The sequence below is a fragment of the Mus pahari genome, chromosome 10, assembly GCF_900095145.1.
Source record: "Mus pahari chromosome 10, PAHARI_EIJ_v1.1, whole genome shotgun sequence".
Lineage (NCBI taxonomy): Eukaryota > Metazoa > Chordata > Mammalia > Rodentia > Muridae > Mus > Mus pahari.
The window spans coordinates 48984605-49041949 of NC_034599.1; the positions used below are offsets into that span (position 1 = coordinate 48984605).

At 42.3% G+C, this 57345-nt stretch overlaps 1 protein-coding gene and 1 non-coding gene across 2 annotated transcripts; one reads left to right on the forward strand and one right to left on the reverse strand.

Moving 5' to 3' along the window:
• Positions 1-13118: 13118 nt before the first annotated feature.
• On the reverse strand, positions 13119-51115 carry Tnfaip8l3 (TNF alpha induced protein 8 like 3). Its single transcript, XM_021207757.2, has 2 exons — positions 50889-51115; positions 13119-15156 (listed from the first exon to the last, which is right to left on the reverse strand). Exons 1-2 carry the CDS (start codon positions 50938-50940, stop codon positions 14594-14596), a joined length of 615 nt encoding a protein of 204 aa, XP_021063416.1. The 5' UTR covers positions 50941-51115; the 3' UTR covers positions 13119-14593.
• On the forward strand, positions 28966-29108 carry LOC115064908. Its single transcript, XR_003844729.1, has one exon. It is a non-coding gene; the product is annotated as a small nucleolar RNA SNORA48 (small nucleolar RNA).
• Positions 51116-57345: the final 6230 nt, after the last annotated feature.

The following is a 57345-nucleotide window of genomic DNA, read 5'->3' on the forward strand; positions in this document are numbered from 1 at the left end:
TCTGTGTAGCCCTGGCTGTCCTGGAACTCACTCTGTAGACCAGGCTGGCCTCGAACTCAGAAATCTGCCTGCCTCTGCCTCCCAAGTAATGGGATTAAAGGCATGTGCCATCACTGCCTGACTGATTTCTTTTTTACAACAATCACAGAGACATTTCATGGGCTGGTAGACTGAGCCTCAACTGGTATGTTGAGCCTCAAGCTGCTCTTGTACCAGTTGTTCAAGTGCCTGTCATTTTTCTTTTGTTATGGGTCACTGCTCTTGCCGGAGAGGCTGGTTTGATAACCATTTTAGGGGCAAGGCTGTTAGTATGTCAGCAGTGGCTGCTTTTATGAATTTGGAAACTCAGTCCCTATGATATCCTGTTTTATCACCATGGACACAGCTTGTGATTGTTCTCAATCATCTGTATCAATACCTTCCCCAGAAGCATCTACCATATCACCCCTAATTTTCTTTTATACTTTCTTGGTAATTGCAGACAAAAATGTATGTGTACATCTCCTTTTTCACATATGCCATAATTTTAATTTCTTTCTTGCTATCCCTATCTACTATACCTGGATGCACAATAATCCTTGAGAAATTAATCTACTTCTTTCCAAGATTATTCCCCCTGTCCCTGAAGTTAAGGGACCATACACACAAGTGGGTAAATTGTAGCATTTAACTTTTGGGGATAATGTAAGAGGGGTATCTGTGGCTAGATCCAAAACTCTTCCCCTAATACTTTATCTAGCCACAACACTAAAACTAGGTCCAAAAAACCTCCCACAAATCATTTTCTAATACTAAATGTACCCCTTTCCTTAATGTTCCCCCACATATCCCTATCCCGAGTCTGTGCTCCCCCATGTTTCCTCATCCCTAGTCCTTGCTCCCCCATGTTTCCCCATCCTGAGTCTTTGCTCCCCCACATTTCCCCATCCCGAATCCTTGCTCCCCCACGTTTCCCCATCCTGAGTCCTTACTCCCCCATGTTTCCCCATCCTGAGTCTTTGCTCCCCCACGTTTCCCCATCCCGAGTCCTTGCTTCCCCACGTTTACCTATCCCGAGACCTATGCTCTGATCCTAATCATTACTCCAAACCTAAACATAACTCTCACAAAGCTATATTTGTAAATTCAGATCCAATATTAATCTACATCTTAGATCTAACTTTACTCTAAGACAATACTCAACAGAGCTGCAAATACTGACACAATATAAACCCTATTACTAGCACAAATCAAAACCCTAACCCTAATGGTCACCAGAATTATAACCTAAACCTAACCCCATTGTATCCATAATCTTAATCACAATTCTAATCAAGCTATATTGTTGGGGCCTATGCAAGAAGAATGGCAAACAGCTTTAGAACACATAGAGGGTGGCCCTATGATTAGCACAACTGTGATGGGTGTGCCTCAGAGAGGCAGAGCCCTGGGGGCTTTGTGTCCTGAAGACCTTGTGCTGTCAGGGAGCATCTCACTGTTGCTGCCCTTGTGGTCTTCACATCCTTCCTAATCTATGGGTCGTTTGGAATCCCTAAGGGGATTTTCAGCTCCTCGCTGGAGAGTGGCACTTATAATGATAGTGATTGATCTTTCTCAAGCACTGCTGCTGGAGCAGATTAATGATTCAACCATCACCCTTGGAAAGAAGTAGAGATGTAGATTGTTAATAATGACTACCACCCTTAGAGAGAATTTAGAGATGCAGATTGATAGTATAGTCAGGATGTTTTTGTTTGTGGCTTTGATGTAGAAAATCTTGGGGAAAAATTTTAAGTTCAGAAAGGCAAACTCTTGATAATTGAGCGAGGGATTTTTTTAAAGTCATGGAACAAGAACAATGGCAGCCCAACTAGTACAAGCTGTCATGCCTTTCTTACTAAAGCTGGATTGGTGATCAAGGTGATGATTAAATTTTTGGTACTCATTTTGCCTTTGGCTTCCTGATATGATTTAATAAAACACTGTTGGCAAGTGGGTGTGCACTCTGAGGATTTAAAGTAGAAATGACTGATTTTTTTTATATAAAAGTTTAGACTTGTTTTTCTTTTAAGAATTTTTTATAAGATTACTTTTTAAGATAAATAATAAAGTGATTGATCCTTTCTTTGTAACTGCAAATTGCAGCCTGCCAGTAAGAGAACTGACTGAGAAGAATACTATGCTTGCTTACACTTAGCTAATCTATAACAAGTTGCTTAGACGCAAACATATGTGGGTCCTTGGGAATGATTTGTTTTTCTCTTGTAATATGTAAAACATTTAACCATGTGAGGGTGTTGGGGAATGTGCTGGGTTTCATTTTGTTTTGTTTCATTTTACATATACTCATTATAATCATTCACTTAAAGAAAATCAGAGTGTAACCACATCGTAATTTTTATACTGCTTGAGAAATTTTGCTGTGGGGAAAGAAAGAAAGTTTAGAGAACCTGAGAACCTGTTTGAACTATCAACATGATTGCTGTGTATGTGTTTTCTGCTAACTCCACTATTCTCCTACAGACCCTGACATGCTGAAGCTGGTATTTGGCACTATTCACTGAGCCTGTGCATTGACTCTAACTCTAGATTTAACACCAAACCTAATTCTTAACCTAGCCCTAACCTACTTCTAACCGTAACATGACCTTAGCTCTAATCCTAAACCTAACACTACCTCTAACCATATAGTTAATTTCATTAGTAAACCAAACCTTAGTTCTTTCAGTAAAATCAACCCTAGCTCAAATATTACATCCCTAGATCTAATCTAAATTGTAACAATACCTCCAGCCAGAACCCTAAAAATAAGATTAAGCCTAAACTTAACCCTAATACTAACATAAATTATAGCTCTTACACGAACTTGTATCAATCTCTAACCTAAGTGTTACCCTGGTAATGCCACCGATCCAAACCCTAAGACTAATCCTACCTCTAAGCTTAATCCTAGGAATAAAACTAAAACTATTCATGAACTAACCATAACCCTAGCCATAACCTAGTCAAAACCCTGACTCTAACTCTACATCTAGCCTATACACTAAAACTAGTTCTAAAATATAACCATAAATGGATCTCTAACACTAACTGCACTCCATACCCTAATGCTACACCAAGCTAATTCCCTAACAGACTTCTATCCTTGAAAGAGTTTCAGAAGGCCATGAATCTAACCTATTAGAATTTACTACCGCAATAAATCTGAGTGTTTGATTTATGAGGATTTAATAAAGAGGAATGGTAGACAGTTACTTTTATAAACCAAGACATTATGTTTCATTTCCAAACCCTGCTGAGTCTTCCAAAACAATGCATTTGTAATCAACTAGAAGCTTACTTCCCTACAAGAGTCATTTTTAATGTGTAATTAGAATTTTGCTGCCTCAACTCTGTGCCCCAATGTTAGGATCATTTTGGCAGCCTATTGTGAACTCTATTTAGTACACATGCCTTTCTTAAGTGTTTTGTTCAGGGGATCATTTACATTGATTTGTGTCTAGGTGCAGTTATCATGTTAGCCTAGCACAGTGTTCAAGTGACTGAAGCTCTGTGTATGGATTCAGTGATCTCATTGCCATCTTACTCAATTTAGCATCATCTGTAAACTTGTAATACTGCTTCTACATCATCTATACCCTTGATAACATTCTTACAATGCAAATGTCTTCCATTTCAGCTGTCGTTTCATCAGTTGTAGATCACAATATAGATTTGTATGGCAGTAAAATGGCAGAGCTGAGAAACTAACATAGTTTATAAGCACTGTCCCTTACTTTCAGAATGAATGTCGTGACAGAGGATTAAATGAACTATTTTATTTTTATGTATGGCTATAAAAAGTACATTTTTTGAGGATCTTCTGTTGTAAAGAGTGTAATCAACAGCCCCAGTTGATGTCTCTCTGAATCTACCACAGTAGTTTAAGGCCCTCCCTCTGTGCATATGTTCAAGAATGTGAGCTATTATGGTAGGCACAAACATTTTCAAATGTAGATGTATAAGAAGTGACATTGTCTGTCTTGAGGTGCTGTGGATGGCTCATGACAGCCAATGGAGCAAGGTAATAAGCAACGACACACTTTACAGCTTCCTGCACATGGGCAGAGGCATAAACTGAATGAGAATAAGGATCGATAGAAATGAGCACAAATTGTACTCCCCCAAAGGGGAGACATGAGTAACCTCTGTCTGCTAAAGAGTGTTGTCTGGGGTAAGTAATGCTGCCATGCCTGACAGACTGAAAAGGGACACTGTGGGTGCATTGCTTAACTATTTTCCCAGCTTGTTTTTGGTAAATAGCAAATTCCTTTCAGGAAGAGGCAGTATTTTGATGTTACAGATCATGGCTCTCATGTGCCTTTATCAAGACAGATTGCAGAACAGCATAGAAGTGTATCATGCATCAGCTTATGCAGTACCTTCAGCCAATAGCCTGGGGAGACTTGAGCGTGAATGAATATGACCAACATAATAAGGGCTCTGGTGGCAACACAAGGGTTCCTGGGTCCTATGGCAAAGATGCAGTAATTCTTTCCTTTCTTCCTTTCTTCTTTCCTCCCTCCCTTCCTTGCTCTTTCTTTCTTTCTTTCTTTCTTTCTTTCTTTCTTTCTTTCTTTCTTTCTTTCTTTCTTTCTTTCTTTCCTTCAATCCTTCCTTCCTTCTTTCCTTTCTCTCTCTCTCTCTCTCTCTCTCTCTCTCTCTCTCTCTCTCTCTCCCTCTCTCCTTTCTCCTCCTCCTCTTCCTTTTCTTCCTCCTCCATCTTTTTCCTTCCTCCTCTTTTCTCTCTTCTTTCTTGAGACAAGGTTTCTGAATCCCAGTCCCAGGCTCATCCTCCTCAGCCTGTGGACCCCCTTCGTTCCTGACTCCATGAGGTTTCCAGTGGTGACTGGATGCCCGGGAGCTTGGGAGCCCCAGCTTTGGCCTCAGCCTGTGCCATTTCTCCCTTGGGTTGAGACTCCCAGCCCAGGCTGTATTCTCCCACCCTCTGAGCAGTGCACTGGAGCATCCCACAAGCCCAGCACCCATTGTCAGCATAGGGTAAATGTAATCTAGCATCTCTCCTTTCACCTGCTCAAGCGGTGGTCTGACACCCCAGCGGCCAGCCAGAATGTGGAACCATACCTGGCGATGGTGTAACTCTTGATCTGGGGTTCAACCAATATCAGCTACCTCCAAGGCTTGCTTTCCTCTGTCACACAGGAGCTGGCGCTGTAAATATTGATGGGAAAGCAGACAGCTCTAAAATCATGCTGACTGCTAAGAGTTCTGCTTGTTGAGCTGAAGTGCAGAATGCATTGTACTTTAGAACTCGAGGAAGAGTATGGGCAGCAATGTCATTGCCAGGGGTATCCATAAAGACAGATTAGCCAAAGGAAGGGATTAAGACTGTGTTACCTTGGCAAAAGTAAACACATGAGTGAATGCAAAATGTAACATCCTGAATGGTGGAAAATGAGAGTCGAGCTGGGCAGGGTGACTCGCCAAAGAGCATTGCCAGGCAGTGGGCTGTTGGCAGAGCTGATGTTGATCTCCTGAATATGGGATGATAATTACTTTTGTCTTTTTACACAGTATTTCTATAGTACACTTGCACCCCCTTACCATAGTCAGGTTTAAAGTCCTGGAGGTAGATTATTCCAAATGCAACTATTCTAAAGTGCCCTACAGTTGTCAAATAGCCCGGGAGGGTTCACAGCCACTTCTACTTTGGCTAAAGCCATCCCGGCCTCAGAAATGAGAGAGATATGCATTCATTTCTAAAAATTGGAAAAGTGTAGAAAGTTTCTAGGTTGTAAGCTTCAGGGAGGGTCTGAGCCAATTATTATCTCCCAGCAGGTTTTAAAATCACAAAGAGTCTTGAGACCATCTTTGCATATTTTTAGATTTTGAGGGCAGAAAGTATATATCCCTCTATAATTATGCTTAGATGTCAGAATAGAGATGTTTTTGAACCTCCTCGCTTGGTTGTTTCTAGAGTAATTTGAAGCCTATGGGCCTAAATGCTATTTTGGAGGTGGACAAAGACAGCTGCCAATTTAGGAGTCAGGATGGCTGATTAGACTATCATCCATATAGTGATGATACAAGCCTTCGGGTTTTTGTCATACATAGGCTTGATAGACTCAACAGGTTCCTGATGTACTGTAGGATTGCTTTTCATACCCTGGAGAAGAACTCTCCATTGGAAGCAAGGTGCAGGTAGACTGGATGAGAAAGGCCTGTGGGGATGAGCCATGGGCACATTTCCTTGTTTATTATTAGAGAATATCACTAGTTGAACTATTTTTAATTTCTGTATAATATCCAACTAAGTTTGGGGCAACTGAGTTAAAACTTTATTATTTCCCCTGTACATGCTTCATCTATTATGCCTAGGTAAACCTGTAGTCCCCATAGGGTCTGGTTACTCTTTCCTAAAATAAGTCCTACTGCGCCAGTGAGGATGGCTTGGAGTCCCATGTAGAGGTTAGTCTAAGACATGTGGTAGAAATGAGGTCCAATCCTCCACTGCCCGAGGTTACCTGATAGAGCTGATACTGTTCTTGGGCGGCTGAGAGTCATCTGTCAGCTCTCTTGGCTCACAGGAATTCACAAGGTGATAGCCCTTATAGTTTGACGGGGCTAGGGCAGGCTCCATTTTCCATTTCCCAGCCCTGCCAGAGATCGCCCTGTATATATGTCTGCCAATGGGATTGGTTAACCCAGTGGATTCTTCTCTGACATTGTGGGCATAAACACAGGGGCCATGATGATTATCCAGATGGACCTGGGACCTGTTTGTTCTTACTTTGTAAATCCTTGTGATGGTAATCACAAGCAAAAAAATGTTTTCCCACATGTATAATAGGTGCCCCATCCCCCACAAGGCATGTGACTTCCTTAAGGGCTGCTGTGAGAGCAACATCTGAAAGATGGCGAGGACCTATGTCTGTACATTGTCTAATCTTCCCTTATAAATTTAAATGCTTGTACAATTCCCCCAAGTGACTCTTTATATTTGTATGAGCATTTAAAAAAGCCAGCTGTTTTATGAGCACCTTCCCTATCTCAGGACCATGTGTAAGGTGCCCTTGTAAGAGCTGGGCCACAAAGTCTGGGTAAAATTCTTCTGAACCCTGGTGAACCTCAATTAGTGACAAAGATGGCTGCCCCTTGCTGGGCAATTCTTTCCATGGTCTCAGGTTGCAAAGGTTAATGTAATTCATTGATGGAGTGTTTGTAAGGTCCTTTGCTTATAGCAACTCCATAGGCTAGACTATGTTGCCCCTGGTCCTGACATAATTCTGTAACTCAGTCTAACTGTTACTCACTACTAAATGAAAAGTAATGCCTTAGGTCTTACCCCCTTCAATCGGACATGAGCCAGGAATTGTCACCGAGGGGCACTCTGAGCAAGTTCTTAGGCATAAAGAGCCGCAGGCCCAAAGGCTGCACGGGCTTGTTGGGTCTCATTTAAAGATTGAAAGGCACAGTCTCATGATCGCACACCACCTAGTTTGGATTCTGTGGATCAGGTTGCTCAAACACAGAAGAGCAATTAGAACCATTAGTACCTTCCTATAAGTCTTAAATCTTAAATAAGGTTTGCTGTAAAGGAAATTACTTCTCCCTCAATCTCTTGGCGGCACAGCATCCAAGGCATAACGCAGGCCAGGGCAAGCATGGCATGTCAAATTTGCCTTTCTATCTTTCCAGGTTGCAGAGGTGCTGCTGGAGTTACAGGTGTGAACCTTATCCCCGTCACCATTTGTGGCTATCTCTTAGGGACAAAGGCCTACAAAGCCAGACTGCCCCAGGATTCATTAAGGCAGAGCCTTCTCTTTTGTAAGGAAATCTTTGGGATCACATACATGACTCCATAAACCAAAAGTGACAATGGAACTATGTTTGGGTCCTTTACCCTAGTAGTTAGCTCCCAATTCTTTTGATCTTTTTCAAATAGCTAAACTTACTGTCCTTTCCTTGGGAAACCAGGGGCATGTCTCCGGAACACAGTGTAAGAACCAATTGACGAAGCTATAAGGTTCTACCTGCTTCTGAGGTTCCTCAGAATCTTTAAAGTACTAATATGTAACTGCTTGCCTGTAGGTTCTACTGGTCCCATGTTATACGCCCAACACATCGAGTCACACTTCACTTTTGCCTTTGTGGTTGCTTCTCACTGGAGCCTTTGTCTGGCCAGCTGAGTGTCCTTAGTCAGGTGTCCTTGCTTTGGCTCCATTTGCCATGACCGTCACAGCTTAGGGACTCACCTAACTGGGGCAGCAGGGAATGAAGAAACAACAGCTACACATACAGAAAAGCTAGGATTGGGTGGGTCCGTGCTCTGATGGTGACACACCAAGAGCAGGCTAGAACTCCAGCACATTTTTCTATAGACAACTGAGCAAGGTTGTGAGTTTATTGCAGACAGCCAAAAGAGGAGGCAGATCTTGCTAATCCTGATTGGGGGAGGGGGTGGTTCTGTAGGGGAATAGTTTCACACTGTAAACATCCAGGAGGAGGAAGCTGTGGTTGACATTTTCTTCACACATTTTCAAAATCTGAATAGGAACCAGGGGAAGGCTTTGGCATTCCCATGGGGCTCAGGAATTGGAGTCTTAGACATGACTGCACCCATGTCAACAATACACACTCACAGAGGACTGACTCTGCTCACCACACCGTGGTCTTAGATCTCTCCATCTTTTGCTCAACCTTTGTTAAAAGTGCGCTGTACTTAGTTACTGTTCAGCTGCCTGCCTTCCTTCCCATCTCCTTCTATAGGTGCCTCAACTCTACCTCAGGCTGAAGGCTCTCCCCTCCTCCCCTTGAAACCTTCCAATGCAGTTGGGTCATTTCTGTGTTTCAGTGTGCCCATCTTGAAGGACACAGACTAACGGGACTTACTATTCAAAAGTGTTCCCTTAAGGTTAATTAAAGGACCGCATCCTTGTGTTCTGGGTATAGTGGCTCACATATGGGATTCCAGCATTCAGGAAGCCAAGGGAGAAAGGTTTCTGCAAACTAAGGCTACACATGTCTTCCAAGATAGTCTGAGTTGTACAATGAGGTCTTGTTTCACAAAAATGTACTGAATACTAATACACACATAAATTTCCAATTTATTGTTTTGTGAAATGAAGAAAAAATTAGGACTTTTTTTAATCCCTATACTCGAGGACTTTGAGTTGAACTTTGGAATTTCAAAGCATTATTTTCCTTCCTGGTATAAAACACTTGGAATCAAATGTCATCACTAGCCCATATACTGAACTTGTGGTCTTATTCCATATTACACATCACAGACTCCTAGACCAGAGGTCTTGAATTTTTAACATTTCTGAGCAATATATTTTATAAGCATGAATAAGCCATTTTTTTTTATTTTTGACAGCCTTTTTATTTCTTAATGGTAAATGCACTGATGAAATTACAACAAAGGACATCTAAGTTAGATACGAACCATTATCTTCTCTTTACAAAGTGTTTGTTCCAGAGTGGGTGTGTCTCTGTGTGTATGTTTGTGAGTCTGTATGTGTATATGTTTGTGCATATGTATATTATGTATGTGTATGTTTGTGTGTTTCTGTGCTATGTATCTGTGTGTATCTCTTTGTACATGTTATGTAGTATGTGTGTGCTAGTGGGTATCTGTGTTTTATATATGTGTGTGTGTTATGTGTGTATGTGTTAGTGGATTGCTGTATTATGCAGGTGTGCATCCGTGTTATGTGTGTATGCATGTGTGTTAGTAGATGTCTGTGTTATATGTGTGTATGTGTGTCTGTGGCATTTATGTGTGCATGCATACACATTCAAGTGTGTCATTTGATGTCTGTGGCAGTGAATTAAATGCTTCATTTATTGTTCTTTTCCATCTGATCAGTGATATGTGTGATGGGACATGTACCTGGACTCTTCCCTTTTTTCAGTTCTGTTTTTCTGTCTTCCTGTAATACTTCTTTCCTGGATATTTTAAAGGAAAAAATAAATAACATTCATGAATTTGAAAATTTTGAATTCCATAAGCTTTTTCCCCCCTACTGAGTCTTGAGATAGTTTTGTGACTATATTGGAGGCTTACAACATGACAAGTCAATTCTTTCAAAATTCATAATCTATTTTCAATCAATCAAATTCTTATTTACTTTCATTTTTTTAGTCATTTGCTTCTAAGAAGCAAAATTATGTTGATAATTATTACAAAAGTATCATTATCATAGATAAAAATGTGTACCCTAATCTTTTAATATATAAGCTAAAGACCAAGATCAAAAGGTGGAAATTTCTTGATCCTATGGAATCATGACTAATACACAGAGTAATTCAGAACACAATATATGGAGCTCAACTTTTAACTTTATTTACATTAGTTAACTATCCACAGTTGTCTTCCATCTGTTAATTACTTAAAGTGATTTTATATACCTAGGTATCTATGTCATTCAACCCAGTAGCTTTGAGTTCCAAGGCCACTTTTCAATATTTGTTGTGTGATAGTGGGGCTGGAACTCCAGACCACATTTCTGCATTGTCAGGTTTCCTGTTAGACTCTATAGTTCCAGAGTTTGCAGGGCTTGAGTAGGGGAGGAGATATCCTGCTTGTGTTGTTTGCTCCAGTATCACCATAGCAACACCTCTTCACTTCAGCAGCAGCAGCTGAATCTAGTTTGTACTTGTTCTAATATTTATGGACCAGCTTTATCATAGCCTTTAAGTGTCTCCAGCACCAGGCAGTTGGCATCAATCCCTCTGTTCACAGATCTAACCTTAGTCCCATAGTATCTCTTCTGGGAAACCACAGACTCCAACAGTAGATAGAAGAAAGGTCCTGTTCTAAGAGGCCAGCACTTCATGTCCTTGGAACCTCTTCTTACATATTTTTTAAATGGTTATAGCTGTGGATCTCTGTTTTTGCAGTTGCTCTCTGGTGATCCTTGAAAGTTTGTGGTGTTTTGAGGCTTATTTAAATTAACTTGCAGTAGGTGAACTTGCTGTTCCCAACTTTCTACACAAGTTACAGCTAAGCTGAAAAACAAATTAAGTCAAAATTATTAGGCTCTTTTTAGTTTTGTTTATTCTTACCATTATTCAAGAATTACGAAGGAAGGAAGAAGGGGACCAAAAAGAAACTGAAGGCATTTTCTTTAAGACTAGAAACAAATCAAGTATGCCCACCCTTGCCACCATCCTAGTTACTAAAGTGCTGGAAGTCTTATCTCCATCAGTGAGACCCGTGAAGGCAATAGAGAAGATACAAAGAAGGAGGCAAAGTATCCTTGTTTGTAGATATGATTCTATACATGAAAGACCCTGAAGAGTCCACAAGAAATATCCCACACCTGATTAACACATTCAGAAAAGCAGCAGGATTCAAATATAACACTGAAAAAATACATAGCCTTTCTGTACACAAATACCAAGGAAAAAATACCAAGGGAAACAATTAAGTTTACAATAGCTTTTTAAAATCATGGAAAAAAAATCAAAGGCAGCAAAAGACTTATACAATAAAAACTTTAAGACACTGAAAAAAAGGACATAAAAGATTATACCAGGAGATAGATGGAAGGAACGCCCATGCTCATGGATTGGCAGGAGTAATACTAACAAAAACAGCCATCCTACAAAAAGCAATTTACAGATTTAATGCCATTCCTACCAAAATTCAAATGCAACCCTTTACAGAAAAAAAACTTGAATATTATATAAAAATACCAAAGATAACAATCAAAACCTTAAACAGTGAAAGATGCCTAGAGGGACTGCCATCCCAGACTGCAAGTTGTACTCAGGATATACTTAAATGACCCTGTATCTGATTTCTTGGCTTGCCTTCTCCTGGCATGATAAAACATTTTGACCAAAAGCAACTTGAGAAGGAGAGGGTTTATGTCTCTTCTCAGACTAAAGTCCTTTATGAAGGGAACTAAGTGCACAAACTCATAGTAGGAGCCTAAAGTAGAGGCCATGGATGGATGCTGCTTACTGGCTTGGTTCTATGGTTTGCTCAGCCTGGTTCCTTACACAGTCCTAGATCACCCACCCAGGGGTGAAACCATTTCCAGCAAGCTAGATCCTTTCACACCAATCACTGGTCAAGAAAATGCCCTAGACATTTGCCTACCATTAGATGTATGTGTTTTCTCAATAGATATCTGTCTTCCCAGAAAACTCCAGCTTATGTCAAGTTGACAAATATTCAACCAAGTCACTGGACCCCTTGTCATGCCATGCATTGATAAAACATTATTCTTAATCCATAACCTTTCCTTTTTGTTTATCCCAAGATCTCATATTAATATCAATGTCACAATATAAGACATAATGTAACTTTTGAAGTCGCACAGTGGTTAAAAGTTCAGTCTCTTTAAAATACCCAAAGTCTCCATAAAATTCCAAAGTTTGGGCTCCTTTAAAATCACAGACAAGTTACATAGTTCTTATTCCAAGAGGGAAGAACCAGGAACAGTCACAATAAATCAAAGCAAAACAAAAGTTTAACAGTGGAAATCAAATCCTGTAGCTCAAGGTCTCACATCTGGAATTGACTCAGATCTTGGCCTGGGCAGCTCAGCTTCACTGGCTATGCCATCTACAGAATACATAGCCCTACTCACTAACTCTAATAATATATGACTATTAACATAACCAAAGATCTCAACCGCATATTAAAACACAATCCGAATTTTAAAAGGGAAAAGACCAGAAAAGAAATTTCTCAAAAAGAGGCACACTGATAGCCATAATATTTGTAAAAAATTATTGAAATCATTAATTATTAGGAAAATACACATAGAAATCACAGTGAGATTTTACATTTTTGAGGATACAATGGTAATATAAAAACGACAGAGGATGACACATGTTAATAGGAGTGTGGAGAAAATGTAAATCTTATAAAATATTGCTGCAGATGCACAGCAGAACAGCCTCGCAGAAAACAGAGTGGTTGTTTCCTATGATAAAACTACTACCTAACCCAGAAACTACCTTACTGGCTCTAGATGCCAAGTAAATGAAACAATCATGTTGAAAACAGGTACAGGGACTCCCCATATTTATTACAGCAATATTTTCAATAGCTGAGAGACAGACTCAAACCACCCATCAACAGATGAGCAACAGAAGAAAAAGTGACATTTGAACAGAATGGAATGAGTTTTTTTTTTATTGTTAAAAAAAAAATTCTGACATTTGCAGCAATGTGGATAAAATTACAAAACTTTATGTTAAGTGAAATGAGACAGACATAGAACAAACACTGAGTAATTCACAAACAGGAAGTAATTCAGAAGTTAATATCTAAAAAACAAAAGGCAGAACATCAGTTATTACAGAGTGGAAAGTGGAGAGGGAGAGAGATGGGGAGAGACTGATAGTCGCATTTACATAGGAAAGTTATACTGTTCTGTTTCATAATAAGGTAGTTATAGCTAACAATAATGTGCTACATATTACTAAATAGCTCAAGGGAGGGATTGTGAATATCCCTGCCAGAAAAAAATAAATATTTGTGATAGATTTGCTAATTACACTGATTTGATAATACAGAATATACATCTACTGAAGCTTTATGCCACAACAAATACTTAAAATGAGTACAGATCAATTATAAATAAAATTTAAGGGCAGAACCTACACCCCCTACAAAACAGAACTAATCATCTCATTAAGGAAATTAAAAAGCATTCATCCAAACAGAGCATGTCTGTGGAAGAGGAAAGGAGAGGAGGAGACATGTGAGACAGTGAGTCAACGCAGCCTGCGACATAGGGTGGTTCTGAACAGATGTAGCTGGAGGTGAAACTGGAGAGTCGGAGAAACCAGAGAAAACCGGAAAATAAGGAAAGCATTGCTCTTCCTAAACTGAGAGTCACCGCTGCAGCCTTGAACAGATGTCCTCAATCCACGTGCAGAACAAAGGGAGCAGCTTCACCTGGACTCTCATTTCTCTTAAGGAGGCAAGGAACTCTTTCTTCCTTTTCTTCTACTTCTTTCCTGAGAGTTTTCTGTATAGGTCAGGTTTGTCTGAACCTCATTCTGCAGTCCATACTCCTCCCAACCCCAAGCATAATTCTTATAACCCGGCCTCTACGGTACTGTGATTACTAAATATGCTATGACAACTAGCAACAAACAAACCCACTAATTATGAACAATTATGCCACACCCATTTATTATATACAGTCACTGGTCTCTGTTTCAGAAAACTGTGGATGCGAGTTCTCCTGTTCAGTCCTCACCACAGCCCAGTGAGGTAGTCAGGAAGCATCAAGTTCCAGAACATAGATCTCCTTAACAGTGGCAGGGCTGGTATCCACATCCATGTTTCCTGTATCCTATTCCACGATGCCTTTCACTTCGAGATGAATGGAGCTCAGGATGGTAAGCAAAGCAGCCTTCCTGCTTACAACAGTTGACTATTCTTGGCAAACACAGTTCGTTTAGGCTTGAGAGCTCTTGCCTGTGCCCAGGGAGTAAACATACCAAGTCTGGGTTTGAATCCACATCAGAATTATAACGAAGACACAAGAACATCTTGAACAAGGGTTGCTGCTTGATTCTCACTGGATGAGGTTGAATATTCTAACTTTGAAGCAGCAAAGTCGAAGAGAGGGGAAGCTGTTCAGAGGATCTTTTCATCTAACAATTTATTGATTCCTTCGCAAATCCTCTTGAGATTGGACCTGCAGTTTCCATGCGGACCATAGAGAGTGGAAAGGAATTCCACATCAGCAAAGTGGTTGAAGACATGGTTTATGCGTCCATGGGTTCTGGGTGTCAAGTGTCGCTGCACCAGTTCATGTACCAGGTCCTTGCACTCATGCAGAAGCTTAGAGAGCACATTCGTATCAAAGGTATACTCTACTTCGTAGAAGCTGACCATGGTCATCGCAGTCTGGTTCAGTTTCTTCCGGAGTTTCTCCACAATTATAACCTCCTCTTGACTGAACTGCTTGTTCCGGTAGAGAATACCGATTTTGATTGCCACTTTGATTGCATCCTTCATGATCTTGTGGGCCTCCTTCTTGTTGTGGGTGTGTTCTTCTGTGACTTTGTACAGCTCATCAAAGATCTCACTGCTGGTGTCATCAATCAGCATGTTGGCCACAGTTTTGCTGGCTATCTTGCTTAGGATCTTCTTCTGGGCTTGAAGGGCGAGATTCTTAGAACTAAACACATGAGGACCTACGGTAAAGAGATACAAGCAGGAACATGAGAACTGTTGCTTTTTGTTTTTGTTTTTGTTTTGTTTATTGTTTTCAAATAAAACACATTAAGTAGAACTTATATTCTCAGAGCAAAACCTCATGCCTATATCCACAACTACCCTAACTAAACTGTACCCCTGATCTTCCCAAGTGTCACCATACCCTGGTCACCAATGTTTTCTCTCTCTCTCCCTCCCTCCCTCCCTCTCCCTCCCTCCCTATCTATCTATCTATCTATCTATCTATCTATCTATCTATCTATCTATCTACCTATTATGCTGTGTACATGCGTGGGCATGTGTGTTGTGGTCACATGTGTGTTTGTGGGAGTCAGCTCTCTCCTTCTACCATGTGCATCCCAAGAATTAAACTCAGTTCATCAGGCTTGGCAAACACCTTTATAATTACTGATTCACTCTTAGCAGCACTCACCACTGGTCTTGATAGTATAAGGAAAGACTCTTTGGGGAAATGGACACCAACAACAACACCATCTGCTCTACCCTCTTCACATATGCCTGCTCATCCTGAGAACTTTAAATGGCATGCAGGCTCATCCTCTGTGACAGTGTCTTCCTCTCATCCAGACCTAATCGTACCATTTTAGACCTACTGCATGCATTTGGCTTCTCCAACTTGACTACTTACCAACAATTTCCCTATAGCTGCTAGTTCCATGGAAACTATTCAGTTTTGCAACTTATACAAGAGAATTATTGCACAGTGACCAGAATGTAGTTAATCTCATTTTCAGAGACATAGGAGCAGTTGATCATGAAACTACTTTTTTAAGCCAAGTCTCAGGACCTATATTTTGTTGAGTCTAAGATATATTATTTTCACTGTCAAGAAATTGTGTTATGTTACAGATGCCAGGCAGCTGTTGTGTTGTGTTGTCATTACCCGTATATACAACAATTTACACAACAGATATAAAACATTGGAGAGAAAGTCAAAATAACTCTGTTAAGAAATGTTACTAACCAATGCTTACTTGTTTATTATTTATTTACTGATTTAATTGTTTATTTTTATTTTGAGATAGGAGTCTCATGGGAGTGTGGACTCTTAGCAAGCACAAGGTTCTGGGTATGGTTCACAGTGACACACACACACACACACACACACACACACACACACACACACAGGGTCTCACTGTGTAGCCCAGGCTGGTCTGAAACTTCTTATGTAGTATATGCTAGACGTGAACTTAAGATCCTCCTGCCTCTGTCTCCAAAGAGTTGGGATTATAGATGTGTATCACTATGCCCAGGTCACTACAGTTCTTGAGGGAAAAAAAATGGTACTGTGTTGAAAATAGAAATATCAACAAATGACAAATCGAACATGCCTTGTAGGACTAGCACACGAATGAATCTTAGGAAAACCACAGCCAATTTATTTCGTTCTTACTCACATTGTGAATAAAGGAGAGCATATGTGGTTTTTGTTTTTTAATCCTACAACACTATGTCTACATAAGCCTATCCTGAATTTGTTGAAATACTCTACAAAGTCTACAAATGGTCTGTGTAGCCCAGGCTGGCTTTGATCTTCAATACTGATATGCCTACCTCTTTGGTACTGGGTTTATAGGAATGGGCCATTATACTTAGCTCACCCACAGAATTTTAATTTCATGTTGGTTGTTAATGCTTAAAGACACTTGATTAACCCATCCTAATTATGCCAACTAAAGTGTACAGGTAAACTGAATTAAGGAAGATTCATGTGACAATAAACCCCCAAGGACTGATAAAGTTTTTAGCAGACGTAGTGTTCATATCGAGGCTAGCCTGGGCTGGGTATTCATTAATCTTTAAAAAATAAAAGTTTTACCAGAAACACATCTCTAAATGGCATGTGGAATAGTAGGTTAAGGTACTTTGACTAAAAGACATCTCATCAATATGAATTTCAGATTGGCATTTTGTCTGGGAAGGCTCTCCATCCCAGAGCTACAGATTCCACTAAGTTCTCCCCAGGAGGAAACACCATGATTGAACAGTGGGAAGAAGGAAGACCACCATGCCTTGGCTCCATCTATTTTCCCAGGTGAAAGAATTTGTGTAAAGTCTGCACAGAGAGGGTGTGAAGAAAGAGAATTTGTATCTGGAAGTCTGTTCCTTCAAAACTCTCGTTGACGAATGTTTGTGCTGAGGAGGAGGAGGAGGAGGAACGCTTGAGATCAGCTGTTGAGAAGCTTCAAAATAAGACAAGAAATCAGGCCTAGCCACAGCTCAGCAGTTAACAGCACGGCATGACTGCCCTTGCAGGGGACCTGAGTTCAGTTTCCAGGACCCATACCAGGTAGTTTACAACTGTGTAACTCTGTCTCCAGAGGATGGTCTCTTCTAGCCCTTGTGGGCACCTGTACACATGTGCATATATACACACGCAGACAGACAGATGGACAGACAGACAGTTTAAAATAAAATATATCTGTTTTTTTTTTTTTTTTTTTGGTTTAGACAAAAAAGCGTGCCTTGTAAAGAAAAAAAAAGTCCCTTAATTAAATAAATTTGAAGAACACTGGCTATTAAACAGAATGAAATGGTTTATTTTCTGTGAGGCTTAATAAATACATTAAGGTGTTCTATCAATTCCAAGAGAAGGAGGTGGTTGACAGAAAAAGATGCCTGACCCCACCATGATGTCCTTTTACCAGTGCGTGGAACGATGCTATCTTACATGACAAACAAATGTATTAAGTTAAGGGTCTTGAAGGAGAGGGATTATATTGTTCTATCCACCGGCCCATGAAATGACAGGTTGTTGAAAGGGAAAGGTGGGGGCAGAAGGGAGCAAGAGAAAACGAGTGTGAGAACGGAAGGTGTGTGTGTGTGTGTGTGTGTGTGTGTGTATGTGTGTGTAAGTGTGTGAGACATGTCTGCTAGCTTTGCAGACAGAGGATGAGGATGTGAGCCAAGGACTCTGGGTGGCCTGTACAAGCTAAAATTGCAAGATGAAGCGTTCTTCCCTATGCCACCCAAAATCCCCATAAACCTACTTCATTCAGATCTTTGAGTTCTAGAATGTGGACAAACTAATAGTGACTTAACCTTCTACATTTATGGTGAACTGTTATGGTGGCGGTAAGTTGATTTAGGTGGGTAGGATGAGATCTTCCACTTCTATCATGATACCAAGCTCCTAGGTGGTTTCCCTAATGCTTCTGACCATCTCCCTGAATAGAAATTACTTATCTGCAAATAAACAAGATTTACAAACTTCTACTCTCAGAACTCAGAAGGGTTGGAATATGGACATCTACAAAGACTTAAAGCCTGTGAGTCTCGAGCAGAAGAACCTGAGTATATGGACCATTAAAACCACCAGTAAACCTGTAAGGAAAAACCAAACCAAAACAAACCAAATCCCACATCACCAAGTAGATTCCCACATGACCACAGATTTCTGCATTCTATGAATGTGCCCCAACACTAATGTCATATATAATCTATCCTATTAAATGTCCTGGGAAAGAAGGCTCTTGATGGTCCACCACATCAGGTATTTATTGTCAAAGCTTTAAGAAGTCCTGCAGTAAAGATGACCCCATGGTTTTGTTTAGTCACCCAGCCACAAACTTACTAGGCACACAAACATACACAAATACGTATACATATAAATATGTAAAACACATCCTGTGGTATGCAATATTGGAAACAGTGGACAGGATTAGTAGAAATAAAATCAGGACACCCTGATGAACAGAACATTTTTACAGAGATCTATGGGGGGAGAGGATACACAATGTTAGTAATGATTTAAGGGAGCATGGACCCGAGGGTACGGTCATATTCAGAGATATTTTTGCACATGAAAATCCTGGACATTTCCTATCCATACTTCTGTACTAGAAGTCTATAGAGGAACCATGTTGGTAACATACCAGGAAGAGACTGTAGGCTTGAAGGAAGAACACGAGTTAAATTTGGGGACCAACGCCAGGGGTAAGCTGATTTGAAAAGCACCCTTCATTGTGGCTAATGGGAAACACCAAAATGACCAGAATAGGTGTTGGCACTTTAGTTTTTTTCCTATACACAAGCCTTCAGAAAGTGCTTTTGGTTGGGGGTGTTTCTCTTAATTATTTCTGAAAAGTTCCCATCATCTAGCCATGAAGGCTAAGGAGTAATTTATGACACCTCAGGATTTCTGACTCTAGTCTGACAGTGGGAATCGAGAAGTCTAGAGAGAGAAGACCAAAGACCTAAGTGGACGGCTCAGTGCATGGACAAGGCCTGGGGTCACAATAAGTGGCTGCCTTAAAAATTAGTGTCCAGCCAGCACACAAGTTATGCTTCCATATTTCTAGAAAACTCGAAGCTCTCCCAGATGGCAAAATGTCATGCTTATAACGACGGACAGCAGGAACGTCTTACCAAGCTTGGTGAGTGGGCAGGAAAGAGGCAGAGGAGCCTAGTGGGAGTAAGGTAATAAACTTCATCAGAGCCAAAGCAGACTATGGTTATAAAAGGTATCAGACACTGAGCTGTCCCCAGAGCCCAGGAAAGTGCTCCCGAGCATCACCAGGATGTGGGGGTACAAGGGCCAGCGCACAGCCCTTCTGCCTTCCTCCTCATAGGACTCTGATTCTCCACCTTTGTCACCTCCCTAAAAGGTGAGTGGAAAGCTTGCATATTAAGTACGCAGAGACATATTTTTGCAACAGAGAATTATTCACAGCAAACAGCATCACTTCACTTCCATTGACAGTTCAAGATGACAAACAGGAAAGATAACTCTCTGCAAAACGTTAAGTAGAAGTGGGCGTGGTACCCAGATGGAAGCGATGGATGCTGTTTATGAGCGCATCTGGGAAGGCCAGGAATCACATGTGCAAGGAACGTGGTAAGGCCAAGGCCACAGAGAAGGTAAGGCTCAGGCCCAGGAGGTGAGAAGATCTTGTGGTTTAGGCTGCCAGTCACTTATGTCTCAGACCAAGGAATAGAGAACTCAAGGCATTCCAAGCAGGACAAGCTCACATACAACTCTAATTTTAACTTCTTCCACAGTGAGTTCAAAAAGTGTCGGTCTGCGAGACACAAAACCGAAGACTGGGGTCTAAGTTTTTTGTATGCAAGCACATATGAGCGGAGAAGAGTCAGTGGTCAACGACTGCCCTCCTCTTGGCAAGATCTCTCCCACAGACATATTTTAGGTAAAAGCAGTGCTCTAGCACGATCTAATAAGAAATTAGCCATAAAGCCAGGCATGATGGTACACACCAGTAGTTTTAGCTCTGGGAGGCTGAGGCAGTAGGATTGCTATGAGCTTGAGATAAGCCTGAACTACAGAGATACTGCGATACCAGCATATCTTAACAATGAAAACATGCCCATACAAATTTCAAAAATTAATAAAATTATATATGAAATACAGATTGTATATCAATGTTGTCACTTGCTTTGAGATATTTTCAAAAGGCACTGGCAAACCACGGTAATTAGGTAGACAGTTACATAGATTTTTGAGTTTGGTCTTGTCCTTTGGGTGATGAGAGAGATAAGCAACCACATCAATTGCTTTGGAGGGAGAGAAAAGTTAAAGATGACACTTTTTTTTGTAGCCTGAGAGACTGGGTGGGGTAGGAGGACATTGAAATGTCACCAGCTGAAACCAGAAAATCCAGTGTAGGTGGAAGATGGGCTCAGCCCTGAGGGACAGGTGCTTGTGGGCATTGTCACGAAGATGGAGATAAAGTCGACCTGGTTTAGGTAACAGGGCACCTCAAATCTCACTTATCTTACCCCCGAGCTCCCCGTGTTTCCCATATGTCCCCTGTTGTTTCCTAATAAGAATGAGAATGTGGACTTCCTGTAACAGACCGTTAGCCACCCTGAAGGATAAGCTGGCTTTCTTCAGAATACAGACGTTTGTCCTGCTAAAGAGTATTCTTCCTGGAGCCATGCTAGATCCATCTTGGGATCCCTACCCCTTTTGCAGTCTACCACCTAATACCCCGTAATCACCAATCAAGAGAATGGGTGTTTTTAAGACTATGCAAGGGAGGGAAGGCAGATCTGAGTGATGCAGGGTGGGGTGAAGGGCAACATAAGAAAAGACTAAATTATGAGGTTGTAGTCATAGAGCAAGGAGTGTTGTGTCACTCCCACCTCCTTTGTCCTATAGCCAGTGCTCTGGCTTTCAACCGGCACACAGGGGGTCCTGAAATCTCAGCTGGCTCGCAGGGGCCCCTGAAATCTCATCTGTAGCTCCTCTCACAAGCTTGTGAGCAGGCAGAGTTTGGATTTGCCTGTGGTGGTGGCTGCTCAGTCCTGGAAGTTAATTAACCCAAAGACAGGAGGAGTGATTGGTGAGCTGGGGAGATGTCTGACCTATGCTAGCCATCCAGGGTGCGGAGGATGTGAGCACAAAAGCCACAACAGTAAAAGCATGAAAGCAGATTCGGATTGCTGCAGAGCCGGATTCCAAATCATCGCATCAGAAAAGCAGTATTTTAGGACGGTCACTATGAAGACCAAAGGTTTTCATCCTCTTTTTTAGGAGGGGTTGTTTTGTTTTGTTTCCCCCCCCCATCATTTTAGGTGAAATGAGGAGATTTTGGCAGAGTCAGCTGCACAAGCTTTCAGCTTATTATCTTGTCTTTTCTAACCCACCCCAGCCAACAAACCAACCTACACTGTGCAATCTGTACCTCAACCCACGATTCTGAACCTGAGGCCAAGTGGACCGTGCCTTTGATCCTTGCAGACCGGTAAGAGAAGGCCTGTGTGCTCCAGCTCATAGATTAAGAAACTGAGACTCAGTGGATGTCCACAGTTCACTCAGAGATACGTGACTAGTCAGCAGCAGAGCTCCAGAGCCCAGTTCACAAAATTCCAGACAGAGCCTGCATTCTTTGTCTTTGTACATCTTCCTTCAGGAAATAGCCTTAGTTCCTGAGAGGTTATTTGAATAAGAAGGGCCCCCATAGGCTCATAGGTTTGGTTACTGGATCCCTAATAAGTATTCGGGGAAAAGATCAGAAGGTGTAGCTTCATTGAAGGAGATCACTGAGGAATGCCTTTAAGGTTTCAACCCCCCATGCTATTCCCAGTCAGTCTCTGACCATCTCTGTCTCTGTTTCTGCCTCCTATGTCTCTGTCTCTCTCTGTCTCTGTCTCTCTTTCCTTCTCCCTGACCCCTGCTTGTTGCCAGGGTATAAAATATGAGCTCTCAGCTCCTGGCCTCTGTTAGTACATTACCTGCCATGGGCTTACCTCTGAAACTGTAAGCAAGTCTCCAGTTAAATGCCTTCTTTTGAAGGTTGCTTTGGTCATGGTGTCTCTTCACAGACATAGAAGAGTAACTAAAAAAAGCTCCTTAAAGATTGGGACTTTTTACTTCCGTGAAACATTAAAGGGACCTCAATTTAAATCTCCATCGAGCAAAGAAAGTTAATACTTGTCATTTAACACACTAAAAAACAAAACAAAATATAAATTAAAAAACCCAGCATTATGAATAATACCTCATTTGCCAGAAGTTGAGGGTAGATAATAGATAAAGTTTTTGGTTTTGGACAGAACCGTGTCTGTTTGAAACAATTACATAGATATTTTTCTTATTAATTTTTATAGCTAGCACTGAAAAGTAGATCAGTATTTGATCACTTTCCTTTACCAGAACTATCTGAAGCAGATAAGTTGCCAAGTCTAGAGACTGAATCACATCCAACTTGGCAGGTTAGTTCTGATGACCCCAGAGAGATTTTTATAGCACAGAAGAGCAGAAGAGCATCAGCCAGGAAAGCCAGCATCTACTTAAATAATTATTTTAAAGAAACCTAGTCAATCCCCATCTGTGTCAACTTGACACAGCTGGAGTTATCACAGAGAAAGGAGCTTTAGTTGAGGAAATGCCTACATGAGATCCAGCTGTAAGGTATTTTCTCAATTAGTGATCAAGGGGGAAAGGCCTCTTGTGTGTGGGACCATCCCTGGGCTGGTAGTCTTGGGTTCTATAAGAGAGCAGGCTGAGCAAGCCAGGTAAAGAACATCCCTCTAATGGCTTCTGCCTCAGCTCCTGCTTTCTGACCTGCCCGAGTTCCAGTTCTGTATCCTTTGGTGATCAACAGCAGTATGAAAATGTAAGCTGAATAAACCTTTTCCTCCCCAACTTGCTTCTTGGTCATGATGTTTGTACAGGAATAGAAACCCTGACTAAGACACCATCCTTGCATGGTGTCCCTTTAAGTGGCAGGTTATCATCAGGTATAATAACAAAAGAGTTTCCTAGGGGGTAGTCTTGATCACTGAAGCACTTTCTGCATTTAACTGACCATATTCCTGCAGCAGCTCTATGATGTGCACAATGGCAGCAGCATTTTACACTCAAGGAAAACGAGAGAGAGAGAGAGAGAGAGAGAGAGAGAGAGAGAGAGAGAGAGAGAGAGGTTCTGCAGCCCAACCCATCATCCTGTGCTTCACCCCAAACCAAATACACAGTATGTCAATAAATTCTAAACTTCCATGCATGAGTGACAAACCAATTACTTTAAATGTTCTTTTGAATTACTGCCCACTTTAAAATGAAGACTGATTGGTTTTGTCTCCTCAGAAGAATTGCTTTTTTTACAAACTGGGACTGGAGAGATGGTTCCATGGTTAAGAGTTCTTACTGGTCTATCATGAGGGCCAGAGTTCAGATCTTCACTCCCTCATCAGGTGCTCAAAAACGCCAGTAACTCCAGGTCCAGTGGGCCAGACACCCTCTCCTGGCCTCCATGGGCACATGCACACTTTCCTACAGACAAACACATATGTACACACACACACACACACACACACACACACACACCAACAAATCTTTAAACCAATAAACCATTTCAAGCAAATAGACAAAATAGAAGAAAATATAACACCTATATGGCCAATACCCAGAAAAAATTTCTTTTAAAATTATTTTTAAATGTATTGTTATGGTGTATATATGATGTGTAGGTGTGGGTATGTACATGTGCCCAAGCCTACCTATGAAGGTCAGAGAACAACTCTGTGTAGTTTGTCCTCTGTTCCACTGTGACATGAGTTCTGGGGACTTTACTTGGGTCACTAGGCTGTGGGCAAGCACTTTACCTGGCAAGCAATATGGCCACCCAGGAGCAGTTCTTAACATTTTGCCCTCCAAGACAGAGGGAGGTGAGGTTCTCTTTGTTCAACTTCTTTCCTGCTTCTCTCTTCTCGAATCTAATTGACGTTAGATGTTTGATCTCTGGTTTTCATCGATGAATGCTTTTAAACTTTTCATAAAAGGTGCCACATAAGCCCTTCAGAAACATTTCATTTGACATCACACTTTCAAGATTTACCTAGTATGAACATGTCTGCATCGTTCTCATTGCTGGACATTTAAATTCATGACACTCCCTGTGGACACACAGCAGTCTGCCAGATTCTACATCTAGAACACGCCTGCCAAGTCCAGGCAGAAGTGCTGCCAACTGGTCTCCAAGGAGACTGCACCCATGTTCACTCCCAGCAGTAGTGAGTTCCTGAGGTTAAGCTTCCTCATCCATAGCCCACGTTTAAAATTTTTGTCCATCTGAATTGGACAAAAATGGTATCTTAACATGCATTCTTCTCAGCCAGCGCTTCACCATTCTCTCATGATGGTATATATACAGGTTTACACTTTAACAGACATTGGCCCATAATTCCCTTGATTTTTTTTAAAATCTGATTTTAAAAAATTATTTCCCGCCATGCTGTAATAAAAGTTTCGTATATTTTTTAGAATGTTAAGGCTTTGCTTTTCACATTTAGGTCTTCCACCCATCTGGAAAATATATATGAATATTATATGAGGTTTGAATTACTTTTCTCCACACAATTTATTTCTTTGGTTAAATAGCACATCCTTTCTACTAATGAACTCTCAGATCCCTTTGATTTTTGTTTTTTTTTTTTTTCCATATCAAGTTTCCACATTTAAAGGATATACTTCTGAATTTTTTAGTGTATTCTTCAGTCTGTTTGCCTATTTCAATAACAATACATCTTAATTGCTAGTTCAGTGGGTAAAATTTCCCCTTTATTCTGCTTAGAAACTCTTTTGGCTATTCTTTTCCTCTCTGGCATGAACTTTCAAATAATTTGCTCAAATGCATAAAGTCTATTAGAACTAATAACAGAAGTCAGCAAGCTAAGTCTCTTGGTGATAAATACAGAAAAAAAAAAACAGTCATTAACAGCCATTTAGTAACTGCAAAAAATGGCCAATGAGATAGCTGTGCACACTAATGACTGGAGTTTCATCCCCAGAAGCCATGTGGAAGGCGAGAACTCGGAAGTTGGTCTCCGACCTCAGCTCATGAGCACTGACTCACACAAAATAACCAAGAAGTGAACTATAAGTGATATGAAAGGATATTCGGTGAGCAAAATGTGCAAATGTTTTATAAGCATGATCAGAGGACAGAGACAATCTGGCCAAATGGCGAGGAAATCGTGGTTAATGCATATGAAGTGTCCACATCAAAGACACTAGTCCACCCCCACTTCTCCCAGTTATTTGGCTTGCTGGGCTCTGCTGATAGCCCTAGTCGGTTTTATGTAGCATCTCCTCGACACTGTAAGGTAACTGATGTCATCATCCCCTACCCCTACCCCATGCTTTCCTGTTTGTTGTTTTACCTTTATTTATTTATTTATTTATTTATTTATTTATTTATTTATTTTACAATGGTGGAACTACCTAGTGCAATCTTGGGAAATAAGAATTATTTGGCATTTCTGTCTCATTCCTAACTTCAAAAGGATTATCTCTAAATCTTTCCCATCAAATATGATGCCTGCTGTGGTTTTCATAAGGGTTCTATAGTTCTTCAGAACACAGAAAGTCATAAATCAAGACAAGTTTGAAATATATTGGTGGGTATGTCCGACAGACAGGTGTATATATAGCAAGAGGAGGAAACCTGGTCTATGGACCCAAGATGCTGTTTGATGACATTCTTAGCTTTTGGGTTTGTGGAATCTAGTAATCATCACAATGAATAGATTATAAAAGGTCTTAATCTATTAATCACAAATTTAGTTCTAACCCAGAGGTGGGCAAGGAATGGGCTGTTCTGGAGGGCTAAAATAAACTCACATTAAGGTGACAAGTCTTTGGATCTACATTGTTCCAGTCTCTCCACAGAGCTAACATTCTCCTCAGCCAGTCTCTGCAGATGCAGCTCCTTTTTAGGAGGCTTTGTTCACAGTTCCCCTTGTTGGACAATGCACTTTGAGCACACAGGGGCTATATTTTGCTTATTAAATATTATGAGGCATCTCATAACTAGGAAGCTCATTCCTAGGATGTGAGGTTAATGAGGCTGAGTAGTGGGCAGGACAGCAGACTTCAGGAGAGAAGGTGGATAGCCGGGAATGCCATTAAGAAAGAAACCCTTGGATCGTTAGGATTTAGATCTGAATTATTTTTATATCCTCTGTACCTGACATACACTTATGTGCGGCAGATTACCATACCTAAATCTAAGTAATCAAGAACACAGTTTGGCACAATGGAGTGAAGTCTACAGGTGAATCAAACACCTAAAATAACCAAAATGTATATATTTGCAATGAGATTGACTATATACTTTCTTCTATATTTATAGTTACCTATAATATATGAACTATCATACTTATATTTAAAAGGCTAGAATTGAGACTTTTGAAGAAGTCACTGTAGTATTGCCTTTTTATTACTTAAATACATATATTATGAATTAATTTTTAAGCCAGGCTACTTATATTATAGAATATTTTAGATACTATTCATCAAGAAACATCAGTACTTAAGGTATGAAACATCGTGACTATTATTAGACATTGATGTCTTTTATATAATCTGAACAGAAATTAACCAAACTCTGTGGGTATCTCTAGCTAGAGTAAATGGAGTTAAAGTTTAATTTAACTAGACTTTTTTTAAAACTCAAGTTATGCAAAAATATGAAGAGAATGAAAAAACTCGAATCTGTCACACATTTGTTACATGTAAGATAGACGGGTTTAGGGTAAGCAAACAGTCATGGCGAAAGGTTTGATCAAAAGAAAGAACACAATATTTTCATTTTTATCATCACCAAAACTAGAACTAGTATTTTATCAATTAGAGATATAATAGGCAGAATGTTAGATGTCATGAACTATTTTTAAAAATCTAATTACAAAAATATTTCAGAAACAGAAATGGTGAGAAATTGTTCAGTACTTGACTGTTGGCTATATGGCAATGACTGTCGGCTATATGGCAATGACTGACTATTTAAGAAGCAACAGCTTTGTCCAATAAGAAAACGTACTTATTAACAGCTCTTAAATGTTCATTTAGTAAAAGGAGACTAAGAATAATTTGTTACTTAAAAAAGATCATTATTTAAAAGCAAGAATTAATTTTATCTCAGGGTATTAAATTAACCTTCATAAATTTTATAGTCTTTATATTATTTTTAATTTAGTTATAACCATGTTTATTTTTACACAACTGATTACAGCATACTTTAATCTTAACATTATTATTATTATTACAAAATTTCAAAAACAGTATTGAGGTAATTTTAAATGAAATCTCAGGAGGCTATATCTAAAGCATGAAAAGCATGTTATCTTAGCTACACAATAATTATAAACACAGGTAAAGTACATTAATAGTTCTTGTTTTCTTAACTAAATTTAAATTAGTTACTTGTTAAACATGTAAGTTATAAAAGATAGCTTGAAATGACTTTTTGTTAGAAAAAATTTTCTCATTTTTAATGTTTCTGAAGCATCAAAAATCAGGTGAGGCATTCAGAACAGGATGACATTTGACACTTATCATCATCATTATTTTTATATTGCTAAAAATAGACAACTACTTTTTAAAAAATATATATCACTATGGTGTAACACATTATGATGATCTGTAAACTCTAAGGTGTCTGCCTAAACCTCAAAGTAGATTTTCAAAATGATAATTTAAAAATACGTGGAGGTTTTCCTTACAGACCTGACTAAAGTAAGGGTCTTAGAAAACACTTTTTTGAAATATATGTTTGGTTAAAAAAATCCTTAAAATTCCTAAAATGTATGTGTATTTATACATATACATACATATCATATCTAAAAATGTAGGCATGAGCTACATTTCTTAATCTTTGTAATAAAGACCTTAGTATCTCAAGGGAGGGTAATTGTCTAATAGGAAAACCATACCCTGCCGTACCTCTTAAAGTTAATTTGTGCCCTCAGTCAGTAGGGACCACTGTTGTGGAACAAGAATTGGAGTAAAGGTCAAGGGGATAACATCTTGACCAGAATTGTATGATTATGTATATCTTGTCATTAAAAGCAGCTTTAAATTTTAAATGTAAAAACTCTTGTTAGTTGTTTTGAGTAAAGACTGAGGACTATCCATCTCTATTTTTTTATACCTATGTATCACATTGAATAAATATGCTTGTCTTTTCTCATTATTATGTTTTTTGTTTAAACTTTAGTTTACCGCAAGCCAAAATGAAGCTGAACCAAGTTAGTTTACATAAGCACTTACTTATAAGTCAATTTGGCAATACATACATTATGTAAAAATAAAATATAACCAAATGGAGACAATATATATTACATAAGATTCATTTTAATAAACCAATATTTTATCATAATTGTGCTAGAATTTTTTCTGATGTTCATTATAAAAAGCATCAAGCACAGAGATTTTAAGTAAACATATTATCTCTTCTAATTTATATATAGTCCAACAATAATGGAAACCTTACATTTAAGTTGTATGTTAAGAATTTTTTTTTTACCCCTGGCAATGGGCAAGAGAACCCTTGATGGTGGTAGTGTTCGTATATCAGTCAAGGGCAGAGCAGATGGTAGTCTGTTGTTCATCCTAGCTTGATGCCTGGCTTGGTGGCCAAAGCTGTCTTATGCCTAGGACTCATAAAATCAAACCAATCAAATCAAATCAAATCAAATACAGGCAGCACAGTATAAGAGGAGGAAGACAGAGACCTGCCGACTGCCGTGCCACTCACAGACCTGCCCTCCAGCACATAGCACACAGGAGGGCCACAGGCACCCATTTACTGCCAAGCTATACAGCACAGATGGCGAATGTCACCCAGGGGCCCACCAACTTTGTGCCCAGCCTGCAGCTGGAGCCACCACAATGTGCAAGTACGTGGTGGTCAGATGAGAAAGAGAAGCAAAGAAACTTCAACTTTATGAAGAAAGGTGGAACTGGAGACTCGAGGGTAGAACGGTCACCCTTGTGAGTAGCCAACCCTGCCACTTGGGGCCATGGTGAAGTCCCAGCCCCAGCTGAGTGCCATGTCTGTGTCAGAGGCAGGGATCAGTGTTGATTGACGTCCTTGGCTTATATTACCATTAGAGAACATGGGGACTCCCTGGTTGGGGCAGCCGTTGGAAACCACGTGGATGTCCTAGCTCACCCCATCGCTCACTGGGTCAGCCTGAAAGTGGCACTCTGAAGAGTTCACCCCATCTCTCACTGCTGGCAGCACTCAGGAGAGCCAGCCCTGTGCCTGGCCCAGGCAGCACAGTGGAGCTAACCCTTGTGGCAGGGGAATGGGTGAGCCAACCTGGTGGCCTGAACTTGGGAGAGTCAACCCAGCCAGTCATCTAACACGAGGTGGCACAGGCACAGAGGTGATGCCTTCACCTCCTGCCATGAGCCCGGGAGAGCTAACCTTGCTCCTCAACAGCTCTAGCACTTGGGAGAGTGGCCCTGCATCTCGCCTGGCCAGCACATCAGAACTGACCGTGATTGACCGTAATGGTGGAGGCGCAGGCGAACCTGCCCCAAGGGAAAGAGCATGGGAGAGCTGGCCCTGCCACTCCTCTGCTGAGAGGTGGTGTGGGTGTGGGGAGGATGGTCTCCTCCCAACCACCACCACATGAAGCAGTCGGGAGAACTGACTCTGAGGTCATGAGAATGAGAGAGCTAGTTCTGTCCGTTGCTGGCTGCAGCACTCGGGAGACTGGGCACTGAGCTGTGTCTGGGCAGCACAGTAAAGTTGGTCTTGGTGGAGGGTTCACAAGTGAATAAGTTGGTCCCAAGGGTGAGAGCACTGGAGAGCTGGCCCTAGGGTCATGAAAGATGGAGAGCTGGTCCCGACCTTCACTGGTTGTAGCACTACGGAAAGTAGGTCCTGCATCTCACCTGGTCAACGCCGTGGGGGTGGTCCTAGTGGCAAAAGCACAGGTGAGCCAGTCCTTAGGATGTAAGAGTGAGAGAGCTGGCCCAGCCCCTCACAGGCTGCAGCACTTGGTACAGTGGGCCCCGGACCTTGATTGGGTATCACAGTGAAGCTGGCTCTGGAGGCCTGGGTGCAGGCAAGTCGGCTCCAAGGGCATGAAAGCAAGAGAGCTGACCCTGCCTCCTACAGATGGTGGTATTGGGTGGCATAACTGGGTGGCCTAGCTGGAGTAGGGCTGGAAAGCTTGCCCTGGTGCTGCAGATAAAGGAACGCCTGCACACTGACGAGCTTAGCTGCCACCCAGTTCCAGAACCAGGGCTCTGAGTTGGCCCACCCCCAAATCTATATCATCTGCAAATAGTTGGAATAAAGGGGCCAATCCTGCTGATCCAGAGATGCAGGGTCTCCCACGATACACGGCAGCAATGGGTTGACCTGGAGGAGTCCCATAAAGATACAATATTGATGGTGTCACAGAAGCCAGAGATCTCGGGCCAGACTTAGGACTCTCTGCAGTAAACATTTGCAAATGAAGATGTGTGGACAGAGGGACAGACTGTGGGACACCCTGTGATACACTACAGCTTCCACGGTGAGATGGTTTTTAATGCTTGAGTTTGGGTTTTCTCATTTGTTTGTTTGTGGGTGTTTTATTTTGGGGGTTAGATTGTAAGGGTGGAGGGTGGATATGACGGGAGAGGAAAATGAGTGAGACTGATGTGTATGATTTAAAACTCACAATGAATCAATCAAACTTTTAAAAAAGAAATTAAAAAACTGCTTGCATATATTATATATATATATATGTATGTGTAGATATATGTATATATATATATATATATATGTTTATGAAGTATTTAAGATTCCAAAAGATTATTTTAATCAGTTTAAAGATGTTTAGAGTACTCAAATGTATAAATGGCATGTATTTATCAGCTCCTAATACAAAATCATAGTATTGAAATTTCTATCTGTATGTGCATTTTAGTTGGGCATACCAAAAATAGTTTTAGCATACAACAAAAATTAATTTAAAAAGAGAACCAAAGTGGCCACATTGTATAAAAAAATCTTTGATGCAACCAAAAATACACTAAAACAATTTTTACAGACACATGACACAATTACATGAAATCAGATGCACCCACTTTAGAAAAAAACAGAAAGTTTATTTTACTTGTTTTTTAAGATGTGAGAAAGGCTTAGTAAGAGAGGAGACTAAAAGGTGGAGTTTGTCTTATAGACTTAGGTAAACCCTTTCTCTAGCTGAGGAGGGGAGTAGTTGTTTTGCTTTATTTTTAAAATTGTGTCCCAGACTCATTTCTAGCCCGTAACTTGGAGATCACAACTTACGCCAGGCAGGGCTGGCCACTTTTCTACTACATGCCAATTAAAAGATTAAAATTAAAAGTAGATAGCTGGGAGTTAAAGAGGAGATTTATCCAATGTGGTCACATTAAGGAGGGGTCACAAAGACCCAGCAAACCTTTCTCAAGTCCACCCTTAGGGTTTTACCCTAAGAAAAAGTTTCAATAGAGGTCCAAGGATATGGACATTTGAGCAGTCCTTGTCAAGGAACATTTATACCCACCACTGACTCATCAATATCTGGATTTTAGTCTCACCAGTGAGGTGGTCTAACAGCTGCTAGGATGGTTTGAAATCTCCTTCAGAGAGACAAGTTACCCCTCTAGCTGCAGCTCTTTCATTTCCCTAGAACGCAGTCCTAGAGAAACGCCTGATCCTTAGGGCCCATTCGTCCAAGAGTCTGATAGATGGATAGGCACAAGTGTCTCTTCTGGATCTTTATGCAAGTGGAGTGGGTGGAAATCAGGCTTTATGAAGCTGCTCCTCAGAAAAGCCGTGGGTTACCACATATACCCTACCCAAGAGTGGAGGATGGATGGTCTAGGCTTTGCCAATGTTTGATGTCAGTATCTCTCAGATGTTAAGTGGGTTTCTTGTTAGAACAGGAGAAGCAAAGGTATACAGGACTCACATTTAGCAGGACCCTCCAGTCAACGAACAGAAGGAAACTCATCTAAGAAGCTTAAAGATGGGACTGAGCGTAAATCCCCACGAGTATTATCGAGGTGACACGGACAGAGCTCCATTTGGTTATCTTTAACAGCCTAAGGAGTTCCCCTAAACTGTAGGGACCTCAGTGCACACCAAACTGATTTTTGACTTTAAGCCTGAAGGGACTTTTAGGACTGGTTTGTGTACAAGGGTTTTCTACAAGACAACAATTGTTGCTCAGACATAGCCAATAATTTGGACAAAGTCTGTGAAGATCTGAAAGACCCTTGCTTCTCCAGTCCCTGCCAAGGAATTGCCACTTGTTTGAATGCCTTGGGAGAAAGGGCCTTCCTGTTCCAATGTCCTCCTGGGTACACAAACATGTGGGGCTCAAGACACTGGTGACATGGGTGTCTTCCCAGGCAAGCTAATAAAGTCCCTTCAAACTCAGGAATGTGGTATGTTTGTTGGGTTTCCCTGAGTCTGTGGTATATCATGGGGTGCTTCCCCTGAGATCTCCACACATTTCGGTAGAAAGAAACAGGTGCCTCTCCTAAAGGGAGACTTTATTAAAGCTTAGCAAGGTCAGAAGAGAAGCAAGAGGGGAAAAAAAAAGCAGAATTAGGAGTTTGAGGAGGAATGTCAGGAGAGAAGGCCAAAGGATAATAAATCACAATATTTCAAAGACAATGAAAACCAAGAGAAAGTTCCAATAGCAAGCAAAATCCTGATAAAAATGCTTTTAGAGATGCAAAGCAATCAATCAAATCAAATCAACCCAAACCAAATGCCTACAACAAAATGTTTTAAAGGCAAATGAATTAACTAGATTTCATAAACCAAATACATTGGGAACAGACCACAAAGGTATCATCTGTTAAAGTAGAATCCTTGATAATCAACTCAGAAAAACACAGATAGACCTTCAACCAAACCAATGGCTTCCCTAAACCCTGGAAAGAACTTACCAACAATGCACTTGAGGCAATGTCTGGACTGAATGGGTCTGTGCAGACACCCATCTTCCACTCAGTTGGTTCCTTGAGTGAAAAGTGGATGGCACCACAATTGTCGACAAAATAAACACAGCTCTTGTCTTAAAGGGAACATGAGTTCATTCTGGAGCCATCTTGAATGACCATGGATGGCCCTGAGAACACAGATTTAAGTTCCCCCAAATTTCATGTTCCCTGCTATGGGTTTCTGACAGACAATACCATGTAAAATCATCTTCATTCTGCTCCTTATTTCCAAGTTTTTTTTTTTTGCTTTGCTTTTAAGGAAAATTATAAACCCGAGTTTGGTAAACACTTTCTGTGTGTTTGTTGAGATTGTTTATCTCATAATACACAAATTAAACAATCATAAAAGTTTTAGACATAAATCATATTTGCATTCCCATGAGAAGCTTTACCTTGTCTGGATGCATGTAGTTAATATGCTTATGAATTTTATTAGTAAGCTTAGTATTTGACATTTTTCTGGAACATACTCCAGGGAAAATAAGGGATAGCCTGAGGTGGTGGGTATTTAAGCTTGTGAAACTGAAGATCCTGAAAGGTACTACTATAATCTAATTAATTCACACACACACACACACACACACACACACACACACACACCTGTAAATTGAGCTAGAGAAGTTGAGGCACACAAAGGAAAAGCCAGAAGGGAGGCCATTTGGAATAGAGCAGTGCATCTTTCTTAGTGTTCTATCTAGTATTGTTTTGCTTTTGTTTTTGTTTTTTAAAATAAGAATTTTCCTTTCATCAATATCTGACTATGGAACATCAAGAAAGGAACACTTGTAATATATTGCTTATGAGATTCCTCGTAAATATACTGTAAGAAAATTGGAACTGGAGTCAAGCCACACTGTATTCAGGATCACCACTGTCAACATCAGGGTTACGGACTAACAACACTGGTGGGGAGGGGGCAGGGGTAGGTTGTGCAGTTCACAGTGGATGATAGAATGGTCATCCACAGGCTCTGAGGCTGTGATCCTGGGCTATGTATACTTGAATAAGGGCTGACCCACTCATAATTCTGTGCTGGTGGAGGTCTGTCTTCCTGGAAGTTTCTACCTCTGTAAATCAAACCCTCCTTCCATTTGTCTCTAGGACAGTAAATGGCCTAGAATAATATATATGTGAAACACAAAATTGGACCACTGAAAGGACTGTGAGCTGAGTTGCCAGGTCATCTTTCCAGGACACAGAACAACTGTCGTGTGGGTCACAGTGCTAGAGCTGTCACTCCTCAAAGATGGAGGAGAGAGTTGATCTGACTCAGGAATGGCAGCAGGGAAGAGAGAAAAGCTGGCTTCTTGTCCCTCTGCCAAGCCCCCCAAATTCCCCTGCTCAGTGACAATCCCCTCACCTTCCTGGTTTCTTAGTCGGCTAAATAAGGAAGCAGAGCAGTGGCTTGTGTTCTCAGTTTAACAGAGATCCCCTTTAGAAGCAGAAATTGAATTTTTCATCCACAAAACCCACCTCTGGGTACATACCAAGTATGAGTGTGGAGTGGGTCACAGCTGTGCTTCACTCTATGCTGTCCAGATTCCCCTCATTTCCCGCTGCTTTTAGAAATGGGATGTTGCTGCCTCCTCCTTTAAAAACCCCAGGACATTTACCCCAGAGCCTACAATGCCCCTCCCTGCAGAAGGCCTTCTCCTGTTTATTCTCTGGGGCTCTTGACTTCTCCAGCAGATCTCTGTGTATGCCAACCACAGAACAAGAAGTTGGCAGGATCTCTCCTAAAGCCCCTTCCTGTGTCAGCCTCAGTACCCACAGACAGCCACAGACTGCCATTCTGCCAGCCTGTGGCCTGAGCAAGCTGCCCTGTGCTGTCTACACGGGCTCTGTAGAAACCTCAGCTCCAGTGCATCCTGTTACCTCATTAGATGATGCATACCTGTCTTCCCTAAGTGTAAACTCATATTTTCTCCAGACTCACCAAAACCACACTGTGCATCTGCTTACAGGTCTGCACAAGTCCAGTGGCCCTCTTACACACTCTTCTGAACAAATTGTTCTGCATAAGTCAGAGAATTCTCACTACCCTTTATTTGTTTGTTCCTTGGCAGTTTCAAGAGGGATATCCCCGACACACGGAAAACATTTCATAAACTTAAACCTCAAGAATTACATCGTGGCTGCATCAGCACTGGAAGATACCCACAGAAGAGAGGTCTTGTATCTCCCCACCTTCACTCCAAATTCAATGGTAATTGCTGTTGCCAGTGCTACAAATGGCCTTTTAGTAATAAAATTGTCAAATACACTTTAATTGTTATAGTCAAGTTTCTGGTTTTTTTTTTTTTTAATTAATTGCACACTTGTTGGTAGTCAGTACAATGGTTTAGTACATGTGTGCCACATGTGCTGATCAAATCCAGGCTTGTTTTATCCATCCCCTGCCTCCCAGCTTCTCGCAATCAATATTCTACATTCAGGAAGAACTGATATCCGTGTGTGAGACCCAGCAGGTGGTCCTTACCTTTCTGTGCCTGGTCTATTTCACTTGACATAATGTATTCTAGTTCCCTCCATTCTGCTGCTAGTGATGGGATTCTACTGTTCTTTATGGCTTAAATTACTACATATACAGCATGTACATATACACATACATATTCATACACATTTGTGTGTGAGAGAGAAAAAGAGTGAGAGAGCAAGAGAGAGAGAGAGAACATTTTCTTCATCCTTTAACCAGCTGACGGGCACCTCTGCTGATTCTTATCTTGCCATTGTAAAAAGGGCCATGATGAACATACGCGCCCAGGTATCTTTAGTGTGCTGACTTCATTTCCTTTGGATCTATATGTAGAAGTTAGATAGCTGGGTCAGGTGGTGGATCTGTTTTTAGACTTTAATTTTTTATGTTTGAGTGTTTTGCCTGGATGTATGCCTGTGCACAAAGTGTGTGCAGTGCCTGGATCCCCTGGAATTAGGATTATAGATGGTTTTGAGCCACCATGTGGGTGCTAGGAATGAACCCTTGTCCTCTGGAAGAGAAGTCAGTGTTCTTAACCCATAAGCCATCTCTCTAACTCCTTTTAAAAAATATATTTAAAGGAATTTCCAGAAACTTTTCCATAGTGTGCATAGTAAGTTAGAATCCTATCATTAGTGTATGAGGATTCATAATTTCCCATGTTCTTGCCAATATTTGTTATTTTGGGCTTTTTGATAACAGCCATTCTAGATGTGTTGAGATGGCTTCTTACTGTCGTTTTGATTTGCCTTTCTCTAATAGCTAATGACAGTGACCATTTGTTGACCAACCAAATAGTCTTTTAATTGTCCCGGGGTGGGGGTGGGTTGTCTGAGGTAGAGGGAGGGCAGTTTTGTTTGTAGTGTGTAGTGTGTGAACAAGGAGCTCTACAGCTTTTACTGGGCAGATCTACTAATGGGTAGCCCAAGACAAGGAATGAAAAGGGCACCCCCAAGATAGGCGTCTCAGTCTTTGACCTGTTCTCCAGCAGCATGGAGTATTTCTTAGGGCTGCAGGGGTAGGGTAGGGGGCTTCATTGCTATCCTTGCCCAGCTCTCTGGGGTTCTTCACAGATTTATTCAGATTCCCAGGTATGGCTCACCTAGAACTCTGAGCTGTTTGTCACTTCTGTTCACTCTGATCCTCTTTAAGATCTCCACCTGACGTTACACTCTGATCTCAGCTATACCATGATCTTTCATACCAAAGCCCCCTCTATGACTCTGCTCAATCTGCCGCCTGTGCTGGGACAACTTACCCCCTTCTCAGACCAATTCCTCCTCAACCTCAAGGGCTCCTCTTGAAGGACTTCAGACTCCTGAGAAATATTTTCCTGCAATACTCTTGGTACCTGTTAGGTATTAATCATCAGTAATCAATCATTCATCACTTCCATGAACAACTTTTACTCCCACCAATCTAAACTTCTTGAGGCCAGAAATCACGGTGGTCCATGCACCCAATGGCTACCTGGACTTGAAATATAGACAACTACCATTAGGTGAATGAGTGTCTCTAAGTTCAGACATGTATTAGAATTCATGTTAAGAACACCAATAACAACCTGGAGCTAGCATATACTTGGGATACTGAAGTCTACTTCCTCCTCCAGAGATCTAAAGTCCCACCTTTGTGCTCCTTATCCAGTGTAGGGGGTGTGGCTGCCATACTACTTTCTGGGCTGATAAGTTAGGTTGTTTTTTTTTTTTATTATTATGATTATTTCAAAGTAACACAAATATATCATTTCAAAGTCAAACCTATCTATAAAACTTAAAACAAAACATCTTCTGACCCATCTCTGATAATGGCTCCTTAGAGACAAACCACTTCAGGCTGTTTCAGCTGTTTCCATGACTAATGGCCTCCACTATTTAAATTATATGCTTATACTTTTAGCTCTTGGTTTCATTTGCTTTTAACCTCATAGTACAGAGGGTGAAAATTACATTGTCTTTCCCGTTTGTCTTTCTGTCTACCTTCTAGTTTGGTTCCCTGTCAGTCTTTGGTTAGTCACGCTTTGGCAGCTGCCTATCACGATCTAGATAACACTCGTAGCCTGTTCAGGATGCTCTAGGATGTCTCTGACTACACTTCCTTTCTTATTCATCTCGTTTTCCCAACGAGTTGACCCAGCTTGTCTATTTTGGTTTAATTCCCTATCTAGCTAAAGCTAAAACACTCCCCCAGTTCCTAAGAGATACAAAGCCCTTCTCTGCAGGTCGTATATGTCAACTACTTGACCACTTCTACTCCTTTCTTGAATACTCCTCTGGGAGCCTGGTGTCCTCTGCTAAGGTCTGAGCAGACTTTCCTCCATATCTGATGTTGTCTTCCTCCTTTGCCTCTTCTTGGCTCTGTGCCTTAGTTCTTGGATTCATAGCTTCTCTTTTTAATCCACTTCCTGACCCAGTAGAGTACTGTTGCTTTCTTCATCTGTGACAAAATGCCCCCATGAACATGGGAAGAGCATCATGGCAGCAGGAAGATGGACAGGGAAAAGAAACAAGATGTTCATCTAAGGGCAGACAGGAAGTGAGGAGAAAGGAAAGGGGCAGAGCAAGGTAAGCCTAAGGACCCACCCTTGATGATGTGCTTCATCTACCCAGACCCTACCTCCTAACATTTCCAGAACCCCCCCAAAATAGTGCTACCAGCTCAGGACCGAACATTCAGTACACAAGCTTGTAGGAGATGCATTGCTTTCAAACCACAACAGGCACTCTGTCCAGGATAGATATTAACAAACATCTTAAAAAGCCAGAGAATAAAGCATCAAAGGGCAGAATATAAGATATAAGCAGGTTTTTTAAACAAGCATGTAAACTGCAACCATTTAAATGTAAAGACACAAAAAGGGGTAGAAATTATAGGGACCTGTGGACCCAGTTGGCTAACCCCTATGACCTGGTAGCTCCCCATGAAGGGGTCATGGAAAATTCCTCTGTTTCTGAGATCCAGCATGTTGCAGAGTGACTTTACTCTATCTTCACATTTGATGAATGCTTTAACTGGGTCCAGAACTCTATCAAATTCAGTTCCCTCAAGTGTGCAAAGGATCACAATTTGAAAGCCAGCCAGCCTAGAAAACATAATGAGATTCTTTCCACCACGAAGAACAGCAACCCAGCCATGAAACCCAGACACAAAACCTTCCACCTACAATTTGTCCTGCCTACGAGATGTGCAGGGGTAAAGAGACAGAGCAGGAGTGGTCAATAGTAATTGGTCCAGCTTGAGACCCATGCCATGAGAAGGAGCCCACCCCTCACACTGCTAATGACCTTCTGCTAGACTTGCAGACAGGAGCCTAGCATAATCTTCATCAGAGAGGCTTCATCAAGCAATTGATGGACACAGATGCAGAGACCCACAGCCAAACATTAGGTGGAGCTTGGGGAAATCCTGTAGAAGAAGAATTGTAGGAACCAAAGAGGTCAAGGATGCCACAAGAAAACTTACAGAATCAACTAACCTGGACCCATAGGTGCTCACAGAGACTGAACTGCCAACCAGAGAGCTTGCATGATCTAGGTCTTCTGCACATTTACACTTGTGTAGCTTGGTCTTCTAGTGGGACTTCTAACAGGAGCAGGGGCTGTCGCTGACTATGTTTCCTGTCTTTGGAACCCTTTCCTCCTTCTTGGCTGCCTAGGCTAGCTTCAATAGGAGAGCATATGCCTAGTCTTGCTGCAATTTGATATGCCAGGGCTGGTTGATATCCATGGGAGGCCTCCCATTTTCTGAAGAGAAATGGAGGAGGAAAGGATGGGAGGGAGTGGAGGTGGGGGAAGGACTGGGAGGAGAAGAGGGAGGGAAACTGCATTCAGGATGCAGTGCAAATAAGAAAGAAGAGAGAGAGAGACACACACAGAGAGAGACAGAGACAGAGACAGAGGCAGAGAGAAAGAGAGGAGGAGGAGGAGGAAGAGGAGAGGAGGAGGGGGAGGTGAGCTGGGAGAAGGGGGTGATTAGATGGTTCATCTGGTGACAGCATTGCTGTCAAGCCTGATGACTTGAGTTCAATTCCTGGAACTCACATGGTGGAAGGAGAGAACCAACTTCTGTGAAGTTGTCCTCTGACCTCTGTATGTGTGACATGGTGTGTACAAGCACATGTGCACACACACACACACATACTAAATAAATGTGAAAAAGACAAAGTGGAAGTAAAGAAAAAACAGTAGGGGAGAAGAGAAGAAGGAGGAGGGAGAGGGAAGAGGAGGAGGAGGAGGAGGAGGAGGAGGAGGAGGAGGAGGAGGAGACTGTTGTAAGTCACTCTTAGGCAAAGACAATTCAAGGTGCAAGGCTTCTGAGACTAGTGAAGCAGTCTGAAAAAGCAGCAGAGACCAGCTGAACTGCCCAGAAGAAGCTCAGACCAAATGATGCACCTAGAGAGGACACTCTCCAACCTGCTGAGCTGCCTGCAGGCTGTGCAGTGAGCTCCAGGTTCCCAGCTTTTATGAGCTGTCACCCATGCTGGGGGTGGGCTCTGGTGATGCAGCGGTCTTTGAGTTATTTCTATTCCTGTAAGTAACCCCTCACCCACATCCTGGTAAGTAACCCAAATAAAACTCATAGGTTCACCTAGTTAGACTTTAGTAGTATCAGCCACGCATGGGTTCCCGATTTGGGGTTAGTGGGGATGTGAGTTGAGTCTCCTCAGGAAAAGCCTTCTCAAATAGCAACTGGGGGTTCAACCCAGGGCCTTACCAAGTGTTCTTACTCATGAGCTACATTCCAGTCCCAAGTCAGCTTCTTATTAGGCAGGGAACTAAGTAATGGAATGTCTTGCTTTGCTTTCTACTTGAAAGCTAAATGGTTTCTCTATGTGGAGAAGCGAGTTCTCTACGTAATCTATTATAATTTTGTATTTGAGTATGCATAAAATCAGCCATTTTTTTTTTTTAGATAAAATAAACCAACAAAGTAAGTTTAGCCAAAAGTCAAATAATGAACACTGACCCTTCACAGGGATTGAGAGAAACTTTAAAGCTGTATTAACAATGCTGCAAATGTGAGTATTGCTCTTGCTTGCCAGCTGCCTGATATGCTGCCTTTGTTTGGTAGACTACAGTCGGAGAAGGAGGCAGAAAGAGTGGGCCTACTGTGGTCTCTTCTTTTCAAGCGTCAAGAAACCCGTCAATCAGATTTCCATGTAACCGCTTTGGAAACAGATACTGTTTCTACAGATTATACTCACTGCCACATAACTCCTCTATGCTGAGTTTGTTTTAGAATGATAAATGAATGGTAAGGGTGACAGCCGATAAGCTAAGGCAATCTTGTGATAGCAAACTTTAAATGTTCTTTTCCTCCCCTAATTTTAAAAGTAATAAAATGCAAAAGCAAAACACATAAAGCAAAAGATAAACGTCAGTCATAGTTAGGATAGAAGTCAAGAATAGAAAGAGTCACAGGGAGAGGGGGGAAGTGAGAGTTAGAGATGCCAGGTGTCCACACTGCTGGCCAGCAAAATACTGTAAGGTTGTGCTCCAAGGAAGCCAAATGAATGGAGTCCACAGCCTCACCTAGTAGATCCTATCAAGATCCAGAGTCCATCTGGAAAACTGTGGGAGAAAGAGGGCTGAGGGCAGGGGTGGGCTCACTCCAATCATGGAGAACTACTGAAATGGAGGAGACTGGAAGAAGTCAGAGTCCAGGGAAGAAGCAGGAGAGAGAACAGTACAAGATTACCAGAAAGTCTGAAGGAAGAGCCACGGAAGGGGATGGTGGGTCACATTTGGAGTTTGCTCTTAACTTATGGTCCCTGAGATCAAATCCAGGGCCTTACACACGCTAAGTAGAAGTGCTGTACTGAACTTCATCATCACAGCTCCTGGTCATTGCTTCTCAAGAACAATTCCTGTAGAAAATCAAATGCATTTATGGAGGGAAAGTCCACAGGAAGTGTATCTCACTCATTTCATGAATGGTTGTGCCTATCGATGTGTATATATGCACATATGTTCATACCCACCTATGAACGCACAACAAAACTGAGATCGTAGATTATTAAACTTTCTTTGAGAAGTGCTATAATGTAAACTGTTCTCTGTATCATTAAATATTCTTCAGACTAATTTTTCTCAACAGCTGAAAATGTATGAGCAAATAAATTAATAAAAAATAAGCAAACTGTCAAGAAAAAAAAGAGCTAAATAATGTTGTACTGCTCATACTCATCAAGTGTTCAATGTATAGTTGTCACGTAGTTTCTGGATAATCACTGTGTAATCAATCATTCAGCAATTGTTTGACTGAATTTTGAAATTGCTTATTTTGGTTATTTGAGTTTTGTTTCCCATGTTCTTCCTTTGGGATGATCAGTCCAAAACAGTACATATTATGCCACGCATTTGGGGATCAAGATAATGTAACTGTCCTGGTAGTGTTTGCTTATTGTAAACAATACAACTGTTGCTTTATGCTATCAGAATGAGTGGTACTGCCTAAAGGGAAGGGTTTTGTCAGAAGAGCAAAGTCAACCACTGTCCCCTGGGGGTCACAGCTGGGAAAAGGCTATCTCGGGGAGTCATGAAGGATGCAGGAGCATCAGGATCACAGGACATTTAGTCAAAGAATTAAAGCAATTGAGGTTCACTTTCCATCACATACTACTCCGGGCTCTCTAAAAGTTGGCCTTATATAAAAGTAGCTCTCCCTGCCTTCTCGATGGGCTTGATTCAGTAAATTATGATGTTAAATCCTAAAGATAGAGAAGCTTAACAGAAGGGAACTCATTTCCAAGTTTCCTTAAAACAAATTTCATTCTTTAAATTAAAAAAATAATCAGTCTCAAGAAAGGGAAGACATACTGGAGAACTAGGGGATGATTTTTTTTTTTTTTTGAAGCCAACAGATGTTAAGGCTCAAAGCAAATTAACCTTTGTGGCAGCCATGTCACTGGATGGCCATACTCCTCAAGAAATAAAAACTAGGGCTGGAGAGATGGCTCAGCGGTTAAGAGCACTGACTGCTCTTCCAGAGGTCCTGAGTTCAAATCCCAGCAACCACATGGTGGCTTACAACCATCTGTAATGGGATCCAGTGCTCCCTTCTGGTGTGTCTGAAGACAGTGTCAGTGTGCTCGCATACATGAAATAAATAAATAAATAAATCTTAAAAAAAAAAAAACCTTAATAATCCGAGGGTTACATGTAGGGTGCCTCTAAGTGAGAAAAGGGAATGAACCTGACTCAAGGGAAGAAGATGCTCAGCAAGGTGTAGGAGTGGGCTGTGGTGGCCAGTCTTCTGGTGAATATGCCTGGAATAGGAAACCCAACAGAGGAAATGGAGGGCAAGTCTGTTGAGAATTTTCTTGATTGCTAATTGATGCAGAAGGCCCCTTCTCAATTTCCATTGGGAATGGCACTATCTCTGGGCCTGTGGGCACGGGCTGTATAAGAAAGGTAGCTGAACACAAGCTTGGAAGAAGCGAACCAGTCAGCAGCTTTCCTCTGTGGTTTCTCTTTCAAGCTCCTGCCTCTAGCGCCTGCCTTGGCTTCCCCAAGGATGGACTCTAACCTATATGCTGCCACACAACCTCTCTTCCATAAGAGTCTTTTAATGATGATGTTGATCATGGCGACAGAGAACAAACTAGAGTAGACACTGGTATCAGGAATGTAGGGTATTCTCTTGAAAGACCTGACTAAGTTGTTTGGGGGGGGGAGAACTGTGAAAGAGCCTGGAACTTTGGGCTGGGAGTTCTCAGAGTTTGATGACCTGTTGTGGGAACTTAGAGGAGAATGCAGAGAGCAGTAGAGGCCTGGGTTGTAGTATCTCAGGGGGAAGCAAAGACTAGCAGGGCTGTTTCTAGGATACTGTGAATTGAAAATCTGTGGTTTCTCGTCAGTGGAGACTGAAGAATCAGATGAGATTAACAAGAGACCTGCACCATTGAAGTGGAACCTTTGCTTTACTGTGACAATCAATGCTGGTTAGCTGGGCTGAGAAATGATCTGTCATTAATATGACAGCAGCATCGTTAAGGCAAAATCATCTGGAGATGACTTCCTTATGGAAAGCCCAGATAAACAGTGCCCTAACTGACAGGGAGGTGCAGTTGTCAGGGTCCTGGGAACCAAGGGAATTGAGCAGGATATGCAAAGCAGTCTAGTGACATCTGTCAACCCAACACATGGTCTACCTGTACAAGAGAACAGGATTTGGATTTAGGCTGGATTCATCTCCACTCACATGATGCACAGTCTTGAGAAAGTTAGTTACATTCTGTGCCTAGTAGGCTATTTCTAGCACTTAACCCAGGAGCATGGTTAATATATTATATTAAATGCCATGGGGATAACTAACTTTAAGACATTATAAGGACTTAATGTAAAATTTAATAATGAGGTATCATTCTTAAGGCTGGACTTTCAGTGACAAAACAACCTTCCAACTGTCTTCCTTTTGCTTGACCTCTTAAGATTCTTGTTTCTCTCAACCCAGAGTCTCTAATCCCACTCTTTCCTCACTGCCTTTCTTCATTTTATCCACTAGAAATGGAGGAAGCAGGATTCAAAGGCAGTGGCAAAGAACTGGTGCAGTAAGAGTCCGTCTCCGCCTTCCCCTACTCTACCCCCTGTTTCATAACCTTCCAGCTGAATTGCAGGCCCAAGTTAGGAGCTCGGAACATGAACACGTACCCACCATTAAAAGCACTTCCTGTCTCAAATATGAAGCGGATGTCTCTATCATGTGAAAAAAAAATAAGCTGGAGGTCTCCCCAAAGCTGTGTATCATTACTAAAATTCTGCTTTTGGGGCTAGAACAGTTCACAGAAAGCATATTTTACTTTTGAAACAGAATCTAGCAGCCAGTGGCTGTCTCTGTGGTTTCTCTAGTTTAAGCAATATTGGACACCACCAAAGTGTCTCTTTTACTTCCCAGAGAACTGAATTACAAAGTCCTGGTTTCTATTAGGGTGTGTCCAGCACTCTCTGTGCTGCCAAACCTTCCAGTTTTATAGTCTGTACATGGGTAGATTTTCCATGAACATGCTCAAATTTACTCCCAAGCAATGATGTCTAAGAAACCCAGTAAGCATTTAACCGAAAAGAACATTTCTGATGTAAAACAAAAAGAGCTTATTTTTATGCCTCAACACATATGGGAGGAGGAAGGGTTCATCTTATGTGGTTTTTTGTTTGTTTGTTTGTTTGCCTGTCTGTTTGTTTGTCTATGGAGGAGTTGTTAAGTTATTCTTTAAGTTCTCTCCTTTTTCTTTTCCTTCTCTACCTTCCTTTCTCTCCTTTCTTCTTTATGCTGTTGGAATCAAAGTCAGCTAGGAAAGTACTCTACCACTGAGATACACCCTCAACCCTATATTTTTCTCTATATACTGCAAGCACCCACCTACACAGACATTTTATATAAAGTAGAGGCCAAGTAACTGAAAAACTAAACAAAATTATTTATAGAGTATCTTCCTAGAGATCTAAACAGCCAGGGACACACAAAGAAACCCTGTCTCCAAACACAGAGAGACAGAGATAGATAGATAGATAGATAGATAGATAGATAGATAGATAGATAGATAGATAGCAAGAGAGAGAGAAAGAGACAGAGAGACAGAGAGAGAGGGAGAGATGTTTAAATGTGAATTAAAGTAGAAGTTAGTGGTAGCTGTGTCAGAGAATGAACCCATTAGAGACAGTACTAATGGAGAAGGTGACAATTGTTACATTTGGCTGGCAAATGATAAAAACAGGTACTATATTGGAAATGTTTTTATATGTGCATATTCATATACACTATTTCAGAAACTTCCCACGAGAACCAACAATGTTACCCCATGTTCCAAATCCTACATTACATACTGCTAAGGTTGCCCAGTTTCACAGATTTTGGAGCAAGTGTTTCCTCTACTTAACATGACTGCAAACAGCTGCTTCCTGCCCTTCCCCTCACCTCTTCATCTACAGATATTGATCCTGAGAGATGTTCAAACACAAAAACAAAACAGACCGACCTTCCTCCAGCCAAGTTCCACCTCAGAGTCTGCTTCCTGGAGAACCAACCCATCTGCCCATGCACGCATGCTTGCCTCCTATGCATCCAGCAACCTGCCACTGGGCCTCAGGCACATAGGTGGTGTGGGGGTTGGATGACACACATGATGAAAGAGTCAATCCTAACCTTTAGGAAGCTCACAAATACAATAGCCCAGGATAGGAATACAGACTCCGGTGGCCAGTGCTAAGGAAGAATACAAAAGAGATATGGATGTAGTCCCAGGAAAGGGAGGTCTAGAATCCGGATGCATTTTTGGCTAGCAATATCTCTAACCTGCTTCCCCCCTGCAATGTCAAACCCTGGAGGACAGAACAGACTCTTTTCTCTCTCTTCACAAGTCCTCATCATTTCTAACGGAGTCCGGGTCAGTGCAGAAATTGCCAGACATGGCAATCAAAGCAGAAGACAACACACCTGCCAGTTCTACTTTATAGGGTAGACTTCTGCCCCTGGCCTGGCCACGAGTGTCGAGTTCCCAGCAAGTTCCTCCAGATGCTCATATGTCTATATTTAAAACCACATCCACAGAATCTGAGAATGTGAAGAAACAGAAGATCATCCAACAGTTACAGCTCATCGTGTGGGCAGGACAGAAACCAGTTCAAGCTTCAAAAACAGGAACAAGGAAAGGAACTTGACTAATAGCCAAATGGTACAGTGTGCCTGGGCCATTCCTGCCTTCAGTTAGCCAGTTCATCATCATCAATCTGTCAGCAAAGAGGATTCAACAGCCTCCACTGTTAGCCTAGCAATGGGACTCAGCAGACCCCTAAAGCTCACCAAACAAACCTGCAGAGTCTAAGAGTTTACCTCAGATCCAGAGAGGAAAAGATCATTAAACAAAACCTCACTGTCAAAGTGCCTGAGGGGACAGAGCTCTGGGAACATTAGTGGGGTCCGGGACTCAACCCCCTGCCTTTCTCTGCCTCCGGGGCAGCTTCACTCGGCTGTGCAGTTCTTGTGACTCCACACAAGCTACTGTCTCCCTTCCTTCTCCATTCATGGTTTTGGTGCAATCTGTGACTAGGCTTCTGCTTCTGTCTCTGAAATGTCATTTGCGCCCTTCCTCCGGCCTGCATTCTTGCACCACCTCTCCAGTGTCGTGGTCACACCCTGAAAGCAGGGACTCAGGGTCTCAGTAATCTCTGCCTTTCGTTGTCTCTGCAAGATGTGGTTTCTGGCGATGGTTTCCTGTTGGTCACGTCTGTCCAACAATCATGGGACTCCCCTTTCCCAAGTTTTTAAGACCTTCTTATGGTTAGCCTGCCCTATACTGACTTTTTTCTATTTCCTGAGAACTCCCAGCCTTTCAGCTGCCTCCCTGTTTACCGGTCCCTCTGCTCAAACTATCTAGCTTCTGGAGTGTCTGTCTCCTCTTGATAATTTACTGCATCCACCCACTGCTTATTAGATGGACCAAGCTTAGGATCCAAGGAAACAGGAAAGGTAGCCAGGGCCCACCATTTCTTTTCTCTAGAAGCAACTACCTCATGCACAGACTCCATCACCCAGAAGGGCTTTTCTGCAGCCCTTCTTCCTCAGGTACAATCAGCCAGTCTTTCCCGGAGCTGTTGGTTCAAGGTCTTTTGACTTCAGCTGAGTAGACAGACTCTCTTGATCTTCCAAGTCAGAAAGGGGAAAAAAATGATTTAACTAATGCTAATCCCCTGTTGCTTCTTAGGAATGATTCTCATTCACTTTAGAATTAATATATCAAGTCCTAGGATTTCCAAGAGGTGGGTGATAAATTTGCCAAATGGAGGACTGCCAAGCTGGGTCTCTGGAGTGGATCCAGAGTTCCATAAACTCTGCTGCTTTCCTAATCACAGAAGGAGCCATAAAATGACAGAGAGGGAGGGGCGATGCAGACAGCAGAGTGACATAGAAACATTAGCTTGTGCCTCCTGAGAGGGAAAGAAAAGGAAGATTTCTACAAATGTCACCCCAAACCTCTCCTCCAGGGCCCTCCCCAGCCCAGCATGCTTGTTGTTCAGTGAGAAATCTATCCCACATAAAATGGAAGACCATTGGAGGAGTCTCTTAAAGCAGGAAAAAAACATGGAAACTGCCCCCCATTCCCTGCCAACAGGTGACCATCATGGGCAAGTACAAGAAGGATAAGAGCATCTCTTGCCTCCTGGATGGTGGGGAGAGGTTTAGGAGCGGGAGCAGCTGGAAGAGACTGCCACTTCTTTTCCGCTTGGAGTAACACTCCACATGGGAGCTGCCATTGCCACATTAGCAGGAGGACTGGCAGAGGTGTCTTGTGTCTTTCATAATTCTCCCAGAGTCTCAGAGAGAATGGGGGAAGCAGGAGGCCCCCCATCTTGATGAGGTTAAAGTTCAATGAAGTTGAGAAGAGATGTAAACTAAGACTCACTCGGAGCATTCCCAGGTAAGCCGAAAGGGAGACAATAGAAAAATCTCACCAGCTAATCAGTGTAATCATGACAAATATTTTGACTCCTTGCAATTTTTACTCTACAAAGCACTAGGACCCATTATTTAGTAGGATTCCTAAATAAAACCCAGGTTATAGTTCTAGAGATTTCAAAGGTGATGAATAACAGCATCCATTTACTGAAATGACCAAGAACACATTCCAGGTATTATTTTCTTGATCTTCATGGTGCTATGGTTAGGAAGTGAAGTTACCTGCCTCTGAGTGAGACACTAAGAGCTTCCTAATCCTAGAGTTTATTTTCTTAACTTTACAAAGATACAGCCTGTGTACAACTTGTTACAAAGTAAGTGAGTGTGCCTGTGGAGGAATTTACTCTGTTGCCTTTCTCCCTGAGAGACTCATTCACCTGGAGGAGGTACAGGTCCACAGAAGAATATCAGTTTCTTGTAAAAGACAAAGGACAGCTCTATGAATAAATGTCTGCCTTTTAAATCGTCTCTGAATCTGCAACAACAGCTTCCGTTTGACAGGCTGCAAGCAGAGCAAGATGGAGAGACAGCGCTAATTCTGAAGCTTCGTCACTAAGGGGAACACTTTCAGACTGAAAATAATGAGTGAGACTAAATGCCATTTAGCATAATGGCTCATGACATTAAAATAAATGTTCAAGTCGTGAGACTCAAGCACACAGAAAAGAAGGAGTGACTGCAGACAACAGTAAGGTGCAAACAAACGAGACAGCTTGTGAAAGCTGGCCGCCCTGCTCTTCCAGGCGCATCTGACCCCAGTGACAAGGTGTGCTGTGAGCTGTGCGGCTCACACAGACTGTCAGTCACTTGGATAGGCAGTGACATTCAGAGCTGAAGCAGACTGGAGGAGTGGGCACACTAGGATGTATATGTATGTATTCCTTTTCTCCTTGCCCCTCTCAGTACTAAGAACCCTGGAGTTCTTCCTGCTCCCACCTCCCTTTAAGGAATCTCATTACCTTCCTCTCCTACCCCTCAATTTCCTAGCTTCCACCTACAGAATAAGTCGGTATGTTGTGACAATGTACCTGAGATTTCTAGTGTCAATGACAATGTTTCTGGTGTCCCTCTTCCCCAAGCTCTGGTTGGATACACACTGCTACCTACTAGAGACACCTATTGGAACACAGGATTAAAGAAGATCCAAAAGCCACCTGTGAAGTGAAATCTTGGTGCCTTACAGTCACAGAAACACACAGGCATGCAAAGAGGTCGTGCTTAGGAACAGCACCGGCATCCACACACTACACCAAGCAGGAGTCCCTTGTGCAGCTTTTGGAAGCCTCACATCCAGATATCTCCCTTGCCCCCTCCCTTAGCCCAGGAAGCCTACCCACTCTAAGTGAGGACCAAAGCCATCTGCAGCTGGAAGAGGTGTGTCCCAGGGCCCAAAGCAGGGAATCTGGACCTCTGCAAAATGGAGATTTAAAAAAAAAAAAAAAAAAAAAAAAAAAAAAAAGGTGGTGGTGGGGAGACAAAAAACAAAAACCATTTGGCTAGATGCTATCTTACCCTGATTCTTGAACACGCGTTCCCTACACCAGCACCCGGTCTAGTAGACCTTCTTGAACTGGTCCCCACTGTTGGCACCTGGGTGTGCCCGTGGGAAGTGTGAGGACCTGATTGTGTACAGGTTTGTGCTAGGAGACTCCCAACAGACAGTCATGGTCCTGTCTGTGTCGCAAGCAAACTTCCAAGGCTGTGCTGGGGGGGGGGGGCACTGAAGGATGACTGTACATAGAAAGTGAGTGATCCTGGACCCTGCACCCCAGGGAGGGGCTTGAGGGGTGAAGCCTGCTGGTGGAGGTTGGGTGAGCATGGAGGAAAATAGATCTAGGGTTGTGGAGAGCTTCCTCCTGTTGCTCAGTACTGAGGAGAGGCAGAAAAGGACATTCATTTCTCTAAATAAACACCCTCCTATCCTATAGCTTGCATTCCTATTGATTATGGATGGAAAGCCCCGTGACACCTCTTAAAGGGGAAGGCTGGTGGCTCTGTGTGTCACTTTGGGACCCCTCCTGGGGGTCCACCTCCACTAGCCGTGCCACAGGGATGGGCATGGCTTGCCCAGCCGGCTCTGGAACCTCAGACATTAGCCCAGGCGGGAGCCCTGATCTACCCACGAGTTTTTTCTTCCCACCGACTCTGAAGCGTGGTCTCACCGCCCCAGGATGGCAGACTAGGTAACACATGGGAAGTTACTTCAGTTCAGTTTCCACTGCAAATTACAAGACGCAGATATCTCAAGCTCTCCTTTCCCCACCCCCACCTTGCAGTGTGCCCCAAGGCCTCCGCTGGAGACCCTGCCACTTTGCGATCCATGGGCAAAATGTCCCTCCTGTCTCTCCGACGCACCTAAGTGCAGTGGGGTGGGAGGACGCCCTCAAACCAGTCCCCAGTCTCTGCATGGAAGGGTTCGGGCTGCTGAGGACCGGTCTTCTTCCCCACAGCTCCAAGAAATACTCTAGATTTCCTGCGCTGGCTTCCCCTCCTCTCCAACCCCAGCCCTCCCGGCAGGGTTGCCCCCTTGCTACCTGCAGCAGTCCCGGGCTCGCCCTCGCTCTGCTCTCCAGAATCTGAATCCATACTGTGGGCTGCCGCCCGCGCATCCACCACAGCCCGCCTGCGGGGCGCTCCTGGCTCGGGTGGACGCGGCACACACGGTATGGGCTGCAAAGAGTCTGGAGCCCGGGCGGTGCAGAGTGGGCAGTGTGTGGCCAGACACTAGGGCCAGGGGGCGGCTCCGAAGAGGCCAAGCCTGCTCCAGTGGCCCGCCCGCCGTCCGCCAGTGCCTGCACGCGAGGGTAGAGTCCGGGTGCGGGGGGAGGGGGGAGGAAAGGGGGGTGCTGGTGGCGGGTAGGGTGTAGGGAGGGAGAGGAGGAGTGTCCAGTGCTCCTGGCTGGGATTAAGTAGCCCGGGTTCCTCTGCACCCAGAGCCCTGGTCTGGGAGCCTGGTGAGGTGGTGCGGGTCTTGGAAGCCAGGACTCCCCTGCTTTGGGTGTGGTAAAGTTTGCAAGATTGTCTAAGTGCAAATGCCTCTCTGCCCACTGAAAAAGGTGTATTGTTAGGTTTAAGGTTGTGAGGCTGCACAAGTTTTAGTTCAACTTCACCACTTAGATCCTTTGAGGGAAATCTGTGTGTCTGTTGCCTCGTGTTGGGAGGGGGAGCGAATAGTCTTGCAGGAATTTTGTGGAAAGTATAATGCCGGTTCCCTTGTGAAGGAACAAGCAGCCAGCCTGTCGCCTGGTGAGGAAATAAACAACTAGTCAGGTAGAGATAACTCCCGCGGTTCAGACTCCTCTCGGTGTGGGCGTGGCTTGTGGAGCTGGTTCTGAGAACTGGGTGAGCGCCCAGCCTGATTTGGCCTGGAAGGCTGGACCCGCCCTGCCAATCAAGCTGCTGAGCCAAGTTTTGCCTCCAGCTCATGAGGCATGAATTGATTTTTAAAACGTTTTCTTTTCCGGGGAGATGGCCTAGTGGGTAAGAACGCTTGGAGTTCCAGCGTGGGGGAACTGAATTAAAAAGCTCTGCATGGTCCCTACAGGTGCCTGTAAATCCCGTGGAGGGCAGCCACAGGAGGATTTCTGGGACTTGCTGGATGTCAGCCTAGCTCCAGGTTCAATGAGAGGTCCTTTCTGAAGGGAGTGAGGAATGTCGGACACCTGATGTCCTCCTCTGGCCTGGGAGCTGCAGAGGAATCTTTTCTTGCTGATGGGGTTAAATGCAAAGTACTAAAGGCTCCCAACATCCCCTTTCACTTTCTTTTTTACAAAAGCAATTTATTAACTAATCAAGCGTCCCAGGCAGGAAGGAGAAGCACCTAATGGGAAAGTGGTCACTGTTGATTTCTGAGTATCCACAGGCTTTCATTGTACTCTTCTATTATAGGTTTTAACATTCATGTAGCCGCAAGCCTGCTTCGTAACTTCCTACAGCAATTGCAAACTATTGACTTGAGAGAAAATTAATCAGTAAGAGAACACCCACTTAAAGGTGCTAGATTCCCAGTGTATCCTCTGAGCACTCATTTTGTCTAAACTAAGACCCAGAGATGCATTAGGTTGAACCATTTAAAATTGCATTTTGAAGATTGGAAACTGTTGAAATTTGGCTATTGTATAGATTCAACCTATTGTTAACCCCATAAGGGAGGACTGACATGAAGGCTGCCCGGAGTGGACTACTGCTATTTACTGTGGCAGTCCAGTGTTATAGGCGTGCTTTGGCATCTCATATAGATGTAGACCTCACAGAACACTATTAAAACTCTACTTTATGTTCTAGGAGAAAGTTTTCTGGAAGACCAAACTCAAACTCAATGGCTTTGGTGATAAAAGTTTTATCTGAGGAAATGCAAAAGAAAAAAAGAAAAAAGAAAAAGAAAAAAAAAGAAAAGCCCCTATATAAAAATGTGTATTTTGGGGGAAATGGCCCAACCTCTCTGTCCCCTCCTGCGTTAGTTAGCATCTCCTTCACAGTCCCCTGTGAAAGAGTAAAAGTAGTGAGTGTGGAAGCAACTGCCCAATGATAGCACGCTGCTAGTGTTTGATAAGGGGGGAAAAATAAGTCCTTTGGTCTAATGGATCTCATTTAGAAACAAATAGATAAAAATAAAACCCTAATTTTTAAAAATAAAAAGCAAAAGAGGATGCAAAATTGGATGCAAGTTAGTGCTCTGGAAAGAAACAACTGGGTCATTTAAAATGTTTGCTGAGTTAGAGCTGATAACTCATACCCACAATTCCAGCACTGGGAGACTGAGACAAGACTGCCAGCCACAAGTTCAAGGTCAGCCTGGGCTGTATAGTGAGTTCCAGGTCAGACTCTTCTGCAGGGCGAGACCCTGCTTCAAAAAATAAATAAGAAAAGAATTTTTAAAAGTTTGCTGTAGCCACGTCACAGAGGAAAATGGCAATGATGATGTCGCATGACAGAGTATATTGGGCTTACAGGCATTCAGGATGGGGAGCATGTGGCTTGGTGATAGACTGTGTGCCCAGCATGTTTAAGATGCTGAGTCAGTCTCGAGCACCACAGATCTCTCTCTCTCTCTCTCTCTCTCTCTCTCTCTCTCTCTCTCNCNCACACACACACACACACACACACACACACACACACACCCCTAGCATCTCTAAATACCTAATCTAAATTCAACAACAGGAATGTAAGTTGTTTTTTGTGCCTTAGACTTTGTTTTCTTGTACTTGGAAGGTGTGTTTTTGTTTTTATTTCTGTGTAAGTTTCATGGACTGGTGCTTTGTGAGTATTATGCAGATACAATCAATTTCTAACAGCAAAATAATTAAACAGGAACCTTCTTGTGCTAAGAGCAACAGAAAAGTCCTGAGAACACGTATTCCCAACGCACATATGTCCATCCATCCCCAGACCCCTTCTGAATACCAGTTTATCTGAGCTCAGAGGTAAGATTCAGGGATAGAGGGCTGGGAAGAATGCCCTTGGTTCTCATTCCCCTGCCCCCACTCACCCCAAGTTTTCAGGCAGCTAAAACAAAACAAAGCAAACAAACATAAGAATCTGCAAAAGCAGAATACTGTACAGCCAACAAAGGGGAAGTTTCAAAAGATACATGCCCTAGGTTGTTTTCAGTTACTGTGAGAAACACCACAACTAACAGCAACGTGGGAAGAAAGGGTTTACCTCATCTTGTAGTCATGGCAGGAACTTCAGCAGGACAGAGACCTGGAGCAGAAACCATGGAGGACTCTGCTTACCTGATTTCTTCCAGGCTCAAGTCCAGCTACCAATCATACATAGCCCTTACTCTCTTACCCCATTTTCCCCTCACCCCCTGTACCCTTCCCTCTTTGCCCAGGGATGGTACAACCCAGAGCAGGTAACTTAGCAGTCGAGAACATTCTCCACAGACATGCCCATGGGCTGATCTGATGGAGGCAAATCTTCAATGGAGCTCTTTTTTCTCATGTGTGTTAAGGTGACAGCTAAGATCAGCATCACAGGGCACCAGCAGTGACTACAACTAGTAGAATTATTCGTGGATTGTTTTTTTTTATCTTCCTCCTTTGTACTTATATTTTCCCATTTTCTATGGTCAGAGTACATTACATTTGAGAGAAGAGGTGGGAATCATAAAATCTTATTTTTGCTAGAAAGAAAGAAATGTGACAGGCCCCTCCCTTCTTTCGAGGCTGTGTTCCAGCCCCTTGTCCTGGTACTCCATTTGTCCAGTGAACTACATTTAAGCAACAGCTCCTATGGAGCCATGATGGTTCCGGCAGAAGCTGACTTTATGTCTACCTTGAGATACGTTATTAGTAATGAGGCTGCCTTGAACAGGCCCTCATCTTCTGGGTCAAGGCCACCTCAGCCCAGAGAAAAGCACACTTGAATCTGGAGTCAGAGCTTTATGAACCACCTTCCTCAAAACCTCCCTCCCTTCTGCTGTTAAGAGGTTTGCAGACACTCCCTTTCCATCCCACAAGAGGAGACGGGCAAATGAGTCATAGCCCTGGCTCAGACTAAAGGAGGATTATTTCCTTAGCAGAAATGAATCTATTTTATTTTCTGTTTCTTGACACCTTACAGATAGATATACTTTACCCACCAGATAGGCAACTTCTATAAAAACTGAGGAATTTTGTTTGCTGAAGCTAAAAAAAAAAAAAATGACCAATGGAAGTTAGACATTCCCATGAAGTAAGAGCTGCCAGGCTCCAGCAATGTAGTGGAAACAGTGAGAAGGTGGTTTATGATGCTTCGACTCAAGTCTCAAGTCTGCAGAGTGACGCTATTCTTCTAAAAATATACAAAGGCTCTGCTGAAACCTAGTTTCCCTCTCAGTTCCCAAACTTTAATTTTTAAAGAAAAAAAAAAAAGTGCCGGGATGGATTTGTAAAGAGAGGATCCACCTTGGATTTCACTGTCTTCATGGGGCGATGGTCACGAGATATTGTTTAAGGGCTTCCTTCTCTAACACTAGGGTTCCCATCTGGAGGCACAGATAACGTGCATTCTGTTAACATTTCTCTTTAAACTCCTGTGCCTGCAATCAGTTCCCTTTGTCTTGTCCCGTGACAACAGATTGCATTCCATAGGAAACTAAAATGGAGATGTTATTTAGTTTGGATCTTTCTCTTCCATTGTTTAACTGCACATATGCTATTTCACTCTACATCTGTCTCATTATGCAGAAGTATGAGACTGGGAACAGCTAACCGAATAGGGATTGCTACGTAAAGACTTATCTCGTGGACTTCTCAAGACACTATGATCGGTTCTTCCTTCTCTACACCCATGAACAATGAGTGCCTGCTATAACTAGCATTCAGATTGCCTCACTAGCTCTGTTTGACCTCTCCACTCTCCCGTTGCCTGTATAGCCAACCCCATAAATTCCTTCATCTTCTTTGAAAGTAGATAAGATGATGTCCTAATTTGACTTCGTTCGGACCTAGACATAAGAATAATGTTTGCTGGAGGGTCATAGGCAGAGATATCGTGGGAGGCTGGAGTTCTAGATCTTTAGGATTCCTTTGGAATTACTTTAGGATTCACACTTCACATTAATACAGAAGTAGAAAATTTTTCATATAGCCAAGAATATCACATTTATTTTCATTAGGACATATTATCTGAGGATCTGAATTTGGCCCTCTGCTTCTATTGCAGTTGAGGCACAGGAGAAATCGCATGTCCAAGTGCTTGGAGTGGCAGGTGAGATTGGAACTCAGAATTTCTGAGGTTTTTCTAGACCAGAACTCTTCTTCTGGAACTGGCATTGGCTCCCTGGATCCGCCTTCAGCTCCCATTCTCCATGGTTTATGTTAATCATCCCTCTGATCTATGGGAAGGAAAACTGAATGCCCCAAATTTCCCTTTTAATTTTATTATAATTATATGACAAATAATGCTTACTTGCTAATTATTATACAGAACAAATGTTGCTTGCCAAGTGTTGAGTGGAACCTTTTATTCTTCTCTTCAAAAAATTTATCCTTAGGAAAGCTAAATACGTGTTCCAGCCTGGAAGGCTTCATTTATGTAAGTCTCTGATTTCATAATGTCCATGCTGAGTCTAGGGGTGGAGAAAGGAAAAGAGGGTGCTCAAGGCCACTCAGTCCTACCTTGTCACTTGAGATAAGAAGCATGTCTAAAATTATAGAGTGCCTTGCCCAGAGTTAGGGGCAGGTAGCACTAGAACCCAGGTCAGTGACCTCGTTTAAGGCACACCATGATGCTATCATTCTTCTTTGTGGTCCTTCTACTTACTTGCATTACTGTTTACTTTCAGCTGATGTCACGAGCTCCTTCTCTAATACTGATCTCTACCCTCGTTTCACCTCAGCTGCTAGCCTGTTTCCAAAAGCAGGAGTTAACCAAAACCTCTTCTCAGTTTCCTTGTCTCTTCCTCCCCTCCCCCTCTTTCCCAGGTTTCCGAACTGTTGATTCTTGTCTTCAGTCTAGTCAATACTTCCTTTCCCAAGTCTTCCTTTGGCATCGCTCTTTCATTGTCCTTCCCTTTTGATTCAAAGCCAATGTGTCTGGTTGAAGCCACGGATACGTCTACTGGAGGAATCTACCTAGCCCTGGGTCTGATGTCTGGTTTGATCATTCTGAGAAAGGGCACATGTTAACATCATAACCTTTTAGCAGGAACCTTGAGAATATCCCTACCATTGCCTGGCTTCTTGGGTACTGATGTGAATATCTTCACACCTCAAATACTACAACAAATGTGGGAAATCCTTCTTTAGCCAAGAATATCACATTTATTTTCATTACAACATATTACACGGGGCTGGAGATATGAGGAGTTACGAGTTAAGTGCATGTACTGCAGAGCTTCTGAATTTGGTTCCCAGCATTCATTATTTGGTGACTCACAGCCTCCTCTAACTCCAGCTCCAAGGGAACTGATGCCATTCTCTGGTCTGCACAGTCACCTATAGCCTCTCTCTCTCTCTCTCTCTCTCTCTCTCTCTCTCTCTCTCTCTCTCTCTCTCTCTCTCT

Coding starts and splice junctions, on each gene's coding strand:
- Tnfaip8l3 (XM_021207757.2), bottom strand. CDS start 50,940: ATGGATTCAGATTCTGGAGAGCAGAGCGAGGGCGAGCCCGGGACTGCT. Junction 15,157..50,888: donor CGAGCCCGGGACTGCTGCAG/GTAGCAAGGGGG, acceptor TCTTTACCGTAG/GTCCTCATGTGTTTAGTTCT.